The sequence below is a fragment of the Archocentrus centrarchus genome, chromosome 4 (genome assembly GCF_007364275.1).
Source record: "Archocentrus centrarchus isolate MPI-CPG fArcCen1 chromosome 4, fArcCen1, whole genome shotgun sequence".
Lineage (NCBI taxonomy): Eukaryota > Metazoa > Chordata > Actinopteri > Cichliformes > Cichlidae > Archocentrus > Archocentrus centrarchus.
The window spans coordinates 13556025-13613543 of record NC_044349.1 but is presented as its reverse complement, the minus strand read 5'-3'; the positions used below and the strand labels follow the sequence as shown (position 1 = coordinate 13613543).

The 57519-nt window shown below is 38.6% G+C and overlaps 3 protein-coding genes across 7 annotated transcripts in view; 2 read left to right on the top strand and 1 right to left on the bottom strand.

The window, feature by feature from the left end:
* Positions 1–5161: 5161 nt before the first annotated feature.
* On the top strand, positions 5162–23930 carry LOC115778786 (phosphatidylinositol 3-kinase regulatory subunit gamma-like). Its single transcript, XM_030727101.1, has 12 exons — positions 5162–5615; positions 11188–11929; positions 14376–14516; positions 14628–14733; positions 14940–15038; positions 15851–16031; positions 16303–16428; positions 16577–16719; positions 16839–17015; positions 18292–18363; positions 22696–22857; positions 22987–23930. Exons 2-12 carry the CDS (start codon positions 11677–11679, stop codon positions 23174–23176), a joined length of 1650 nt encoding a protein of 549 aa, XP_030582961.1. The 5' UTR covers positions 5162–5615; positions 11188–11676; the 3' UTR covers positions 23177–23930.
* A 10136-nt stretch (positions 23931–34066) lies between these two features.
* On the top strand, positions 34067–37045 carry LOC115779208 (gamma-interferon-inducible lysosomal thiol reductase). The gene is made up of 7 exons (XM_030727740.1): positions 34067–34207; positions 35120–35308; positions 35453–35524; positions 35623–35715; positions 36057–36209; positions 36615–36683; positions 36891–37045. Exons 1-7 carry the CDS (start codon positions 34067–34069, stop codon positions 36948–36950), a joined length of 777 nt encoding a protein of 258 aa, XP_030583600.1. The 3' UTR covers positions 36951–37045.
* Positions 37046–41593: 4548 nt separating this feature from the next.
* pde4cb (phosphodiesterase 4C, cAMP-specific b) overlaps positions 41594–57519 on the bottom strand; it is a 107035-nt gene continuing 91109 nt past the window's right edge. For 3 of the 5 annotated variants that reach the window (XM_030726982.1, XM_030726984.1, XM_030726985.1), the window contains 11 exons: positions 56347–56420; positions 56215–56264; positions 55695–55807; positions 52048–52141; positions 47737–48098; positions 47218–47382; positions 46952–47051; positions 46117–46271; positions 45445–45567; positions 44404–44586; positions 41594–42441 (listed from right to left, as the gene is read on the bottom strand). In XM_030726982.1, the coding sequence (XP_030582842.1) occupies positions 41899–42441; positions 44404–44586; positions 45445–45567; positions 46117–46271; positions 46952–47051; positions 47218–47382; positions 47737–48098; positions 52048–52141; positions 55695–55807; positions 56215–56264; positions 56347–56420 (1962 nt within the window). In that variant the 3' untranslated portion in view covers positions 41594–41898. The remainder of the gene's footprint in view (positions 42442–44403; positions 44587–45444; positions 45568–46116; positions 46272–46951; positions 47052–47217; positions 47383–47736; positions 48099–52047; positions 52142–55694; positions 55808–56214; positions 56265–56346; positions 56421–57519) is intronic. The other 2 variants (XM_030726987.1, XM_030726986.1) reach the window with 1 other exon arrangement.

Below are 57519 nucleotides of genomic sequence, written 5' to 3'. Positions count from 1 at the left end.
CCTCTGGCAGAATCAGAGAGGGATAGCCATCTACTGAGCAAACAGAGAGCACAGGGAGACAGGACAAAACGCATACCATGGGGGAGAAAGAAGACAATAACATGCAGTGCTGGTATAAATGATGGGGAGTTCCCCCAAGTCTGAGCCTGTTGCAGCATAACTAAAGGATGGTTCAGGGTCACCTGATCCAGGCCTAACTATATCAAAAGCAAAGTTTTGAGTCTAATGTAGAGGGGGTGTCTGTCTCCTGAATCCAAACTGGAAAGGGGCTTGATACACTATATTACCAAAAGTATTAGAGCTTCATGGAATGGGGTTCTATGGCCAAGAAAATGCAGCCAATCCTTACATCACCAAGCGCAATGCAAAGCAGTGGATGCAGTGGTGTAAAGCACAACGCCAATGGAGTCTAGAGCAGTGGAGATGTGTTCTTTGGAGTGATGAATCACACTTCTCCATCTGGCAAAACGATTGATGAGTCTGGGTTGGCAGTTGCCAGGAGAACGGTACTTGTCTGACTGCATTGTGTCAAGTTTGGTGGGGTGGGGGGGTTCTGGTGTGTGGTTGTTTTTCAGGAATTGGGCTTGGCCCCTTAGTTCCAGTGAAAAGAACTCTTAATGCTTTAGCATACCAAGACATTTTGGACAATTTACTTCCTGGTCTCAACCCTGGATAGAGTTGCAGTCTTACACACTGCTCGCAGCTTCTCTCCTCCTGTCAACCCCCTAAAAACCCCATGCCCATAGAGACTGTGTCTGCTCCCAGACCACTGGAAGAAAAAAAAAAAAGCCAGCAAAAACTGAAGTCATCATAAAAGAACCTACACATTATTAAACGTTAGGTTTCTCTCTCCTAAGTCCCTGTTAGTAAATGATTTAATAACTGATCAACATATTGATTTATTCTGCCTTTATTCATCCCTGCATTGTCTTGGAGACCTTAATAAATGCTCAAATGAAAGAGCATCTGGAATCAAATAACATTTTACAGTCAGAGCAGTCAGGTTTCAGATCTTGTCACAGAATAACAACAGCTGCAGTTTTTTGCACTTAATATGTCACTGAAGCCCTTGATAATCTTCAATGTTGTTCTGCACTTTTCATAGATCTATCAAAAGCATTTGACTCAGTAGATCATGGCCATGCTAGCCATGTGGAACACCTTTCAAGAAAATGAAACATAAAGATTGGATTTTTATATAGAAACAAATCTTGTTTCTCATTCACAAGTCACAAGTCAAGCACTGCAATTTATCACAGGTGATTCTTTTCATACTCACCATTGTAGCTTATAGTGCTCTACATTTAATAATGGGGCTATATTAATTTCTGGCTCTCCTCCACAGCCATGCCTTTTGTCCTATCTACCTCCCCTTGCCCCCAACTGGTCACAGCAGATGACTGCCCTCCCCGAGCATGGTTCTGCCAGAGGTTTCTTCCTGTTAAAAGGGAGTTTGTTTTTCTTTCCCACTGTCGCCAAGTGCTTGCTCATAGGGGGTCATTTTAATTGTTGGGGTTTTTTCTGTTTTATAGTAGGGTCTTTACCTTACAATATAAAGGGTCTTGAGGTAACTGTTGTGATTTGGTGCTATATAAATACAACTGAATTGAATTTCATGCTCCCAACTTTGTGGCAACAGTTTGGGGATGGTCCCTTCCTGCAGCAACATTACTGAGCAGAGCAAGGTGCATAAAGACATGGATGAGCAAGTCTGATGTGGAAGAACTTGATTGGCCTGCACAGAACCCTGACCTCAACCTGATAGAACACCTTTGGGATGAATTAAATTGGAGACTGCGAGCCAGGCCTTCTCGTCCAACATCAGTGTCTGACCTCACAAATGCGCTTCTGGAAGAATGGTCAAAGATTCCCATAAACACACTCTTAAATCTTGTGGAAAGCCTTCCCAGAAGAGTTGAAGCTGTTATAGCTGCAAAGGGTGGGCTGATATCATATTAAACGCTATGAATTAAGAATGGGATGTCACTCAAGTTCATATGTGTGTGAAGGCAGATGAGCAAATGCTTTTGGCAATATAGTGTCGCTGAAGGCAGTACCTCCCATTCTACTTTTAGAAACTCTAGAAACCACAAGCAAGCCAGCAGTCTGAGAGCAAAGTATTCCATTGGGATAATATGGTAATTTGAGGTTTTTAAGATATGACAGAACATGATCATTCCCCATTGTGGTGACTAATAAAGGTATTTATTCAATCATTAATTCATTCATTCTGTATGTGACAAGAAGGATTTTAAATTCAATCCTGGATCTAATATAGAGCCAATTACAGAAGTCAGTATGGGAGAAATAGGGTCTGTCTTTGTAGTACTTGTTAGTGCTCTCGGTACAGTGTTTTGGATTAACTGAAGGCTTTTCAGGGAGCTTGTCGAACAGCCTGATAATAAAGAATTACCACAGTCCAGCCTAGAAGTAACAAATGCATGGACTGGCTGTTCAGTATCACTCTTAGACAGGATGCATTTCATTTTAGTGATACTGTGCAGATGAAAGACAGCAGTCCTATATATTTGTTTAATGTGTGCCTTGAAGGACATATCCTGGTCAAAATCTATCAAATAAATAAGAATCAAATCCATGCATCACATTTCTTTAATACCAAATGTTTAATCCAGAATAGAAGCACTTTAGAATTGAAAGAAGTTGCACTTTTTTTTTTTTTACGTACACAGCTGTATATTTGACTGATTTGTAACTAGCACAAGGCAGTCAGCTGAGTGAGGTTTAATCTTGTGTTTAATAGTCACTCATTTCAGACCACTCTCTTTCTTGCCATCTGAGTGCTATGAGGGCTGTGGCCAGACGATGAGCCTAACCAGGTCACTGGAGCTGCCAGAGGGTGCAGATAAATATTCATGATTACCTGTTAACTTCTTCCATCTGAACACGGGGTTATTTCACTGCTCATTTTCCAGTTTATGCCTTTTCTTTTTAAATGTTCAAATAAACACTGACACATTGCTCATTCCCCCTCTCAGCTACCATGACCATGCTTTTAGGCTGCCTATCTGACCCATCCCCCGTAATCACAGTAACAGTTACCATTTTAAATCATACATGGCCCTTGATTATGTGCATTTAATCTGACATTACATAACCATGTTGGAAATTGTTATGTTTCAGCTAAATGGCATAACAACCACCACTAGCAAATCACAAGGACTTAATAATCTTATCTATCTTCTTTCCCTTCACCCTTCCAATACAATGCCACTCATCTCCCATCTCTCGCCTTACCCTACTCTATTACCTCTCCACCTTTCTTTTACCTCAGATTAAATAAATGCAAGCAGACAATCTTTAAAAAATGGTTAACTGAGATTATTAAGGAAAGAATTTCTTAGTAAAAGGAAAGAGAAAAAAATAAGTAAATTGGAGGAAAGTCTCTAAAAGAATTGTGAGTTTAAAATTAAATTTTTTAACCCAATCATTTATGGTTAATTTTGTTTAAATAATCTTAAGATTTTTAGATAAAAAAATTTCTCCAGGTACTCTGGTGTCCTCCAGAGTCCAAAGGCATGCAATTAGTGAGGTTAGGTCAACTGGTGTTTCAGGTAGTCCCAGTGTTGAGAAGCAGATGGGAGTACTGGCACAGAAGGCAAAACTGCCACCACACTGGAGGCGGTTTGCTTATCGCACATCGGTTTGAAGCTGAATGCTGGTCTTTTACAACATTCCAGGCTTCCAGTTGCACAGGTAAGTCTCTAATGTATTTACTACCAGGTCATATGTCATGGTATGGTTTCCTGCATTCTCATTGGTTGTCACTTCAATCCCTCACGTTTATTTTGGGTCCCGGATATTTCACCCATACTGTAGTTGCTTGACGTTGTCAATCACTTTCTATGGTCTCTGGTCACCACTGCAAATCACTATCAGTGTGGATGTGGCTTTAGACATCTCATGCTTTTAGCCAGTTATATCAGCAAAACATAGATCAGTCACCTAAACAGGCCTACCTAAGTCTACGCTAGAATAGACTTAGGTAGGCCTGTTTAGTCCGGTTTTGTCAATGAGCCCTTTCCTGAAGCGGTTAGCTTTTGATGAAATCATTTTATCATGCAGAACACAGGAATCTTAGTTTGCTGGAGTTATAATGTGTCCACAAATTATTATAGAATTGAGAAATTATAGTAAGAGTAAGTAAAATCAAACCCCTATCTGACTACCAAACAAGTTTAAAGTATAAGAATGATTAAAATTCAATAATGAGCAGGAACAAATTAATTAAGAACTGGTTCTGTCATCACTCTGGTGGCACTAATGGTATGTTATAAGACATATTAGAGATGAGAGAGAGGCCTGATCATTCATACCACAAATGCAAAACAGGATAAAATAGCATGCATTACCAGATGATTAACCTTCATTCTTTAAATTTTCTTTTTCTTTTTTTTGGGCTCAGCACTCAGTTTGTTTAATTTTTAATGCATGGACCTAATTTGCTGCAGCAGGGTCTACATAGAAGTTTTCTGTTTTCCACAGAAATTTCATCAACATCATACACAAACTGCAGGGAGAACCAAAATATTTTCAAATGCAAACATGTTTGTCATAAATGTAAAAAATCTAGAGAGATTATCAATCTGTCTTCTCCTACTCTCTCCATTACTGTAACTGTACTGGCTGGGATATCATGGAGGGAGCTTGTGGGGGGGTTGGGTCTGCTGTTTTGTCTACAGTGCCGTAACAGTTTTTTTTTTAACCAGTTACTTCCACACCACTTCTTTCATTATGCTGATCTGTGAAGTGGAAAGTAACGCTGGCGGAGTTGAGAGGTCAGGGACTCCTGCTGCCTAGATACATACAGTCTAATATTAGAACATTTCCTTGATTTGTTAGCAGCATCTCTGTTGTCTGCTGAGCACATGGCAACAAGCCGACCAATTGGATTTCAGGAGACTACTAAGCCCTTCGCTCTGTATAGCAACAGTGGCATCCTTCCCTTATTTATTTATATATGAGTTTTTCTCCCACCGACTCATTCTCATGCTTCTGTCCCCCCAGTGTGCAGCCACACTGTGCTGTCAAACTGTGCAAAAGAGTTACAGTGCTGCTCTTTTAGTTTAGCTTTTCCTTTGCCTGCATAAGCTCTGAAATGTACATAGTGCATTTAGCTTTTTAAAATTTATATATATTTTTATAGACTGTTTTTTTTTCTTCTACACTGCACCCCACAGATCAGTGGAGTTTTTCATGCGCACTGCATGTGAAAGTAAAATCACATGCGAGTAAAAAGACTGGAGAATGTCTTGAGAAGGCTTGATTTTTAAGAGGACATGAGATGTTTTAGTGAAGAGGAGAGGAAAAACCCAGAGGAATGACAGCGTGGGAAAAAGATGGCATTCAGAGGGGACACTGAACAACCAAGTGGAGAGGATCTTTAAAAGATGGAGGACATAGGAGGAGAAGCTGTACGGGATAGGATGAGTTTGGGTTGGAGGGGGATGGAGGGACAGAGAATGGCGTGAGGACCAAGGACAGTGGTTGGTTTGATCTGAGCCACGTGTGCGTCCAGCCACGTCTCTTTGCTGCTTCATGGATGCCGATGAAACGCTAGTTTCCCATGCCGCCCGGTCCCTTCCGTCTAAGCCCAGGTAGGTGCACACTGTCCTGTACAGCCAAGTTTGCTGATGATCTTTTATTTTTTCAGGTTCTCTGGATGTTAGCTATACCAGAAGTTGCCATTTTGAAAGTTCTGTTAACATTCAGCCTTCATATATCTTTGTCGTCGAAGCTTTGGTATAGGATGATGGGAAGCTTGAAGGCGTTGGGAAAAATATGGCGTATATCAGCTGTCCCGTTTTTTTGGTGTGGGATTGAACATTGACTGATAAAAGACTAAAAACCCAAGGCAATCCTAAGAAACAAACAAAACCTAAACAAAACAAAACAAAAACAGCTGGTATATGATCAGTACCTCCAGTATTATCTGAGAGATGTCAGATTGATTACCAAGTGTCGCAGACTACATGAAAGTATGAGACATTTTCAGCAATGCGCTGCTGTGTAATGCAACATATGTATAAAGGTTTGCATGACCAAACTTGCCATTGTCGGTGGTGCTTTAAATGACATAAATGCCATTTACGCCATTTTGGTAAGGTCACAATTGAAAGATTGCTAGTTTTGGGACAGCACGTTTTTCTGACTTGCAGACAAACAGCATTGTTTACTAATACTTAAAAAAAAAAAGAAAAAAAAGGGGCTATTATTGACTTCTGCTGAAATAAAATCCGAGCTGTGGTGTCCCAGATGGATTGGTACTGGAATTTTTTTTAGAACACATGTATTAAAACATGACAAAACTGGCTTATCTGATAATAAGTCTTACGTAAGTTTTGGGAAAAATCATGTTTGGTATCCCGAATCATCTCAACTGGAACTCGACAAGATGTACGATGAACATCCATCCATGATGGCTGCGTACCACTGGAACTACTTCGATGCAACGCCATTTTCCATGGTTTGACTTTCAGTCTGTAATGTTGCATAACTTCATGAATTTAGAGAATATGCTTTCTTTTTTTGTGAAAACCTGTTCTAAGTAATCTCAAAAACTAAATGTGATATGGCGTAGACTGCTACAAGTCATGTTAGTATAGTTCAATGAGACTGTTTTTCGCAGTTGCAGTATACAGTAACAGCAACTGTGATCGCTCCATTTGTAAAGACCTTATTCATCACAGTGGGATCTGCCATATTTACAAATAAGTTAAATTATTTAATTAAAGTACATTTTGTAAAACACAAAGTTATGGCCGAGAGCAACTATGTGATATTCCCACCTCAGTTCCCTTCAATAAGTTATATTGTGAGAATAGTTGACTAACATATCACCGACTTGGAAAAGGAGGATTTAATTGAAACCTCTTTGGATTTTCAAGAGTGATACTGTTTGGGTTAATATATTATATACTTACTGCTCCAGATTCCTTTTAGAAATCCAGATCTGCATTTCATCATCCACAGAATCAAATGCTGTTATGAATTTTTACCGAGGGGACACAATTTTAGGCTGTTTTATCTGTGCTTTACCAAATTATTTACCTTTACATGTTACCGGTTAATCTGGTAGCGCAGGTCTCATCTGTTGTACAAACAGACATTTGATTTTTATATGTGATGCATTTTAAAATTTGATCATGTATCTCTTTCTGATACATGACTTCATGATGATATTATTTAGGGCTGGGGATTTCACACTAAATGTACACAAAACACACAAGAAATGCGCACACACACACACACACACACACACACACATTACTGCTACCTCAGTCAGTCTGGATTTTTCAGCTCACAGTTTGGTCTATATTTAACTTGCTCTGCCTGATCTAACTATCACAGTAAATGAGTGACACTGACAAGTCTTAATTCTTAGTATATTAAAAAAAAACACACAACTTTGATGATCAATATCTCTACCATTTTTTTTTTTTACAATAAAGTTGTTAGATATTTCACAATGTATGAAATATTATAAAATAACCATCAAAATTTTCCCAGGTGACGGCTTCAAATGTGTGAACAACATTTTCATACAGTAGGAACCAGACAGTTTATTGAAAACTAATTAAATGATGAACTACAAATCAAAACAGTTGCTAGTTTGTATTTTAGCAATTAAAAAAATATAGACTATTTCTTATAGTTTTTACACAATTTTATTCTATAAAAGATAAAGCGCCAGGAATTGTTGCCATTGTTGAACAAGCTTGTCAAATCAAAATATGTCATTGCAATAAAAAAAAAAAAAAAACTATGCAAAATATACTTTATATTTCCACCCTCAATAACCCAAGGAGACCCCTGCCCCATAAGAAACAAAACGAGATGATGAATAAATAAATACATCTATGTTAGCTTACCTTGTGAGCACTCATTTCAGCTCAGTGCCAGAGTCTGCTGCATTTTATGGTTATTCATGATTTCACTTGCTTCTCTCTGTTCTTCTGGTCTGTTTCACTCTGTATGTGTGCGTGTGTGTGAGTGAAAGGGAGAGAGAAACACAGTGTTGACTGATATACTGTATTTTCATTCTGACAGTGATTAAACGTGCAATGAACAAATTACAAAAAGCTGCTTGAAAGATGATGAGAAAGAAAAGTTTTTTTTTGTTTTGTTTTTTAAATATATAAATGTGATGCAGCATGCAGCACAGGAAAAAGATGCAGGCCAAGAATCGTGAGTGCATACAAAAACAGCCAAGCAATGATGCAAACATTTGTCAAAACTATCTCCAAAAAAAAAAAAAAAAACAAGTAGTTTGTTGAACAGTTTCTGATGCATATATTACAAATAAACAACATGCTATTTTGCACTTGGCAGTGAAGGGAACACTCAAGCTTTGCACAAACTGCAGACTTGCACTGAGGGGTGCAACCTGGCCAGACTATCCCAGCTGACATAGGGTGAGAGGCAGGGTACACCCTGTACAGATTGCCAGCCTGTTAAAAAATAAATTTTATTTTTTCATATTAATTACACACAAAAGATTTTTGGACTTTAGCCTGGTTTAAGAAGCAGTTTTTTCGCTAACATTAAAAGAATTACCAGCAGCATTTTTATTTTTTTTAAACAGCAGTATTTTACAGTGTAATCATACAGCTCAGATTTTTCTGAGCTGTATGATTGCAGGCCTTGTGTACATTGGAGAGGTCTAGCAGTGACAAGAGACTACCAAATGTCATTTCATGTCAGTGAAATCCAGCCAATTATAGTGATGACAGGTCAAATAATCACTAGCATTGTGAATGTTCTTGCCAGGCCTCTTTTTTTTTTTAAATAAAACAAAACCAAACCAGCAACAACAACTACAAAAAAGATAGCAACGGTGAGTTACATTGAAGCATCATAGACAAATATATATACAGTGGGGAAAATAAGTATTTGAGTTTTCCCACCTACAAAGCATGGAGAGGTCTGTAATTTTTAATCGTAGGTACACTTCCATAAAAGATCCAGAAAAAACATACTGTATAATTTTTAAATAATTAATTTGCATTTTATTGCATGAAATAAGTATTTGAAACAATAGAAAAACAGAACCTAATATTTGGTGCAGAAACCTTTGCTTGCAATTATGGAGGTCAGACGACAGTGAAGTTTGCACACACTGCAGCGGGGATTCTGGCCCACTCCTCCATACAGATCTTATCCAGATCTCTCAGATTTCTGGGCTGTCACTGGGCAACATTGAGTTTCAGCTCCCTTCAAAGATTTTCTATTGGGTTCAGGTCTGGAGACTGGCTAGGCCACTCCAGGACCTTGAAACGCTTCTTATGGAGCCACTCCTTAGCAGTGTTAATTTTGAGAGCAAATTTTAATTTAGTTTTAGTCATAGTCTTGACGAAAATGTAATTTAGTTTGTCTAGTTTTAGTCGACGAATTATAGTAAGAATATAGTCGACTAAATCTACAGTCAGTTTAGTCTACTAAAATATAAAGGGTGTAAAATGCTTTTTCTTCAGTTCCCTTGAATTAGTCATTATACACACACAAAATTAAACAATGTGAAAGCATAAATGTGTCCATACATTGGCTCTTCTCTTTCTCCCTGCTGACATAGTTTACATAAATTAGTTCTATTGGAAGTAAAGACAAATCACAGGGTACTTTAGTCTTCCCGGGTTTAGAGCAAATTTGTGCAACTGTGCGTTTGATTGGATGTTTTCCTACCTTGTCCCGCCCTATCACAAAATTAAATACGTTCTGATTGGATGTCGTCCCCGCCAAGCATTTTCGTCTTGTTTTCATTAGTTGATGAAAGTGTCAATTTTGTCATCGTTTTTATCCTTTTAGATAGTATGATGTTTCCACCCCCATGCTTCACAGTGTGGATGGTGTTCTTGGGGTTGTACTCATCCTTCTTCCTCCAAACACGGCGAGTAGAATTGATACAAAAAGCTTGATTTTGGTCTCATCTGACAACACAACCTTATCCCATGCCTCCTCTGGATCATCCAGATGGTCATTGGCGAACTTGAAACGGGCCTGGACATTTGCTGGCACGCACAGGGGGAGCTTGGTGCCCTGCAGGATTTTAATCCATGATGGCATAGTGTGTTACTAACGGTCATCTTTGAGACTGTGGTCCCAGCTCTCTTCAGGTCATTGACCAGGTCCCTGCCTGGTGTAGTTCTGGGCTGATTCCTGACCTTTCTCAGAATCATCCTTACTCCACGAGGTGAGATCTTGCATGGAGCCCTAGACCGAGCAAGATTGACAGTCATCTTGTGTTTCTTCCATTTTCTAATAATTGCACCAACAGTTGTTGCCTTCCCAACAAGCTGCTTGCCTATTGTCCTGTAGCCTATCCCAGCCTTGTGCAGGTCTACAATTTTGTCCCTGGTGTACCTTAGACAGCTCTTTGGTCTTGGGCATGGTGGAGAGGTTGGGGTGTGATTGATTGAGTTTGTGGACAGGTGTGTTTTATACAGGTAACAAGTTCAAACAGCTGCAGGAAATTAGTGCAGAGTAGGAGGGCTTCTTAAAGAAAAACTAACAGGTCTGTGACAGCCAGAATTCTTGCTGGTTGGTAGGTGATCAAATACTTATTTCATGCAATAAAATGCAAATTGATTATTTAAAAATCATGCAATGTGATTTTTTTGGGATTCTGTCTCTCACAGTTGAAGTGCATCTATGATAAAAATTACAGACCTCTCCATTTTTTGTAGTTGGGAAAACTTGCAAAATTGGCATTGTATCAAATAAATCTCAAAATTCCACAAATGAAAACCAAAAAGCTTCTTATGAACATCTAAATAGTCAAATAGTCTCACTGTCTCACTGTATAAACAGCTATAGTGACCTCCCAAGAGGGGAGGTGATGGTTCACTCCCAGATCCAGATCCAGAGTTAATTTGGTGAATAAAGATGCAAAGTCTAAATTATTATCATTCACAAGACATCAGTTAAATATGTCTGCTTTTTCTTCCATGCACGGTACACCATTACTTATTGTTGCACTGCTACAATAAGTGCATTGTTGCACTAAGAACTTGTTTCTGCAATGTACATCATAGTGGGCATGAAGTCTGGAAAATCAATGAACATCTTCACTCACCCATAACTTAATATTTGGATATATGGGATAATTTGGAAAGCATGCATATTTGGGATTTTGGTCAGAATAACTGACGGTTTGTGACTTTTCTGACTTAGGTTTCCTGAGATGAGATGAGATGACGCACGGGTCCTCAAAGAAGAAATTCCTCAGCCTGTCATTCTCTAGTGGTTTACAGCTCAGCAACTAGTGTCACAGTGTATATGAACCTATGCACTCATATCCTCAGACTGTGATTATTCTGCATAGCTCCCAGATATCAGTCCCTTTAAGCAAACAGTGATGAAGCACAACAATACCTGAATAAGGGAAACTCCCCCGATTATAAGTGAAAACAGGCTCTATTGGCAATGCCATCATTTTGCTATATGATATGCTTAAAACAGAGATTCAAGCTGAGGAACATGCTCTACCTCCACAACACTGGGCAGCCATGAACTCTGCACTGCCATCCTCTCTCTCCTCAGCCATGAATATAACTGTAAGCTGATAGTATGTGATCAACCACACTGTGGGACCAACATCCTGCTGCTTCATCTTCTCAATAAATCCTAGCTGGACAACAGTATTCAGTCACTGCTTTTAAAATGGCAGCGGAGAGTTTCCAGCACAGGACAGAGGACAACAAGCTCCAGCCAGCTGATTACCTGACGTCATCATTATCATCGCTCCATCTCAGGGATGAGGCGGTCGTCACGAATGAGAACACCAACCATATTGAGGATAATCCTGAGACCCATTCAGCATTTCCTGTGATGATGTCATTAATGCTTAACCAATCGCTACAGCAGGGAGACATATCGATGGCTAGCAGGCCTGAGCCTCCACCAGCAGATCAAGGTAAGCTTAAAAGTCATATTTTAAGCCCTTTAAAACATCAAAATGTCAATTTGATAATCATTTAAATTGCAACCCATTTGGCAGTTATACAAATAAATAAATAAATAAAAGATGACAGAATGATGAAGAAACAATATCACAACAAACATGCTGGTTTCTCTTTTTTTGGGGGGGCAACAAACAAACCACTCCTGTGAGTGTTTAAAAAATGACCCTATTAGAAAAATATTTTGTCACAGAATCAATCAGGAGGCTTGCAGATGAGTCTGTTATCAAAATGTTGGTAAAACGGACACCTTTCATATCATTTCTTTTGACCAGCCACACTGTTATATGTGAATGTTGGTTTACTCAAAATGCCCTTTTTGAAGTTTCCTCCAGTGAATGATCAGAAAACAGATAAAAACAACTCCATGTGATTACACTGGTTTAGTTTTGCTTTTGAAACTATGACATGTGCCATGATATCAGTGCTTATAGTTGGTTATAGAAAAAATGTACTGAACAAATAAATGCAAAATTTTGGCTTTAGATTGTGACACAACTGATGTAAAGTTTGTTTGATTGTTAGTTTTTAAACTGTAAACAAAAAAGTTATAGATGTTTTTCAGTTCTGAATTTTTCATGTGACTAGCTAATATGGAAGTTATGAGGGCTCAAAAATGGTGAATAAAGTTAGGGGAATTAAAAAGAACTAGATTTTGACCCAACCCTATGTACTTTATTGGCTTGTAACTCAGAAACCTTCCATAATATGAAGTTAGAAATGGTCATGGCTGCATTACACATTAAAAATAGTTTTAAGAGAAAAGAAAAAAACATTAAAAAAAAAATAACATCATTTCAGCAAGGAACCAGCAGATGGCAGAATAAGTCCTGCGATGTGCTGGGACCCAGTGACAGGGATCTCTGTTTTGTTAGTGCTGAACTGAAGCAAATACTGACATCCAGCATTTGAAGCTCTACACGCAGGTGTTCAGGGAAGTTGGCATGCTTGGGTCAGTGGACCTACAAAGTGTAGAAATCCTGCAGTGCCTCAGTGTGTCTAACAGTGACGAAATTAACTGAGTCAGAAACTGAATGCTTTGGTCTATTAGAACGAGAACAGAGTGCATACCAGCATTAGCTGTCGTTAAAAGGAAAGAAAAAAAATCACTTTAAGTAGTGTAAAAAAGCCACCAGCACTTTAAGCCCAGGAGATCAGTTGACTTGTAACTGGAACCAGTTACACTCAGGTGGGCCCCACACAGACACCCTGCTCTAAAGCCATTGTGCATGCCTTTGCAATTCTTTTTAGAGAGAAGAGGGTTTCTTCCAGCGGCCCCTCCAAACAAACATACATTTCTGTTTTTATAGAAGTAGCCACATTTTCTGATGACCATTTAATCAACTGCATTTGATTAGCAGCACCTGGCTACTAATTACCCTCTAAATTCCTATGGAAGTACTTAGTTTTTCCACAGGACTGCTGTACCATAACCCCATTACTATATTTTTCTGAGACTTCAATGCTACTCCATATTGAGGAACAATATAATACAAAGAGGTGTTCTGGCCATCAATTAATCTAGCATCTACCATCTGGCTTAAAAAGTGGAGTCATTCAAATAGATTGTGCTTTTATTAGATGAAGAGTTCTCATTAGGTTTTTATAACAGGCAAGTTTTGACAGAGCTTCACTGTGTGCAGACCCTGGGTTAATGAGTGTACGCCCTTTCTAATTTTACAACAGCATAAGTACGATTCCCCCAACACACAGCTCTGTCTGCAGCAACGATTTCAAGCATCTCCAGGCATGCCTTCACAAGTGGTGAGGGGACAATTTATGTCAACTGCTTAGAGCACACCTCTCACTGCACTCAGTGCATGTGTGTGTGTGTGTGTGTGTGTGTGTGTGTGTGTGTGTGTGTGTGTGTGTGTGTGTGTGTGTGTGTGCGTTTACATGCTGGGGAAACACAAAGAATTCACATATAAATGTAATGATTTCGGAATATGCCTGACAGAGTCTCACGTTTCCCTGCTACCCTAATGTAACACTGACACGCACACACACGAACGGGTAATAATCACAAGCAGCCACAGTGGAGCATCAGCTCTGGTCCTTGAGGCCAACATTGCATCTCTCTGTAGACAGCTGTTGTTTGTTAGGCGAGGCAAGGCGAGGTCGGGCACTAAGCAGCAACAAGTCTAGCTGAGTGCGCCTGAGTGAGGAGTGCCAGTTCTGGTATTTTAGGCAGTCAGACAGTGTCACCTGTCAGCGGACGAGTCTAGACAGAGTCTCCCACGTAGTGCAAGAATAAGCAACACAACGATATCACCCTCTCAGTGTCTCATCAGGAGGACGGTAGTGTGTGCAGAAGGGCCACAAAGTGCAGATCGTCACACAGAGACTGATGTGAACTTGCAGGGAGGGTAACACTGGGTTGTTTTACGGTTGATGTTTCAGAGTTCCTGGAAAGTGAAATGGGCCAAAGTGAAAGTGAGGCGCAGTCCGACACCCTGACTGTGTTCTTGCAGGACCTTTCCTCTTATGATCAGAACGATGGTACATCTCCAGGAAAACCCAACTGCAACAAGGAGGAAGGAGGTACGCGCCAACATCTTTGCCCTCTTCGGTGCTTAGCAGTTTTGTTTCAAATTAAGGTAAGATAAGGTAAGGTATCTTACCTAAAAATCTAACTGCTTTTTTTTTTGTCAGAAATTCAACCAGAGAACAAAATAACCAAAGATATGGCAGCATGTGACTGCAGCGCTGATGACCACCAGCTGTTTGAAGCAGAGTGGTACTGGGGCAACATCTCAAGGTACTTAATATTAATATCACCTGCTAGAATCATTCAATGTTTTTTCATTCATGCAAAAATTGTCTAAGACGTTCCTTAGTGCACAACAGCCGACACCACCGTTACAATATATGCAACTTTCTTGGCTTTCGCACCTTATTTTGTTTATGAGTGGTCTTCCTCGGGTTATTGTGATTAATGGAAACCTTCATGTTTGTTTGGTTCAGAGAGGAAGTAAATGAGATGATGAGAAACACTCCTGATGGCACATTCCTGGTCCGAGATGCTTCCAGTAGAACTAAAGGAGAATACACTCTGACATTACGGTAACTACATGAAGATTAGTGAGAAGTGTGAATATGATTCAACTTTAATATCTAACCTTTTCATGTAAAATGTATCAAACACAACTGTTAAAGGCATCATAAAACTATGACTGTACCAATTTTTTGTCTTATTGCTGCATTACAATCACCAATAGTCTGCATCTCATGTGAATATGAGGTTAACCCCAAATCAAATATATATTGCAGTCAAATGTTAGTTATTATTTCCTGGTCTCAGAGTCTAAATTTAGTTTTACTGGTTTTAAAGTGTAACTTTATATGTTTTGTGGTTTCGGTCTAATTTTAGCGGAATCAGGACAGACCAGGTTTCAGATATAAAGCTTTGTTGATTAGAGTTTGGCGCAGACTCAAATGTTCAGGAACATAACACCCCGTCCACACAAGATGTGTTTCACGAGTGTTTTTCCAGTCATCCATCTTACATTTGCATGAAGGAACACACACACACACACACACACACACACACACACACACACACACACACACACACACACACACACACACACACACACACACACACACACACTAGTTTCAGTCGCACAGTCTCTTTCACACCTTACAGCTGGTTTTATACACAAAACTGTAACCCACAGCTCTTTTTAGCCTTCAACTTGATATTCCTCCAAAATGCATACACTGCATATTAGGCTGGGAGACTTGAAACTTCTCTTTCTGGAAAGTCACGAGTGGCTAAACAGCATAGGCTGTAATGGGGAACGAAGCTCCCGACTGCAATGTGTCTTGAATATTTTTGGCAGCTTTTTGAAACAACTATTCTTTAACTTTTGCAGAAAAGATGGTTCCAACAGACTAATAAAAATCTTCCATCATGGGGGGAAGTATGGCTTTTCTGAGCCACTGGCATTTTCATCTGTGGTGGATCTGATCCAGTATTACCAGAAGAAGTCACTGGCCCAATATAACTCTAAACTGGATACACGGTTACTATATCCAGTATCCAGAAACCAGCAGGTAGGCTTTTAAGGGCACGTAAGCTGTGAAATTTTGTTTTCATATATTACATTGTTTACCTGTAGATGCCATTTGTAAATGGTGCCATCTCCTTTGATTACATTGACCTGTTCTATCTATCTATCTATCTATCTATCTATCTATCTATCTATCTATCTATCTATCTATCTATCTATCTATCTATCTATCTATCTATCTATCTATCTATCTATCTATCTATCTATCTATCTATCTATCTATCTTTTTTTTTTTTTACCTTTTGTGGATATAGCAGCAGGTTGTGATGGAAGCTGACATTGATGCAGCTGGAGAACAGCTGAGGATATTTCAGGATCAATACAAAGAGAAGAGCAAAGAGTATGACCGCCTATTTGAAGAGCTGAATCTGACCTCCCAGGTACATCAGTATCCTTTTAACCATGTAAATTTGTGCTGTAATTTGGGTAAACAATACTGAAATTAAAGATTTCATTTCTGTTTTACCACAACAGAGCCCTTCCTGTAAAGACTTAAAAGATGAAAGGTTTGTTTTCTCTCCTTCCCAGGAACTGCAGAGCAAGCGGACTGCCATTGAGGCTTTCAGTGAAATCATTCGCATCTTTGAGGAGGAATGTGAAACTCAGGAGCGCTACAGCAAGGAATACATCGACATGTTTCTCACATTAGACAGCAGTACAGAGACTGACAAGTATGCTTACAAACCCCAACACCTTTTCTAGCCATTTTTGTATTTTTTTTCTATAAAAATATGTGGAATTAAAAATAGTCGCTAGTTTACTCAAGTAATTCATTAATCTTTACTCCCAGGATTCAAAGCAACTCAGAGGAACTGCAGTCAAGGGTTGAAGAGATCCACAACAGCAAGAAGAAGTTAGAGGATGAGCTGAGGAAGAAGGCACTAGTTCACATGGAGGTAGACAGGAAAATGAACAAACTGAAGCCTGACCTTGTGCAGCTCCGGAAGCTCAGAGATCAATACCTGGTGTAAGTTTAAGCCTTTATCACCCCGTGTTTAGTTAGTGTACTGAAACAAAAGGCTTCATGTACAGTGGTTCCAATTTGTGTCCCAAAATTAAAATCTTCTGCACCGATATGTAAATTATTAATTAATTTGACATTTAAGATGTAGATGTAATGACTAAAATAAACAAACAAACAAGTCACAGTTATCAACACTGACCAAACTATTATTTCAAACATTGTGAAATTCAGTGCCAATACCAATCAGTGCATCACTAAAGAAAAGGACTAAAAGACAAAACACATAGAAAGCTGCACAGTGTGGCAGCCACTGCAAGATGTTTGACTTCTTGATGTATTTAATCAGACAGGTATACGATTCTTAGAACTGTATCATAACTCTGTAAAACAGATGTATTAACATGACCCCATCAGATCCATCAGATGAAATCCATCTGACATGTGACTGATAAAATTTTGACTACCAAAACATTTCATCACATACCAACGACACAGCTGCATTATAAACATAGAAAATAAATCAGCTGTTCTCCATGTTGCCACAGCTGTGACACTCCCACTATGCTTGGTATGGAGCTTTATCGTAAGCCTGATTGGTAGAGTGTGTCTATCGAGCTGACTGCTGCCCTTTCAGATTTAGCAAATTTGAATAAGCATCAATATAGTTGGTCAAAAGTACAGTTAGTACATTTACTCAAGTCCTTCACTGGAAAAAAAACTTCATATTTACTTCTTTAAGTATTTCTACAATGTTACTTTCTACCTCTAGCCCACTATAGTGGGTTATTTTAAAGCTGTGGTTATTTATTATTTTGTATCTTTTAAACTATAAAGCTACCTAGTAGTATATAGGTGAAATAATCATCAATATTAATCAATAAACATTAGTGAATCAATAATCTACTAATATAATCAATGTGATTCTGCATAATAAGTGCTTTTACTTTAGGCACTTTAAGTGTATTTTGATGCTAAAACATTTGTAGTATTACTTTCAGCAGAATTATGACTTTTAATTAAGTAAAGAGAATGAATACTTAGAGGCTAAAGTAAATGGTGTGCAGCACCACCCTTCATCTGTAGTAGTGAAACAGGGCTGCACATGAGTCATAAAACCCTGGCCAGTGTTTTCTACACCAATTTTCGGCACTCTATTTATTTCTGATCAAACAGTCTGATTTCCATTTGGTCACCCAGTGCAACTCCATTTTAAAAAATCCTGGAAATGCCCCTGATATACACGTACCAGCATTCCCACTGCTTTTTGTCCATGTTTCAGCTGGCTAACTCAACAAGGCACCAGGCAGAACCAGATAAATGACTGGCTGGGAATCAGGAGTGACGAAGAAGAGTAAGTTTCCTTCTCTTGACCTAGTCAGCTAAATTGAAGACTCCTTTTTTTTGTTTTTTGTATTAATTATAACAGAAAATATACAGAAAATATATCCCTTATGTTGCTTGTACTCAAGCTTTATTTCATCTAAAACCAGAAACATGTTCATACTGCAGGTGTGCATCAGATGTGCAAACATGCAAATGTGTCTGATATGAACAGCAGAAAATGATGTAAGATACACATCAGTCAAATGTTCTATTATATCAAAGCAAAAGGTCACAAAGGTATTCAAACATAACATGTTCACTGTGACAACATGTGTACTGTATGTTTGGCCCATCGTGACACTTTTATTGCTATTATTTGCTCATATGATCAATCTTTTTTTTTTTTTTAACTTAATTTTTATTTATTTTTAGCCACAAATAATGACATTGTTCCATAGTTACATTCTTCTCTTGCAGTTGTAAACATTCCACATTAGAAACTGGCGAAGGAAGGCAAGATAACAATAGAGTCAAAAGTTATAGCAATGAATACAATACAATAATAAAGGTAAAGTGACGAGAAGTATAAAACAAAGCAGAGCAAAAAGAAACAAAACAACAATAAAAAAATAGATATTTTTTTGAATTCCTCTGAGGTAGGTTGGGTCACACATTCTTGTTCACAATAGTATTTTTTACCGATCCAAAAGTGCACAGTGCATGCAAAGGGGCAGGCCTCTGAGTATATTACTGTATTAATAAGGGCATGACAGGGATCCACCATGTATTAAAATTTGGTTTTTGAAGCCTTAGAGAGTATGTGATTTCCTCCATTAAATAAATATCCCAAACTTTTTGAATCCATATGTTATATGTGGGGGGCTCTGGTTTTAGCCATCTGATGGTTATGCATTTCAATGCTGCTGTGAGCAATATATTTAGAAGATATCTGTCAGCCTTCCTACTCATTCCCTCAGGTATTTCTCCCAATTCTGCCACTAGGGGGGTTTTTGGAACATCTCTTCTGAAAATTGCTTTAAGAGCATCAAATATCTCCTCCCAGAATAGACTTAATTTAGGACAAAACCAAAAGATATGAGTATGGTTAGCACTCTGTGTCCCACAATTTCTCCAGCATGAGCTGGGTTGTGTTGGACCCATTTTACCAGTTATTGCTGGTGTTCTAAAGAATCTGATTATTACTTTCCATTTGAATTCTCTCCATGTATTAGAGTTTGTGGCCAAATGTGCTCCCGTACAGATTTCCTCCCATGTGTCCTCTGCTATTGTCTCCTTCATTTCAGTCTCCCATTTCTGCTTTATGTTTATGGAGTCATGCATGTTCATATACAGGAATACATCATAGAGTTTACTAATTACTTTATAGTTTCCCTTTCCCCTTTGTATGTCCATTAAATAACTTTCTATAGGTGCAGGCCCATGAAATTTAGTCCAATTTTTGTGTGTCGTCACAAAGGTTCTGAGTTGTAAATATCTATAAAAGTCTGTCTTAGGGAGGTCAAATTCACTCTTCACCTGCTCAAAGGTTTTAAAATTTCCCTCTTCAATTAATTGATGAATATGAGATAGTCCATAGTTGGACCAGTTTCTGAACCCAGTGTCTAATTTATTTGGTATAAAAGTCTTCATAAATCCTATATTTGTTAAAAGTGAAATCTGTTTTGATAACTTAAAAACCAATTGTATTTTGTTCCAAATTTTTATAGTGTTTTTTGTCCAGATTGACATTTTTTTTGCAGGGACATCTGAAAAGGGTAATATTTGCAGAGGCACTGAGCACATACTTTCCTGTATTTCAAGCCATCGCGTGTCTGTACTATTCTGTATCCATACTAATAGGGGTTTAAGTTGTGTGGCCCAGTAATAATATTTTAAATTTGGGAATTTAAGGCCCCCATTGGATTTAGATAACTGCAAGGTTTTTAGTCTAATTCTAGGGCGCTTTTTTTGCCAGATGAATCCAGACATCATTTTATCCAAGTTATCAAAGGTAGATTTGGGAATCTCCACTGGCAGCATCTGAAATAAATAAAGTAATCTTGGTAAGACATTCATATGGATGCTTTCAACATGGAGTAATTTGCCATAATTTGTCTCATAAAGGTCATATAAAGATGGAGGTATATGTATACCCAGATATCTGATACCATCCTTGGACCACTTAAATCCACTCTGTAATTTTGTGGTATCTGAAATTGTGCAGTTTACATCCATAGCTTCTGTTTTTCCTATATTTACCTTGTAGCCTGAGTAGAATCCATATTGTGAAATGAGTTCTTTTAAATGGGGAATTGTTGATGTAGGTTCTGTTAAATACAGTAGTACATCATCAGCATATAATGAAATTTTGTGTACTTCCTTATTTATTACTGTACCTTTAATAATAACATCGTCTCTAATGAGTTGGGCGAATGGTTCAATACTAATGGCAAACAGAAGGGGTGAGAGTGAGCACCCCTGTCTGCACCCCCGTTCTAATGGAAATCTATCAGACCTATAGCCGTTCACTTTGACCGCTGCCTGTGGAGAAGAGTAAAGTGTTTGTGCCCAGTCAACAAAGTGTGGGACAAATCCAAGGCGTTTCAGTGTATGAAATAGATATTTCCAGGACACTCTGTCAAACGCCTTTTGGGCATCTAAGGATATGATTACTGATTCAATTTTTCTTTCTTTTTGAACATTTATTATATTCAGTAAGCGTCTTAGGTTATCAGCATAATATCTCCCTATGATAAATCCCGTCTGATCAGGGTGTATGATTTGGGTGATAAATTTGTTAAGTCGTCTTGCTAGGATTGATGTAAGTATGCGTAGATCTGTATTCAGCAATGATATGGGTCTATAGGACTGGCAGTCAGTGGGGTCCTTACCCTCTTTATGAATTACTACTATGGTGGCTTCTGTCCAAGATGGTGCCATAGTTTTGGATTCTAGAGCGTGATGATATGCTTTTAATAGTAGGGGAGCTAAAATGTCCATAAAAGTTTTATAAAATTCGTTGACACAGCCATCTGGGCCTGGGCTTTTATTGTTCCTAAGCGATTTAATTACCTGCTTGACCTCCCACTCCTCAACCGGTTGGTCTAACTTTAAAGCTGCTGCTTCTGTCAATTGGCTCAGCTTTATATTGTTTAAAAATTCTGTAAGTTCTTGGTCGTCACTGCAAGTATCGGTGTTCTTATATAATAATTTGTAAAAATTTGCAAAGGATTCTGCTATTTTGTCAGGTTTTGTTGCAATAGTTTCTTGGAATCTTATTTTATGAATCATGTTGGAGGATTGTTGTTTTTTCAGTCTAAATGCTAGTAAACTGCTATCCTTCTGGCCATATTCATAATATTTTTGTTTAGTGAATCTCAGGTTGCCCTCCACTTTATCTGACAATAGGCTGTTTAATTGTCTGCAAGTAGCATTTAAGTCCTTCATGATGTTGGCTGAAGGGTGTTGTTTATATGTAAATTCTAATTCTTTAATTTTGTCCTTTAAGTCTCGTTGTTTAGCATTCCTCTGTTTTTTCCTCATCGACGTGAAAGAAATAATGCGTCCCTGAAGAAATGCTTTAGCACAATTCCATATTATCAACAGTGTTGTTTCTGCAGATATATTAGTTTCCAAGTATGTCTTTAACTCTTCTGTAACCATTGCAATGAATGCTTTGTCATTGAGCAGCGATGTATTGAGCCTCCATTGTTTAGTTGTTGGCCTATGTCCTATGTCCCATTTTAATAAAACAGGTGCATGGTCAGAAATAGTAATAGGTAATATCTCTATATCTATTATTCTATGTAACTCTGACTTTGGCGTAAAGAAATAGTCAATCCTGGAATTTGATACATGCCTGCTTGAGTAGAAAGTAAAGTCTTTTGTTCTGGGAAACTTACTTCTTCATATATCTACAAGTCCTGTCTCTACAGCTTGGCATTTGAGCATCTTACTCATTCTAGAAAGTGGAGTTTTTGGCGCAGGCAGTCGGTCCATCATCTGTGACAACACACAATTGAAATCCCCACCCAGCAGCAACAGTCCGGTGCTGTATTTTAATATTACATTAAACAGCGACTTAATGAATCCAGGAGCATCTATGTTGCGTACACATTAACAAATGACACTTCTATACCATCAGTTCTTCCATTAACTAATATGTATCTCCCCTCTGTATATATGATCAATCTTAACACAAATTTCCAACCAAACTGGGTACAACTGCGCCGATATTCAAAACTTCTTCAAGCAAGACATCGGATAAGGAGAGATTATGTATTGCTACAAAATGCCTGTTTACTTCAAATATTTTCCTGCAACTAAATTCACCCTAATGCTCTCCCCCTCCACCTGCTAGCCCATACACCCTAGCAGATGATACCCACCAGGAGGAGAGGAGCTGGTACGTTGGTGGTATGAGACGAAAAGAGGCAGAGGAGCTGCTCAGTGGGAAAAGGGATGGGACCTTCTTAATCAGAGACAGCCAGACTCAGAGAGGCTCCTTTGCCTGCTCTGTCGTGTGAGTGATTTCATATCGGCATATTTTAGGCACTTAATATTTTGATGTCTTGCACATAAATCCTGGCATTTGACATTATTATTTAATTTGGCTGTAGATATTAGTTAAGCTGTTTCCTCTCTCATGCAGTGTGGATGGGGAAGTCAAACACTGTGTGATCTACAGGACCTCCACAGGATACGGCTTCGCTGAGCCCTACAACCTCTACTCATCCCTGAGAGAGCTCGTCCTTCACTACCGACACACATCCCTGATCCAACACAACCAGCAGCTGAATGTAACCCTGGCCTGGCCTGCTCTCAGCCAGCAGCCCAGCTGAGACACACCAGCACACACTCTGATGGCACTTCACAGTACACATTACATCAACTGCGGACACACCCAAACGGACACTATTACCAAGCTCAAACAGCATACCGGTTAGTGTCCTCGCCGCACGATAATTTTCAGTGCTAAAATTGGATAAAGTAATAATCCAACATTGTTCTGATGCCAAACAACAATCATCAGTAAACTAGAGTCAAGGTGACTTAGCAGAATTCAAGCAGTTTAGCCACGTTATGCGGAATATTTGTTTTCTGTAGTTTAAACCTGTAAACCAGTTCAGGTGAGCAGGGATCCAGTTTGAGACAGAGAGCTACTTCCATGAGCCAGACTGGAGCCTTGTTTTAATCTCTTTTCTTCAAAAGTTATTTCTATTGTTTTAAAAAAATCCATTTTACTTCTCATCAGCACAAAAAGGTTGCTAGATTTAATTTGTACTTTGCTTTAGCAGAAGTCACCAGTAAATATTCAACTGAACTGAACTAGGACAGAAATCCTGCCTCACTAGTTTCCCCAAATGTGCTGCAAAAATCTGTGCAGTAAATTGGATTCAGAATACATGCCAAAGACATCCATATCATTTAAGGGAAAAAAAAAAAAGATACAAAAAGGCAGTATTTTTTCTTCTGGCACTGCAGCATTTATTTCAATTATTCACTAGTCCTGAAGCTCAATAATCCAGCACAAGTTTCTACTTTTTTTTTCCCGAAAGGCAAGCACAAGAAATTACCGTTACCAATGAGAAGCTAAATATTAAATGTCTTCAACAGTCAGAGGTTTTTGTATTTACATTTGGCCACTCCTGCACCTCCTTTTTAACTCTCTTTTTTTTTTTTTTTTTTTTTTAACAAAAATAGCATAAACCAGTGCATAGTCCTCAAATTTATTTCTTAAGCTTCTTAATCTTCTGGTAGATTCCTAGAAATGCCAGAGGTGCATCAACAATATTGATGGTACTTCTGGGAAAAACCGCTAAGTAGGGTACATCACCACCCTGCACATGTGCGTTATGGATTATGGATATTTTAAAGACAGAGGAACCACACAAACGCTTTGTCCAAAATAAGAATACACAGAGGGGACTGGGTTCCTATATTTGGTTTGATTTTTAAAATTTCTTCACTTCAAACGTCTTATTCAAATCAAATCAATATTATTAATATATTTTTGATGAGGACTGCCATATTTTGATCAAGTAGTTTGTAAAATATCAAGTGTAAGAGTCAGTATGTTACAGCTATTATTTTGGCATGTTAGAACAAACTTTAGAGTGACAGGTTGGAAATGTTAGGATAGTAATTGTTTTAATGTTGATTAATTTTGTCATATTTCAGGTTTCTTATGCAAAAACATGACTTTACTGGTCTAAACTAAATTTTTAGGTAATAGTTATGAAAGCTAAACTTTGTAAGGATTAGTAAGGAACTTGACAGGATTTGGACCTGAAAGGTGATAAATATAATAAATTTAATGACAAAATTTTATTTTATTTGTATTATTGGAGCTTTGTGAAGTGTAAGAAGCCTGAGGTGATGTGATCTTAAAAGGCTATAATGAAGGCTTCCAGGTTGGCAGAAAATGGCTGAATAGTGCCTTTAAGGACTTCTTTCCAGCCAGCATATTTCTCTTGCAGACAACAGTCTGATGAACCAACAGATCTCTATTAGAATACAAGGTTACAATAACATCAGCAACCAAATGGAGAGTATTATAGGTAGGAGTTATAACTGATTGTTTTTAGCAATTACATCAATTTTTTTTTCTTGACATATCAAATACAATTTAGTGCCCCTGAACACACAGCATTTTATGAGAAAATAATAACAAAAAACAAAGGATCCCGATTTTAATGCCATTAAACTTGCACAGCAGTTTGGTTTTAGCCATGACCCCTGGTGGCTACAAATTGTAAACAAAAGACAAAAATTTAGAAAAGAAAGCAGAAAGAAGCTGATATGATAGGTTTGTGAAAGCAGTGTGTGTGTGTGTAGTGGTTTTTTAAAGTGTTTATTCTAAACAAAAAACAAACTGTAAAGATTCATTTTTAATTGATTTTTTTCTACTTTTTTGGATCAAGAATGATCAAAAATTAAGTGATATTGTATGGACTACCAAGTCTCTGTTATAACAGCATCCCTACTGCAGAACATAAAGACTTATGTTTGACCAACAGCTGTAAAAATTATTATCACTACTGTTAGAATTATGCAGGCATATTAGCTGGTTAGGTACTAACTAATAATATAAGATTCCAACTATGGGGACCAAAACAGTATATTACCATAAAATTAGACTTTTTTTTTTGGCAACACACCAGCAGACCTGAGAGCTTTTCTTTCCTTAAGTGTGCAATATATACATAATAGAAAATTGTGTCTATATTGATAAAACATCATTTAAAATTAAAACTGTTTACATTTCAGACATATCCGGGTATGCCCAGCCCTGGATAAGTAGCAGGTTTGTAACCCAGGGACTTCTTTGATTGTGAAATTTTTGAGCTGAGAAGTGGTGCTTGTGGATTATTGTGAATCGATTAAACTATTTTTATAGAGGAGAACACGGTAGTGAACAAACATAGCATAGTCAGCTTGATCTGCCCATGAATCAATAAACAATTAAAGATATATAAGATATGAACAGTTAATTTTACGTTTTGTGACCTGCATGTATTTTTCTTGTGTTAACGGGTCACTTTAAAATGCACTTCTCTCTTAATGGTCATACACGTGCTTGATTGTCAAGTTATCTGTCGGACTGTTTATTGCCATGAAGGGAGGGACAAACTGTGTCAGGTTCGTGCTTTGTGGCAGTGAAAAGGTGTATGTGTTTGATTTTTGCATGCCATTATTGTGTAACAGATTTCCTAGGTATAATGCATATGACTAAATTAGAATATTATGGCTGGAAACTGTCTTGATACCAATTGTGGTATTAGAATTACACCACCAGCTATAAAATAGATTTTGTTTGTTTTTGTTGGGTCTTCATTAATGGTGCTAGGCACTTATTGCTGTAGTTTTCCTTTAATGCATTTCGTTTAATCACCTGTCAGTCATACAGTATGAGTCATACTGTGACATGTTCTTTATCAAAGCAAATGGAAACGTTTTCATGTCAGTTGTGGTCTGTCGTGCTCGTAACTGCATTAGTCTGTGAAATAGTGTTGCACAGTAGTAAACTGTCAATCGCTGCATTGCACAGGTTGTGGACAGAGTGCGCCACAACCATCACACGACAGTGCAAGGGGGACTTTGTTACCTGGGTGAAACCTAAATGTAGGCGTCCGCCCCTCCTCCGTGTTATCTGTCTCTTTTTTTTGTATTTTTTGCACACTGAATAGATTGAGTGCTAAAGTCTATAACTTGCAATATATATTTATTTAATATATATATATAACTTCTAAAAATGAAATGTAAGTTTTGTAGCAGGACTAAAAGAACAAATAAAAAAAAATCCACACAGGTTATATGTGCACAAAGACCACTGCTCTGTGGGGTTTAGATTTAAAGCATAGCATTTGCACACAAGTATCTCGTTTGAGGTGGGGATACTGTGACTGTCTTCACTCTGTTACTAAGACAGGTGGACATGAGGCAGTTGTAAATATGGTCAAGTTGCTCATGAGATTGATGCACAGTAGCACTGATTTAAAAAAAGAAAAAAAATATATATACACATATGTGTGTGTGTGTGTAAATATATATATATATATATATATATATATATATATATATATATATATACAGTGGTGTGAAAAAGTGTTTGCCCCCTGCCTCATTTCCTGTTTTTTTGCATGTTTGTCACACTTAAGTGTTTCGGAACATCAAACCAATTTAAACAATAGTCAAGGACAACACAAGTAAACACAAAATGCAAGTTGTAAATGAAGGTGTTTATTAGTAAAGGTGAAAAAAAATCCAAACCATCATGGCCCTGTGTGAAAAAGTGATTGCCCCCCTTGTTAAAACATACTATAACTGTGGTTTTTCACACCTGAGTTCAATTTCCCTAGCCACACCTAGGCCTGATTATTGCCACACCTGTTCCCAATCAAGACATCACTTAAATAGGAGCTGCCTGACACAGTAAGGTCCACCAGAAGATCCTTGAAAGCTACACATCATGCCGAGATCCAAAGAAATTCAGGAGCAATTGAGAAAGAAAGTAATTGAGATCTATCAGTCTGGAAAGGGTTATAAAGCCATTTCCAAAGCTTTGGGAATCCAGCAAACCACAGTGAGAGCCATTATCCACAAATGGCGAAGACATGGAACAGTGGTGAACCTTCCCAGGAGTGGCCGGCCGCCCAAAATTACCCCAAGGGCGCAGCGACGACTCATCCAAGAGGTCACAAAAGACCCCACAACAACGTCCAAAGAACTGCAGGCCTCACTTGCCTCAGTTAAGGTCAGCGTTCATGCCTCCACCATCAGAAAAAGACTGAGCAAAAATGGCCTGCATGGCAGAGTTCCAAGAAGAAAACCACTGCTGAGCAAAAAGAACATTAAAGCTCGTCTCAATTTTTCCAAAACGCATCTTGATGATCCCCAAGACTTTTGGGACAACATTCTGTGGACCGATGAGACAAAAGTGGAACTCTTTGGAAGGTGTGTGTCCCATTACATCTGGCGTAAAAGGAACACTGCATTTCAGAAAAAGAACATTATACCAACAGTAAAATACGGTGGTGGTAGTGTGATGGTCTGGGGCTGTTTTGCTGCGTCAGGACCTGGAAGACTTGCTGTGATAAATGGAACTATGAATTCTGCTGTCTACCAAGAGATCCTGAGGGAGAGTTTCAGACCATCTGTTCGTGTTCTCAAGCTTAAACGTACTTGGGTTCTGCAGCAGGACAATGATCCTAAACACACCAGCAAGTCCACCACTGAATGGCTGAAGAAAAACAAAATGAAGACTTTGGAGTGGCCTAGCCAAAGTCCTGACCTGAATCCTATTGAGATGTTGTGATATGACCTTAAAAAGGCCGTTCATGCTCGAAAACCCTCTAATGTAACTGAATTGGGACAATTCTGCAAAGATGAGTGGGCCAAAATTCCTCCAGAACGCTGTAAAAGCCTCATTGCAAGTTATCGCAGACGCTTGGTTGCAGTTGTTGCTGCTAAGGGTGGCCCAACCAGTTATTAGGTTTAGGGGGCAATCTCTTTTTCACACAGGGCCATGATGGTTTAGATTTTTTTTCACCTTTACTAATAAACACCTTCATTTACAACTTGCATTTTGTGTTTACTTGTGTTGTCCTTGACTATTGTTTAAATTGGTTTGATGTTCCGAAACACTTAAGTGTGACAAACATGCAAAAAAACAGGAAATGAGGCAGGGGGCAAACACTTTTTCACACCACTGTATATATATATATATATATATATATATATATATATATATATATATATTTACACACACACACACACACACACATAGTTTGTTACATTTTTAATGAGTTCATTTAAATGAGTAATGAGTTGACCACTTAATACAATTTTTACTTCAGCAAAGACATGCATATTTGTAATTAACATTTGCACAATTCGGTCTTTTTCTGTCATCATTGTCTCTTTTTTGTATTTTAATATTTTAATCACTGTGCAAACAAAAAAAAAAATAGAGATACTGAAATGATCACTGCTTTGCTGGGGTATAACATGAATATCATTAAATGCATCATGATCTGCTTTTGTCATGTTCTCAGTCCAACTAATTCTTCATGACCTGCTTGCGACCTAATGACATAACAACCATTATCATAATGTATTTTCTGCTGTATATGAATAGAAATATACACAGTTTACAGAAAGTACTCTTACAGAAGTTTTACAAATATTCAAAAGAGGTACTAAGGTATTAGTTATCTTAGGCAGGCCATTGAACTAGCCTGCTGACCTTTCAACATTACAAATGACATGTTTAAGTCTAATTGCCAGAACAACAAATAACTTGTCATTTAGAGTTTGACTTTTTGAACTACGTAGTCTTTATCTGAATTTGTATGTGTTCACCCAATAAGGAGGTTTAACAACAATAAGATTTGTTCTTTTTCCTCAACAACACCCAAAAGTGTGTTGACATTTATGCTAGATACCACAGATTTGTGGCATGGAAGATTAGGTCGACCTAACTTGTTTGTGAGATAGTAACAGCAGCAACAGTTATGTTGAGCTACAAGATTAAATACTGTTCAGTGAAGGTATTAGTTATGTAGAGCACAAGGTAAAGGAGGCTGTGTGGTACGTGTTCAGGTAATATAATGGAGGTTAGTAAGTACAAGAATGATGGTAACTGAAGGTGGTACAGTATGTGGTGATGGATTAGGTGGAAGGATTTTAGTCAGTAGATATTTGCATTTACCCAATGTCTTGAATATCGCCCTTTATTTCATGTTATAACCTGATGGGATCTAGCATCATCATATGTACTATTGGAGATATATCCATTTTCCTTCTAATTAGGAGTTTTTTTGTTTGTTTTGTTTTGTTGTTTTAAAAAAAAAAAAACCAAGTCCAGGGTCTTTGAACTGTGCATTTGATTCAATACCTCTGTCTCTGGCTCACATGCAATATAGTACTTGTTACAATGATGTTTCTGTATCTTCAATTTGAATCTTTTCCATTGTGGCTGTACACTTGTTCTTTTTATTTGATCTAAAGGATTTAGCTGCATTAGTTGTTAGACTATTGCTGTGAGAAAATACTGTTATTGTAACTGTTTATTTATTGTACTGATTATGCAATAACATTCAGCTTGTTCTCTTGAATCAGAATCAGCTCGTGCATCCTTTAAGGAGTCAGAAGAAAACCGCTATTAAACTTTTTCTTTTTAAATAATGTAAAACCCAACTTTACCAACTTCAGACTGTATTGTTCATGTATGCACTTTCAGATCCCAAATAAATTTGAGATTATAGCTTAATGGGTTGAGTATTATTTAATAACGTCATCATTTCAGCTCATTTTCAGTACTTATGAAGATACAGTTAGATCAAAACTATTGTGTAGGAGCTAAGATGCTGGACACTAAAAAAAATTAAAAGTACGATCTACAAAAGGGTACATTGACTTGATTCACAGCAATTACTGCACGCAGTTCTGCTGTATGAAGTTGTATTTTATATATTTGTTGCCATTTATTTCCCCTTTGCACTAAGGTTCCAAAGTTATTACTGTACATATAAATGAACTTTCTTTCAGCTCTTCATCACAGTACCTTTGAACATTTAGAAAACTCCAAATTGATATGATGTAACCATGGGCATAGGTTTCAGTACTGGGAGGGACGCATTAGGTGGGTGGTCTCTGGGTTCTTCTTTTCTTGGCACACTTTGGGTCCCTTAGCACAGCCTACTAGAGTATTGCTGCAGACCATGTCCATTCCTTTACGATCACAGTGTACCCATCTTCTGATGGCTGCTTCCAGCAGGATAATGCATCATGCCACAAAGCTCAAATCATCTCACTGTGCTCAGATGGCCTCCACAGTCACCAGATCTAAATCCAATAGAGCACCTTTGGGATGTGGTGGAAGATTCACATCATGGATGTGCAGCTGACAAATGTACAGCAACTGTGTGATGCTAACATGTAAATATGGACCAAAATGTCTGAGGAATTTTTCCAGGTCCTTTCTGAATTGATGCCATGAAGAATTAAGGCAGTTCTGGAGGCAAAAGGGGGCAGCAAAGTGTAGCTAACAGAGCATACATAATCATGTGTCAATGAGTCACACCATAAATGTCAAATTGCCAGAGACAACAGTGTGAGCAACCGTCTTACTTTCATCTATTTTGTAGAGTAGTGAGACTAAAACCTGACTGCAGCAGCACACAGTTTGCTCTGTAACTTTTATTCAGCTAATAAGTTCCAATGACTGCCAAACAGCAAGGAAACACCAGCAAGCAACAGGATACAAGAAATATAAAGACAGCATCACAACATGGAAATCTGTCACTGTTCTCAAATTTGAGCCACTATCAAAGAGTTTCCTGTCCTAAACCGAAGTCTTACAACATAAACACACACCCAGTCACCAAACAGTACACAGCACAGTGTCAGTGTTGAGTCTTACCTTTAGAAGCAAATGTTAGCTCCTGCTTGTGTAGCCGTCTTGGCTGCAGGATATCGGGCTTCAGAAACCACCGTTTAATCTGAGAATGAGCGAAAACAGCATTTACAGAACTTTCTGGTTTGTAGCCATAGAGATGCTGTTAGCTTTAAAGCTGTTTTAGTGTAAGGGGTCATTCACAATTACCAGCATTTTCCAAAGTGTACAAGGAGTACTCTTTTTTCAGACCCCCCTCCCCAAAAGCGTACAAAGAAAATGTTGATTTTTTTTTGCATGACATTTAATTTCACCTGGTTCTTTGGTATTTTAATGTAATAGGAAGTATTAAAAACACATCATGGTGTTGAAAAATTCTGGAAATCTTGTATCAAATACACTCTTTCATATCTATTAAATCATTGTATTGCTGCACTAATAAAAATCCATCCATCCATTTTCTTCTGCTTATCCTTTTCAGGGTCACGGGAGGGCTGGAGCCTATCCCAGCTGTCATAGGGTGAGAGGCAGGGAACACACTGTAATTAACAGATATACCTATATATTAGAATTTATAGGGTGCAATAAACTGATTTGAATTTGAATGTGTACTGCACTGCATGTACACAAAATGTACATGCCTCCACACTGTACACAGTGACAGTGGAGCAATTTGTCATCTGAATAGCCGGTCTTATGCCAAAAAGTGATTTCTGCTATTTGCCAAAAAAAATATTGCTGGTATTTATATTGTTGTAAATGACTCATTGAGCTATAATCTGTCAAGCATATCTCAAACATTATCTCTTATGAATGATATCAATTCATTTTGACTCATAAAGAACATTTCTGTAGAAGCTGCAATCAGTTTTTGGCAACACCGGCCGCCAGTGTTGCCAACTTAGTGACTTTGTCACAGATCCCCCTAGCGACTCTTTTTCCAAAAAGCGACTAACAACTAATTTAGTGACTCTTTCCAGTGACATCAGTGACTTTTGGAGAGTTTTGGAGATATGCCAGTGTTGTGCCAGAAAGTGATCATCTGCTAAAAGGTGATTTCTGGTATTTGAAAACAAATTATTTGTTGTATTTAAATTGCTGTAGATTAATTTTTGGCCTAAAATCTGTGAAACGTGTCAAGCATATCTCTCGTGAAAGATATTACATCATTTTGAGCAAGAAACAACATTCTTTATACATGAGGGTAAAAACAAACATTGACATTAAAAATGTCTTTTTTCCCAAGTGATCTGACCAAGAGGGCTGCAGAAATTGCAACAAATATAACATTACTGTTCTATAAAGAGTACGCAAAAAGGACTGTACTGATTATAATGTAGATACAATAATGCAGAGTTGTAAATATATTTGCAAAACAAGTAATTTCTTCATTTTATATATAAGCCCTTCATAAATCCTGTGCACCACAGTCTATTTACCGATTTAAGCAAAGATAATACACTAAAAAAAAAAAATTGGATATCACTTTTTGGCACAACACGGAAACCTGAAAACTCTGCTGTCACAGTGTTTTGTGTACAGCGCTCATACTGCGTCCCTTCTTACGCTCTGGCATCGCCTGGACCTTGATTTGGCACCGAGGGGGATACCCCCCACCTCAATTCATCATTTAGCAACTTTTGAGAGCCGACAGCATGTTTTCTCACACAAAAGTTGGCAACAGTGCCAGCTGCCAATCACCAGGTTACCCGCAAATATATGGGCCAGCATAGATGAAAAGCCAGGAATTCATGTACATACCTTCTGAATAAAATCCATCATTGTTTTCTGTGGTTTCCATTTTTGATTCGGCTTTTTGGAATAATACTTCCACTTCCTTGTTGAATTTATCTCCAGCGGTTTTGGCTGCTTTCCACACCTGCTGCACCGCACTTGCAGCTTGTTCCTGTCTAATATTGTCAGTAGAGTCTTTCCTGAATCGATGATGTCCAATTTTAGAGAATGACTTAAACCGCCAGACCGGAGGCCATATCGCTGCAGACCATGCAATAATGCAGTGGTGTACAAGTAAATGAGAGTGGATGTCTGGGCATTGGCAGTCAGGCAGCAGTGCTCAATTTACATAGTTCTGACCGACATTTTCTAACTATTTGAAAAGCCTATGTTGGGTGTTAACCCCCCCCTCCCTGGCTTACAGTTTGTACGCTTTGGAAAATGCTGATAATTGTGAATCATCCCTAAATGAACACAATTTACAAAGGCAAACAAGTGAACTAGCCAGAAAGATTTTAAGGAATAACACCTAAATATATGTCTGAAATTAACATGTCGATTTGCTGAACTGGGAAGTACATTACATCCATCACAGCCCAGGATCCAGAATGGAGCTCAAAGTAACGATGACTCCTTTCTATCTTTCATTTGTCTTTCTGAAACTAAACTTAAAAAAAAAAAAGTCCCTTTGTTAAACTATTTATTTCTTATTTTAACATTTTAAAATTTTGATAGCAGTACCTCCTGCAAGTCTGTGTTTCAACTTAAGAGTACCCCTACAGAAAGGTTCTAATAACTACGTTTAGTTAATTTTACTGGCTAATTAGGCATAACTAAAAGCTGTTAGCTCTTTTTTTTTCTTTTCAACATGAATATATTACGAATAAAAAACTTCATTCTCCCTGTTTTATAGCTATCAAACAAACAGTTTCATATCATTGTTTTGTTAGTCTGTTATACCCCCGGAGCCAGAAGCAGGGATGTCCGAGGATTATTGAAGGCAGCATTCACACCTGGCATTAATCAGCTGATTGGGCGGATCCGGGAGGAGAAGCTCCGTTCTTCTCAGCACTGTGCGGACCTTGTTGCTGATGCCAACATGAAGCTGTCGGGACTGCTGGCTGTGTTTTTCCTCCTCTGCATTGAGTGGAGCGGTTTCGGGATTTCGCACCCGAAACCGGCCTGTCGCTACCCCCCATCTCAGTGGTGCCGGTCCCTGGAAATTGCGATAGAATGTAGGGTAAGTCCGGCCACATCGGGGGTCGTCTATGCGCCTGTTACTCGATTCAATAGTAGTCGAACTGATTAGGTGTAAGCTGAGCACAATTAAGCACAGATTAAGACTTAAAAACATCGTTGTGACATAATAGCCATTTATTACTATTTGTGTGCTTTTATTCAGAATAGAATGTAAAATTGTGCCCTCAATGTAAAAGAGTTTCCATAATTCAAAATGTAAAGACTTAAAAGCCAAGTTCCAGCAGTTAATATTGATATTGTGCACCAAAATGTGATCATTCACTACTGTTGTGCCTGTATGGAGCTGTTTTCTGTGGAGTTGAAAGTTTCCCCGGTCTGGACTAAAATAAGAGTCATGCTTCAGAAATTGAACACCAAAGGTTCTTCATGTGACTGGCAGAGCAGCTCGGGGTCAAATCATGCAAACACCTAATCAGGTTAAAGAAAACCGAGTCTGGAGAAGGAGATGGATGTACAGTTGATCTTCCTTAGAGCATTTTGAGCTTTGTGCCTTTTAGTTATGTTAATAATTAGCTGTTGCAACATTGTATTTCCTTTCATATAATTTTCTAGTATCAGTATTGTATAAAAATGCGCATTGCAAGGCGCCAGAGGTCCCAGCTACATGGAAGAACTATTCTTTTCAAGTTTTCAGGGCTTTTGTTAGTGGGGATTGTGCTCCCTTCCTACTAGCATCTGGACAAGAAAAAATCAACATGATTGTACAAGTCAGGTTTGTTACTATTTAATCCTTGTACATGGTGCAAGTCATGGAAAAGCTGAAGAAATGAAAATTGTGGTGCAGTTTTGATACCTCTGAAACTGCCTGTATTCAAATATGAAAGTGCTGTTTTAGTGTTAACTCTTAAAGAAAGCTGATGACATCAACTTTTTTTTTTTTTTTTTCTTGTAGGTCCAGAAACAGTGTATGGAGGTTAATGCCACCAGGCCAAACCAGGCTGTTCCTCCGGTGTCTGTCACTCTGTACTATGAGAGTCTGTGTCCAGACTGCAGAGAATTTATCACCCAGCAGCTTTTCCCCACCTGGACAATGCTGCAGGACATCATGGCTGTCACGCTGGTGCCCTACGGGAATGCCAAGGTACATCGCCCCCCCCCCCCCCCCCCCCCCCCCCCCCCACCCCCCCTTCCCTTCCCCATTGATGCAGGGTGTATCAAAAAAGATGAGAGGACGTCTTGGTGAGATATTTCACCTGAATAAACCCGGACTCTATTTCTCTTCTAGGAGCTCCGCTCAGCAAATTCTCCCTTCACCTGTCAGCATGGAGAGCCTGAATGCAGAGGAAACATGATTGAGGTTTGGAAGTGAACAGCTTAAGCGTTATATGATTTATTTATTTATTTATTTTTTTTTCCTCCTGACAGATCTTCTAGATTAATTGATCTCTTCCTCAGGCCTGCATTCTCCATTTAACTGAACAGTCACTTGCATTTCACATCATCTACTGCATGGAGTCCTCTGCAGATGTTCTCAGTGCTGCACAGCCTGTAAGTATCCATAGAGAGAAAAAAAGGTTCTCTCATTTTTTTTATCTATCTGTCTAACATTTGGCTATGTGAAAAACTTGTTTCCAAAAACAAGCATTGCATTATGACTTTGATTTAAATTTAAAACATAAAAGAAAAAAAGGGGGGTATCTATTGCTGACCTTTAATTCAAAATGAGTATATTTATGCATATCAGTTAAACCTTTTATAGTTTATTGAAATTAATATGGATAGTTGCATTCTGCCTTTTAAAAAAAAAAAAAAAAAAAAAAAAAAAATTTTTAACCTTTTTTAAAAAGCATTTCAGAATTAAAGTAGCATTATTTCTGACTTTGTCTCAGTGTCTGCAGCTTTATGCTCCCTCTGTGCCCTGGTCCAGAGTTGACTCCTGTGTCAAAGGAGATCTTGGATACCAGCTGATGCATGCCAATGCTCTTATGACCAGAGCTCTGAATCCTGCCCACACACATGTTCCTTGGATCACCTTCAGTGGGGTAAAACATAAGCTGAAGTCTGCATAATTGGCAACATTTTTACAAAGAAGTCTGAGATCTGTTAAAAAATATCTGAGATGTTCTCTGCTTTTCATCAAAAAGCTAGAATTTTAAATGAAAACTTGAGTTGAATTTTAATTCTGAGGTCCAGAGAATATGAACTCTTTAAACTCTTAAAAAAAGATGCCTTTCTGACACAGGTTTGTGCATGCTTCTGCATATCTAATCTATCTATACAATTGTTCAAATTGCACCCAAAATATAAAGGAAGGACTCCAGTCAAAAGCTAACCCTAAATCATAATGTAAGCTGTCAAGAGAAATTCAATAGTTTCAGTAAGGTTTACAGAAGGAAATGTAATGGGTCTAAATGCTGTACTTAACTGAAGATGATCAATTATTACAGGAATACACAGAAGAGAATGAAGACAAGGCAATGTCATCCCTTTTCCAAATGGTTTGCCACCTCTACAAAGTGAGTTGCTGTATTAAACTTTTTTTTTTTTTCTTTTGTGCATGATTTCAGAACCTGATGACTTTGAGCACTAAGTGTATGTGCATCTTGTCTCAGTTGAGAAGCTATCATCTAAACCATTAAAATATTAAGTAGTTTCCAACACAACAATCTGTTGTTGGACTTTTTGTGCTGGAATGTGACTGATGCATATTTCTGCCTCCACAGGGGGTGAAACCTCCAGCTTGCACTGGCGCTTCGGTCCGCCTCGACAGAAGCTTCTGCTGAGCATAAGTCAGTGTCAGTCCTACAGGAAGGCAGCCATGTGTAACATATTAAATCATACTAATGTCAAGTGTTTTGTTCCATTAATAATTAATACTATGAAAATGTAAGCATATACAGTATTATAACTTTCTTGTTTAACAAAGCAGATAACTGAATTCATTTTGGATTAAATCTGAGTTGTGCCATCTTTTTTCCTCCATTTAAAAACAATCTTTTTCATAACTTCAGTCTAATGAACAAAGAAATGATAAATGCAGCCGAACACAAGATAAAAATTTCCATATAATTTATTGGCATTTTCCACTTAAAACACCCTGAACTCCCGAGACTCTTTTGGCTTAAAATGCAAAACAAAAATATATTTAATTTCTCTGACAAAAACATTGGAGTGGCAGGTGGATACATACTTGTAAAGTATACTTGATTTTTAGGCTCCAGAACATAAAATCAGACATCCTATGTTACAGTACTTTGTCTCAACAGACACGTTTGAAGAATAAATATATCTATAGAAGTTTGCACAACACAGAGACTGAGAGAACAAGACGGCATGGACGTGGGTGGCGGCAGTATCGGTGCAACACAGTATCGATGTCGAAGCAGGAACGGTCCTGCTCACCAACACATTTAACACTGTATGGCACTGATGTGTTTCTGCAGAGGGCCACAGTGCTGAGTTTAACATGCTGACATCACTCCTCAGACAGTTCATTGTTTACCAAAATATTCCAACTGTCAGAAAACAGTTGCTGTATGTACTTAATGGCATTTTTATCTTGTGATACTTTGAGTTCCTTCCTTCTTGTCAGCCCTGCGACAGATTAGCGACCTGTCCAGGGTGCACCCTGCCTCTCACCCCGTGACAGCTGGGAAAGGCCCCAGCCTCCTGCAACCATAAATTGGATAAATAGAAGAGAATGGATGGACTTTACTCAAGAAAAGGCATTTTGACACTTCTTCATAGAAGTATGCGCTCTACCAATGAATGCAGCTGGAGTCTGGAAATAAAGCAAAATGCAGAAGCAGCAGACATTTACATGGCATATTATGTGAAGGCATCTGTGGTTAGTTGGAAACTGAAACCTGAAACTGTTAAATGAGTTGAGAACTGAAAACTCAACAAGCTGACTATAGTCTGCGCTGATTACCATGTGAATGGTTTAATAGAAGACATTTACTCTGTAATATGACAGCATATCAACTCAATAAGTGTAATCAAACTCTAAAAGGTCTTTGACTCAAGTTCCAATGAGTGTTGTCAGATTTAAACCTATCTTACCTTTTGTTAAAGTTTGGATCCTCTTTTACTTGCTCCGGTTTATTGCATTGCTTTAGGATAAGCCAAAGTATTAAGTGAAAATTCTTACAAAATTAAAATGTACCTCTTTTAGTCAGTTGCCTTTCGATGATCAAAAGCACATTTGTGCCTGCTGAAGCTCCAAAGTTTGGTAAGCATTTTCTCACTTTTTCTTTCTCCAGGGAAAAATGAAACAGTCTGAGGGTCAGCAATTCAAAAGCAGCACAGTAGTCCTGTAACACTAAGCTCAAAACTTTCATATACCACGTAAGGCTGATCAATAAAGCTTACTAGCTGAAATAATGGAATACTGCGAGATTAGTGTTTTCTACTACTGCCTGATTGGGAAGCGCAACCTATGGTGTGTAGTGCTCCTCGCTTACTTCCTGTTCTTTCTACCTCAGTGACGGCGACAAACACTGTTCTAGGTTGAATGTATACTTGGTATAGAAAGACATGTACAAAGTCATGAAATGCCTGAAACTACACACATTCTCAAGTCTCAGCTATCTGATTAGGAAAGGGCTGAACAGACTGATCCTAAGCTGCACAAAATCTATAGAACTGTTTGCCTTAAATACTGTTAACATGTATCATTTGTAAAAACTAACACTATAAAGTTAATGACTTTGATACAATCATCAGGTTAAAATCTCTAGTGTAAAAATGTACAGCATTGTAGGCTGGCAGGTGTTTGTGTGTTCTCAACACTTGTGGCACACATTTATCCCAGTCGAGCACTATCTACCAATTAAGAGCTGATGGAGCACAGTCTATTTAGCATGAACTACAGGCGAATTGTTCTGCCACCAGCTTTTAAAGCTGAGCTCCTTCTGATCTCTACATCAGTATCTGTCGGCAGGGCAGGAAAACACACCACTGTGATTTTGGAATTCTAAGATCCTCTTTAAATTTTGGGGGAAAATCAAGCAGTATGAGGAGTTTCTTTTGTTCAGATGAGTAAACATCTTTTACCTTTGGCTGAGGTTTGAAGGTTTACTTATGAAACAAAATTTTAACTTTAGAGGATAAGGCTGGCATTATTTTTTTTTTACATTTTCTATATACCCCCCCCCCCCCCCCCCCCCCCCCCCCCCCCCCCCCCCCCCCCCCCCCCCCCCCCCCCCCCCCCCCCCCCCCCCCCCCCCCCCCCCCCCCCCCCCCCCCCCCCCCCCCCCCCCCCCCCCCCCCCCCCCCCCCCAAAAAAAAAATAAAAAAATCAGCAGCAGGGATGACTTAATAAGAAACCCCTGCAAATTATACACTTGGCACACAATGTGTCAAAACCTGTGAACCTCACTGTTGAGTCTTTCTGCGCCACCTTGTTCACTGCAGCAGCAACGCGCTGCATTTGGCTTTGTCTGTCAATGCACTACTTCATCCAAAGAATAATAATCATAAGGGGAATCTGCACGTCAATTCAAGACGATCTGAGACTGAACCCAACCGATACTGATACAGATGTTTGGTGATTTCAAAATGTGATATTCTGATATAGTTCCCAATATTTATTTGCTTTCAGAAACAAACAGGTTTCCCAAACATTTGTTACGGGCACTTATTCATGCTCTTCGCCGCTCTGCTCAGATCACGTGGTTGTGTTTGTGGCATTCCAAACACGTGTTGCTAACACGTTACAGAGCGCCTTTGAGTGGACAAACAACATCTACACTCATAACATGGTTGAAGGGTGTTTCTCCTGTTGCCTATTTACTTTTTAAATTTCCATTTATCGCCATTATAAATGCAAATACTGAAAAATTGTCAAATAGCTTGTTAGCTGATAACACTGGCCTGCTCATGAATCGGTCAGATTCTAATCTGAGATTTAAAGTTCACAGGTCTTTCCCAGAACCTGCTTAAGAAAGTTTTCTTATGCTCACAGTCTTTAATGAATCAAAAGTAAGCACACTTTTGGGAATTATATTACCTGAAGGACGTGATGAGCACAAGTGTTGGGGTCACAATTTAAAAAACAAGCACATATTACTAAATTCCTTTTGGAAGTAATTTGTTAGACTACTTGTTACTATTACAGTACTTTTAAGCATAAATCTCCTTAATCATCTGTTTAATCTCCAATAAGTTTGCTAATAAAATATTACCACAAAAAACCAACAGCAAAGTTGGTTTAAAGAAAAACTCATTTGAACGAGCACTTCACAGAAGTTCCTCATGCTGAGTATTAGGCTCAATGCAGCCTCAGAATAATAGTAGCAGTTACTAATTAACAACTATGTTGTTACAGATTTTAGCAGGATAGACAGATGTAATGTGACTACAGTAATAACCCCCTCAAAAAACAAACACAAAACTGATGGAATCCTAGTATTCCAATATTTTCTGATCAGTATACGGACAGGAACTTTATTGTTGTCCAAGTCCATCAAATCCAATGTTGAGAAATTATTTTGTGATCTGGACCGCTGGTTAGTTTCCTGCCCCGCCTTCTGGTACCTTTAGTCAAATGCCTTGTACTGTGTTTTTGTGATCAGTAGGCCTACAGTGGGTGAAGCCCTTTTTATTTTTTTGTGACTGAATAGAAGAGCTGAACGGCAGAGACAGTAAAGTGCTACTGCGGACTGGAGGCACCCTGATTTAAAAAAAAAAAAAAAAAATGCTTTTTAAGCACTTAAACACAGACAAGATCAGCTAATGTACAACAAGGAACAGGTTGAAAATCAAAACAGAACAATGACATCATTAAAATTCATTACAGGTAAAAAATAAAATAAAATAAAGCTTAAACTAATTTTACAGGTGGTGTCTTATAGTTTCAACTGGTGAGACTGGGGTAAGGTCTTCTTCAGTGTACAATTTCTGTGGTGCTACAAGCTGTTTTAAGTATGTAATATCTGACTGCATGAGTTGCCAAATTTTATATTAAAGGGTTTTGATTAAATGTAGAGACACACAGGTTAAAGTTTCATTCGTCTGGCTTGGAGGTAAATCAAACAGGAAAGACTGTTTGGGGTCTGTGGTCAGGTTAGGGGGTACCCAGTACATCTGTGCTACATTAGATTTATGTTTCTCTTCATACCCTGAGGTTAAGGTCCATCGATTTTTCTCATTTACATCCTGTATTTGGTAAAACGATTCATCTCTCACATCATTCTTAAAGAAATCATACTCACTTACTCCAACGAGGACTCAATAATTTTATATCTTAAACTAAAACTATGGTGCAAAATAAATTCCAAGACCCTGTCACACCACTGAGATCCTCATTCGCTGCTCACGTCCAAATGTCACAGTTATTGTGAAGGAAGACATTTCCTTTACCTTGTTACCTCTTGTTAGAATACAGGCCTCAGCTTCATTCTTCTTCCCAGTTTAAATGCAGCAGTTTTTTTTTTTTTTTTTTTTTTTTTTGTCTGGGACTCTCCAAACTGAAGCTACAACAAAGAAGGACAGGCCTATCAGGCACCCAAAGATAGGCAAAAAACTATTCTCCTTATGAAACATGAAACAGAGGGGGAACATTCCTCTGTTCTCCAGAGAGGGTGTCTCCAGTGTAAAGGGACTGTGGTGATTTTACAGACATTATTGGTAAAGGCTTGCCCTGCCTCCAACTACATACATCCAGCACTCGTGTCTTTTAGGCAGGGCAGGTTGTGCTGGTTGTTATGTGCCCAAACGGAGGCAGGCCACTCAGTCGCCCTCCTGGCTCAGTTCTCTGTCCCTGTCGGTATCTTCCCGCCCTGGGGAGGCCAGCGCCCTGTGAGGGTTGGGGCTCCGCACCGACATGGAAGCCAGACTCAAGGTCCGAGAGGGGTGAGGCGAAGGGGGACGGTACCTGCCGCTACTGCGGGGGTCTGGAGACAGAGACGGGGAGGAGGAATCCCGATGCCTCTCTCCAGCAGACTGGGACTCATCCTCTATGGGACTCTCCAGGTCAGAATCCACCTCCTCCTCTTCTTCCTCCTCTTCCTCCAGAGTGAGTTCAAACTGGAACTTGTCCCCTCCACCTCCTCCTGAAGGGATGGGTGCTCCTGCTCCCACAGCTGCTCCTCCTCCTGGTCCCACCTCTGCATGGTGCTCCTCAGGGCTGGAGGGTGAGGGGCTGCGGGGGATCATGCTCTGGTACCACTCCCTGTTATCCTCCAGTGTGTCCAGGATGTCCTGAGCATCAGGGTGCACTAAGTCGGCCCATGTCTCCCAGAGGGGGTGCACAATGTAGTCAATGAACCCCACCTGGTTATGATAATAATGTTAAAACAATAACAAACATGAAACAAGTACAACATATACAAGTAAATAGTAAAAGACAAATTGGATGAAGTCTATATGGTAAATATTGAAGAGGTGGTTTTAGGGGACATGGGAAGAAAAATTATATTTTTTATACACTACTGTGCAAAAGTATCGAGCCACCCTTCATTTCTTTATATTTTCCTAGGGAAATGGGAAATAGGTGCAGTGATTTATTGAAATGTGAAAATATACATGGAAATACATTATATGAGGTGTGTGTATGCTTTTACTGCATTGCTGAAAACAGTGTTAATTTCGCTGAAGAACAATTTTCGTCATAGTTTTCGTTTTCATGACGAAAACGAGACGATAACTAAATCAAAACTACCTAAAAGGATAAAAATGATGACGAAATCAAACGACACTTTTGTCAACGAATGAAAATGAGACGAAAATGCTTGGCGGGGACGACATCCAAGCAGAAATTATTTAATTTTGTGACAGGGCGGGACAAGTTAGGAAAACATCCAATCAAACGCACAGTTGAACAAATTTGCTCTAAACCCGGGAAGGCCACACTCGCCTCTGAATTTTTCAGGCAGAGCTGGCCTAGTCATCAATATTTTACCGTTATGCTAAATAAACAAGGTCAGGTAAATAAAGATGTTGTTTGTTCAGTATGTTTGTGTGTGTATTGGTCTTTCAAGCATTAATAATATTCCATAACTTTTAATTAATGTTTAATTTTGTGTAATTGTTTATTATGACTAATTCAAGAGAACTGAAGAAAAAGCATTTACATTTTACACCCTTTATATTTTAGTCGACTGAATCGACTGTAGATTTAGTCGACTATATTCTTACGATAATTAGTTGACTAAAACTAGACTAAAACTATTCAGATGACTAAATTATGACTAAAACTAAATTACATGTTTGTCAAAAGACTATGACTAAAACTAAATCAGTATTTGCTGTCAAAATTAACACTGGCTGAAAAATGAAGCCATTTTGACAAGATTTCCAACACCACCATGTTTTACAGATGGCTGTAGACACTCGTTGTTGTACCTCTTTCCTGATGTACATATTGATGATCAGAACTAGAAATTTCAGATTTGGATCCATCACTCCTTAAGACCTGATGCCACTGATTTTCAGTCCAGTTCTTGTGTAATCTGGGATACCTCAGCCTTTTCCCCCTGTTGCCCTTCCTTAAGAATAGCACCCTTCCACTGAGGCTTTAGTGAACAGTGGATGGATCAACTGAAGGGCCAGATGCATCTCTCAGATCCTGTCAGGTCTTTGCTGGAGTTCTTACTATTTCTTAAGGACATTTCAGATACTGTTCATCTGCTGTAGGTAGTTTTTTCTAAGCCTGAAACTTCTTTTGTCCTCCAATTGTCAAGTTTCCTCACATTTTTAATGAGGCTGAGATATGTTTCTGGCTTATAGCTCTTTGGGAATCATTGTGTTGGTACAGTTTTATTCCTATCCAACTGTTATCTTTGACACTTGTAGATTTAACTAAAGAAATGCTGTGTTTTGCGACAGGCTGCTAATAATAAAGCAATTAAAAATACAATTTAAAATTGGTTCTTTGCTCTGTGTAGACACAGAACTGGTTCATCCCTTGAGTTAAGTGCCTTTTTTTTATACTTGAATGATTCATTGGTCAGTATTAAGTAACTTAAAAAAGCAGCCAATGTTTAAAGGAAATCTTTGAAAGACCTTCAGGAAGTCTGGCTACTTGGAAGCAAAATATAAAGACTGCTCAAGACTTTTGCATGGTACTGTACCTTTTAGATTTCATACTGCCTGTGAAGGTGTTCATATTACTTCATTGCCAACTCTTTTATTTTACTATTACAGCACATAAAGTTGTTTTGCTATTGTGCAAGGAAATAACTTACAGGTTACTATTAAACTAAAACATATCTTTCTTTTGCCATTCGTTAGTACCTGAGTCTTCTCTATGGAGGCATTGTGTTTGTCACACATGGGGCTGATCTCCATGCCTCTGTCGCGCTCTCTGTCTCCCTGGGTGAAATTCTCCTTCATGATGCGGTCCGTCCACTGGCGGTAAAGCTCCAACGGTTTGGTTGGATTACTCAAATCTGCACAATGGACCATGTTCTGTAAAACCTGGAGGAGAAACACGCAGTCAGACCTGTCATTTCATATTGGAGAATGTTAGAGATATAATGCAGAAGCAACTTGTGTTTGGATACACGTCGATTTATAAAGAATAACACAGAAAAATACTGTTTTAAAAATCATTTGGAGCATCGGCCACGGTCACTCATGAAGCTGTCATGTATTTTCTATTTTCAGCAGTTTGATCTGTCTGTTCATGGCAGCGATCGCTGCTGACACTGAAAACCCATCTACTGTTTATTCTAACAAAACCAAAAATTTAAAAAAAAAAAAAAAAATAAAAAAAAAAAAAAAAAAAAAAATGTAAAATGGAATATTTTGTGTGTACTATCAAGAAAGCATGGTATTTTTATCGTTTATTTAGAACTTATTCACGTCATTATGTAGTAACAAAACAAACACAGAATATAGATTTTCACATATTGGACCAAGAGGATAAATACCACACTGATGTTATTATTTTGACAGAAACAATTCACTTACGCAAGACAGAGTTTGAAAAACCCTCTCACATTCTTCCATCAGAACCTCAATACTCAGCAAGACCACACAGATGTAATGACTTTATCTGTCCTGTAGGTGGCACCACCCTCACACAGAATCCCCAGTTTAACATGCAAGCAGTACAGCTGTGCAAGTTAAAATGGAAAGGCAGTGGCTGACATTTACTTCTTACTTTGAGAATTTTGAGTATCAAAATAATTTTTATTAAAGACTTAATTGTGAAATATATCACACTATTAATATGATGTTTAAATACTATGTACGTATATATGAGTGTGATGTCATGAGCACTACACAGTATTTAGTGTGCATATTGTACATGCAAGCAGAAGTTACTCTAACCTGGATGCGGTCAGAGTAGTTGTCCAGTAGAAGGACTCCCAAACTTGTCACTTTCTTGGTCTCCACCATTGTCTTCATATCTGCCAAAAAGTTCATGTGTTTGGACATATCCGTGGCCAGCACCTACAGAGGACAACAACCACACAAACACACACCATGCGTTACAATTGTAAGGGTCTCATGCTCCACCTAAACACGACTTCCTTGTGATCACAAGGAAATATAGGTGCAGGAAGTGAAGTGACAGTATGTCTTTCAGTGTTTGCTGACAAAGCAAACACACACTGCTGTATCATCTATCAGATTCACTGCAGCAGTCCTGAGCAACACCTGATCTGTGTGTGGATGTGGTTTGACACTGTACGGCTCAGGACCACAGTCCTTAAGTTTTCCGTTTTCAATCTGAAGTCTTTTCAATTACAAATTTAAAACAAACAACAAACAAAGTGCAACAGCAAAAATTAAGGTTGCGAGTTCAGCTCACAGCTTTCTGCTTTTCTTTGTTCTGTCCAGCTGAAGATCAAAAAAAAGGAAGCTGCAGCATTACCGACAGAAGGAACAGTGTATCAGGAAACATTCACAGCACTAATAAAGAACTGAAAAGACCATATTTTAAAGAGACAATATAACTAAATATATAAATACATCATATAAAAAGTGCAGCACTCTCACCATGTCGATCACCATCTTGCGGAGGGAATCTCTCTGTTTCTTGCTGAGGTTCTGGAAGATGTCACAGTTTTCCTCTTGAAGCAGTTTAAAGCCCACAGCGAGGTGGTGGTTCTCCAAAACTGATGCATCGTTGTACATCAGCGCCAGCTCCGAACCTGAAGAAATGGAGGTTAAAATCAGTAAAAACAAACAGTGCACGTTGAACATTTCTGAGCTGCATCTACAGTATTTGTAGTTTGATCATTAAAACTATTAAAAACTATTTATAGTGATAATGACTTAACAAAACTGCTAAAGTAAATGTGCATATTAGGGAGATCAATACAGAATTAAACAGACAAATTAAATTTACAGAAATAATTATATTAGAAAAATAACTGCAAGCAAACAAATAAAGAAGAAAGAGAGAGAAGATAAAACCCCACTGTGGTGTGATTTGAGAAAAGTATAACAATGATCAATTCATCGAGTCAGGATCACCACAGCCGGCCTAAACCATTTGATAGGCCCGCTGTGGTATCTTTTTGAATGTTGTTCTGATATATCTACTGTATCTTCTCTACCCAGCTGTTATACACTTGTTAGCAGCATTCCCTGAAGATACTGTTTAGCTCCTCCATCACTGCTCTCTGGTATTTAATGCAAAAGTGCCACTTTTTGATCCTTAATGAAATTTTGATGGGCTGCCTCTTTGATTACCTTTAGTATTTCTCAAAGCTGGTTTTAATCTCAAACTTATAGTTCCAGTTTCTTAGTAATCTTTATCAGCTTTTAAACTGTGCTTCTTAATTTTCACCAAGCTGTGCAGCATTTAAGTAGAGAGACGGAAGCCTACTGGTGTTTATGAGGAATTGGTTGGTGACTCCTGGGTGGTCGACGTCATGGATAGCACTGGCAAACAGAGCGGCCATGATCTCCAGGTCTGTGAAAACCGCCTGAGATGAACAAGGAAGAGAAAATACATTCATTCAGAACAAAAACTAGAAGTGACTCTGCTCAGTCCAGGGAAAGGTTCAGAGCCCTGGAGCTGGGAGGGTTAAATACACGCACAACAAAAATCCCTCCTTTATTTACAAAGAAACAAGAGCTCCCCCAGCCCACCTCTAAAGCAGGGGTGGAGAGGAGGACGTGGGTGGACTGCACCACATCAGCTGCATGGATGTTGTTGTGATAAGCTACGTCTGCATGGTAGTGGTCCTCTAAAGTCATCATGAAGGTGATGAAGGTGTCCATTGGGATCTCGAAGGTCTTCAGAAGGTCTCGCTCCTGTCACATTGATGAGGACAATAAAAACAAACATCAATCACAAATCAGTTGTTTCTGATGAGTAAGGTGAGTTTGCCTGAGGATGTTTGGTACACAGAGTATTTTTATTTTTTGTCACGTCAAAACTGATCGGTCATATAGCAAAAAGCAAAGCAGAAGCGATACTTTACAGTAACTTATTTATTATATATTTTACATTTTACAGAACTGCTTGGGTTAAATTCAGTGTGGCCCCATTAGAATTAAATATATATTCCTTCATGTGAAAAATAAATACCTAGCAATTAGATTTATGTAATACATCACACATTTTCACTGTTATTCTGCTCTTTTGTGGAGTGAACAGATTTCTACCTGGAAAATGGTGTACATGATCACTGTCAGCGGGCGGTTTCCAGAATATTCTGCTACTTTGAATACATCCATACCCCAGCGATCGATGTCCTCAAATTGCTGCAGAAACAAAACACAGCATGTAAATGACACAGTGTTTTTGTAGGGGTGTGTGTGTCTCTTTCTGTCTTTGTCAGTGTGCGAACCCACCTTGGCTAGCTGGTTCTCGTGTGGCGTGTTGACTCCAAAGCGAGGGATGGAGGCAGGTGCTAAGCCTGGGCTTTGTGTGGCCTTTTTCACACCACTGATCTGTGACATCGGCCTTTTTTTCTTCTCCTTCTCCTTAGAAGGTGGAGAAAGGATCTCCACATCATGTTGTTTCTCTGCAACATGAATAGACACATAATGTTATGGCCATATGTGATTCATTAGTTCTGTAGGTGTTAGAAAATCCATAGAGTGACAGAGTGCTTACTGCACCCAATTCTGTCTTCAAGCAATTTAAAATACACAGATTTTGATTGTCACTTGATTGTTCAATTCTACAATACATGCCTTACAATGAGAGGGAGATAGTCAAGCTGGTATTCTTATCTTTGCAAAGCTTTTTACTCCAACAAATGCAAGAAAATCCCAAGTTCTCTCAGATCTGTTAAACTGACTTACTACACTGACCACAACACAGCTTTTTTCAGGAAGCAACCACGTTTCCACTCAATGTGGATCTGACTGTCATTTAGACAGAATGCTGTTAGCAGCTGTTGATTAGCATGAACTAGTTCTCCAAAAACAGGATGACAACCTCCTTGCAACTAAAATCAGTGACTGTCTGGTGGGTGCATTGTTTTTTTGTTGTTGTCGGAGACCATCTGCAAGCAGTTGTGGCGACCGACTGGTTGCGATTGCCTGGTGTGAGGCAACCCGTGTCCAAATCACAGTCCAAATTGAGCTCGGATTGCGGTAACTGTAGAGAGACTGGCAAAGTTCTGCAAGTAACTGCAGTCTAATTAAGCAATGCAGACAGACTGCCAACATGTTGCAATCAATCTGATTGAGTCTGCACTGATGAGCATAACTTGTCTGTGACATGCTTCTTTGCAATAGGGGACTCACAAATGGCTGCCAGCTAGTTAGCAACCAGTTGGTTATATTCTTATATAAAAGCAAGGCTGCAGAGTACTTAAGTTATTTTGCAGCAACTACGTCACTATTTGTGAGGGAATTTCTGAATTTCTGTTTCAAATGAGGTTCTAGCTGGACTCTGAACAAAGTAGTTTAATGTGCATTTCTGTGTATATAAACAACAAATGATTTACAATTTTTCCCAATTTATCACAGTTAATCACCATATTATCGCAAACAGATTGCATGTAATTGCCAATTTGACTCCATTCAATTGCAAACTCATAGCAGGCTGGCTCTGTCTTACTGCCATTTGATCGCAATGCTCTGCCTTAATGCCCCAAAGTTGCTTTATAGACGGCAACTGACTGCGAGTGGTCGCAGACAGTTTCCCAAGTTCACTGCATAAGGCCACAATAATTTTGATTGGGTCTCCAACCACCGTCTACCCAAATGTGACTGTAGCATTAGTGTAACTCTGCCCCCGCTAACAGAAAGTGTATGATGTGACAATGACTAAAAGTTTAAAACTGAGCAAATTTCTTTGAAATGAACTAGAATTACTACTATAATACTGTCGACAGTTTGCTAATCACTGTAGTACCAGTGAGATTTAACACTGTGAATATTAGATAGTAGTGTGACTGCACCAGCTAGCACAGATTCTGCTACTTAATACTGCAGCTGCAACTTCTTACACCTCACTGTTGCTTACACTACATCAGCCTGAACTACAACTTTAAAAACTTACTATGGCTTTATCTGACACATTGTGGACAGTAGCAGTTTCTACAATTTCTACTAACACACATAATATGAATAAAATTAAGTCAGAAACCAACAGTTTATGGGACATCCTGAGAAATCCATGAAATACTAAGGTGGAGGATTTTCACACGATCCTTTCCCTTCACAATATACACCAGAGTGAAAAACACTCTAAAGGTCACATTTCAATGCACGGTCATGCATTGCTTCCAATGGCATTTATTAACTGACAGATAACAGAAGCAGCTGGACAATTTCTGAAATGACTAGGGGTTCACTTTCTTTTCATATTCACCAAATGCATAACACTTCACAGTACAGATGGGCAATGACCCAGAGGAAGAAGAAGCAGCACAGAAGTTTTTGAAGGTAAGGAAGTGGAATATTTTGCAAAGGTCAAGTAGGTAACCCGATCACCATGTGTTTCACTTACTGAAGATGAAGCGAAACTAAGCAAGGCCACTGAACAAACAAAAGAAGTAAAACATCACAAAGAAATCCATTCTTTGTGTGATATCCAAGGCTTTAAACTTTTACTTATATTTGCGCTTTATTTTTTAAATTCCAAAGACTTTATATAAGTAGTGGCAAATCCTAAACCATTAATGCAATATTTCTGTCCAACCTTTTAAATTAAAGCTTAATTAAATTAAGTCTGCACTTGAAGTTGCTTCATTTCAAATCTATTGTAGTGGTTTACAGAGCCACCTTTCCACAGCTGGAGTAATAAAACAAGGCTGACAGGAGTCTGCATTGTAAGAGTATGACAATCTTGCTGGTCTTGCAGTACTTGCTTAGAGATCTTACCAACTAAACACAATTAATGCAACAATCACATACAAAAAACATGAAAACAGATTATATGGCAGTAGGTGCAGAACACTAACAGCAAAAAGCTAATGATGATGGGTAAAAACCATCCATCTCCCAGCAGTTTGATGACAAAGCTCTATTGTTTTTTTTATTCAAAACACTTCATCATGATTAGAGGTAGGAGATTTCTTCAACCCAAATCAGAGAGTCTAATCCTTGAGGCAAAAACACCAAAAGGTTTCCTTTGATGGTATCAGAATCATCTCAACATGATTTGTTGATTCAGTGGTACTGTCCCAGCAGACACGGTTGTGTTGGAAACGACTCATCCATTTTTGCACAAACTGAGGAAATGATGATACCACTGTGACATCACGGACAGCCGGCTTTACCTCACATCCACACATCATCTTCAGTATTTTCCATCCACTGTGTTTCATTAGCACAGAGGCACAAAATCCAGATATGAGCCCAGATACAAGCACACAGCAGCCGTAAGGATGCACAACGATCTGAGTGGCAGCGTCACACAAGGCGCTGTCTGGCCTTTCTCACCTCTCTCACAGTGCCTTCTCTTCCTCACACCCAAAACCATGGTGCTCATTTCCAAATGCAGCCAGGCTTGATGAAGAGGCACTCATATCAAAACGGCGCCTGACTGACAGCTCCATCCTCCTTCAGCTGGACCATCCTGCCGGAAGGGCTGTTGAACACTGAGCCTCCTATTCATACAACACGCCGTCGAATAATATGCACCCTGTTGCCATGGCAACGCCACACAATGTGTCCGGGAATGCTGTCTGCAGCCCCGCCTCCTTCTTTTTTAGAAAAAGGAAAAATCCTCACCTTCTCCATCTGTCCTGTTAACACAGTTCTCACCTTCTTTCAGAAACACGGTCTTTTCATTTTCATTTACAAGAAAAAAAAAAACCTACATCATTTCACCCCTACAATTTCTCTCTTTTTCTCTCTTTCCGCTTATCATTGCCAACATAGTAAAATTCCCCTCTCCCTGTTCCTTTGGAAAGACACCCTCTCCTTCCTTTAATTCCTTAAAATGCTCTCACTTTCTTTTTCTGCCTTCTTCTTTTTTTTTTTTTTGCCTTTTCTAAATATTCTTTTCCAAACAAAAGGCTCCTTGGCTCTAATAAAATACAAGATGACATATTAACATTCAGATATGTTGACAGCACTCTGGTCCAATATTCTTAGAATACAACTGACAGCGCAGTCCAAAAAGCCCCCAAACAAATAGGTGATGCAAAGATGCAAATTAGTTTTTTCAAAAGCTGAGCTGCACTAATGACACAGCACACTGACATGTTGGCATGAGACAAAATGTAATTTACAAAAAAGTAACTTTTTTGTGCTAGAGTGGGCTAAATATTAGAAGCTTGCACAGTGCAACACACTCCAACAGCACAATAAACTACAGAGTCCCAAACTGCTTAATATCTACACTAAAAACATGCTCGATAAAGCTAAATATTGTTATTACACTTCATTAGGCTGTTTCAGATGTACCTACAGCAATAAACTGGTAACACAGTTTATGTTTCGTTTAACACACAATATTGGCCTTCACAAAGCCTTTCAGTCACTGTTTACAAGAAAAAAGTTTAAACTTACCTAGGAAGGTGTTGGCAATGAACTCTGACACTTGATTCCCTGAGCGGCTGGTTTCCGATAGCTGTGTCAGCTCGCGGTTCAGCATCCTCTTAAACTGTGTCGAGATGACAAAACCATAAACAAAAGTGTGGTTAGACTGTGCGCACACACACACACACACACAGACACAGACACACACACACACACACACGTGTGTACAGTTAATTTCTAATCCTTCATGGAACTGTAAACACCAAAATTTTAATGTGCCTCCTGCCCTCCATTTGACTCTTACAACAATAAAATAAACACATAGTTGCCAAAACCTTTTTACCAAAATATGGGTCCAAACTGACAGAAGGGGAAAATAACTGACTGCAACACTTTCCAGTGCATGAATGACATTTGTTTTACAACTCAGACAAAACAGAAGCAGGTAAGCAGAAAACCCACAGTGCCCAAAAGATCAAAAGAAAGAAAATGAGTAATATGGAAAAAACAACAACAACCCCCCACCCACCCCCAACAGATGCAAGTTACATTTTATGATTTTAGTTTTGTCTTTAAGTCGCATATTCCCAATTCTTTTATTTATTTATTTTTTGTAACTGTAAAAATGTGGAAGAAATGTGAAGATGCAGCATAACTAAAAAAAAATCTTGTCGTTTGTGCAATAAAATGGACTGAAGTAGAGGTGCTGTGACGGCCGTACGCACAACCACACAACTATGTAGGTGGTAATGCCATGCACCCACACTTACACAATGTATTAAAGTTATCTTAAGTTTCTGATACACATTGCTCATACTCATTTGTCCTAAATGAGGAAACGCAGTCTTTGATATCATATGTCATGCTCATTTATTTAGCATTTGCTGAAATAGTTTTATTTGTAGTGTGCACATATTGTTAATTTTTATAGGTTTGATCTCTATTAAAAACAATGCTGGTGGGTCTGTTTGGCTGCTGAGGCCTGCTGGCCTCAAATGAGCAAAAGATGCACCTCCAGAATGCAGTGCTATTAAATACAGCAGGTGCTGATTGGGACATACCAAGTGTTGTGACATTACAGGGCAGATAACTGGAGCCATTTAGCTTAATACATTGTTTATCCTCTTTGTTTCCTGAGTTAGACACTGAGTTGTTTTGGATTTGATTACTGTTAAATTAAAATAACTACGAAACAAATTGTAGATTTTGTTTCCTTGTTAGTAGATAGTTTGGTAGTGTCTATTTCCCCTGTGTGTTACACTGAGTTTGGTTCTGTTTGTAAGTTAATTTGTTATCATGTGTTGGCATTTCAACTTCAGTGTACTTCTGTTTATTTGACCTCTTTGGCTGAGAGCTATAATTTGGCTTTTAAAATAGTTTTCTTCATATTTTTGGATAAAATAGAGTCCACTTTTTTTTTCTTTTTTTTTTTTAAACTACTCTAGGTGTTTACACACCTAGCCAGCTTGGTCACTCATATGAACCATGGTTAAATGTGTTTTTCTTTACAATGTAAATTAAAAGCTTTGCATGAAAATGTTGTATCTAATTTAGATTAGTGAATAATGTGTTTACTTGTTTACTGTCACATTGTTTGGCTGGTTGATACATTTTCACAGTTAAACAACATGATAGCCAAACCAAATGTTCCACTGTTTTTGCCTTGATTCAAAGTGAAACAACATGTAGGAGAGCCCCAGTACTGCAACACACAGGATTATGCTGCCATATGGGGTCTAATTTTCACATTTAACTCTGTCTAAATAGCTTACAGTCTATGAATATCCTTTGAAATACCTGCATATATATATATATATATATATATATATATATATATATATATATATATATATATATATATATATATATATATATATATATATATATATGTTTTTTTTTTTACAAGAAGACAAGCTGTCAGCAGACACCAAGGACAAATCTGCACTGTCTGTAGGCAAAAGGCACAAGTGACATTTTCATGCTGTAAAGTTTTTTCCAAAACAAAGGAGTTCAGTGTTTCCCCGTTGAATTTTATCGCAGCAGTAGTTTCCACACTGATTATGTAACAGCCTCGGCAGGTGGTGGCTGAGGGAGGAAGAAGGGGATCTGGGTGAGAGTGTGATGCTGCAGTAGCTGCACAGCTACTATGTGGCACACATATGGGCCAACACAAATACATACATCATCCTGTAGTTACAACCAAAGCATAACCGTTTATTATTTGTTTAATTTCTCCTGTAGCTTCTCAACACAACTTCCCCCTCTGTGCTGCAGTACTTTCTCTCTCACACACACACGAACACACTTGTCTACATGTGAGCCATTCCTACGCCTATGAATCACTCCTCTTAAGAATTCTTTCTTTCTTTCTTTTTTTTTTTTACAATCATGACAACTGCCCTCTCTAACATGCATGGCTTTTCTGGCCCTTTTTGTTTTCATTCCTGTCAGTCACACACACATTCTCAATGTTCAGCCTGTTTCTGGATCTTGTCCTGAGTCAGATATGACAGGCAGACTCACTCAGCATTCAGCCCACTGCAAACCCTGCACTGCTGATCAATAGATCCCATTGTAAACAAGGAAAGCCAGCAGCGCTCCCCGTCGCTCACCTGTCTGAGTCTCCAGTACAGACAAACCCAGAGTGCCGACGCAGGCATGGCAGCCCATGCATGTTGATGTTAGTGGTGGCTAAAATCCAAGTTTGCTTGCTTAGTAATATGCTGTAATTTGCCCACTCAGTTATGCTCCATGCTCAGCAAAGATAGTCTGGACATGAAATTTTGTCCATTTTAAAAATTAAAGTGCCCACGGTTCCCAGTCCTGAAGATGAAGGGGGGTTGAAGGGGTAGGGTGTGGTTGGGTTGAGGTAGAAGTAGAGGAGGCAGGATTTGAGCGCTCCCATCAGGGTGTGACTGCAGTCTCTCATCCAACTACTGTCACACGCTGTCAATGATAAACATAAAGAGGAAGAGCAGGAGGTAGAGAGATGGAGAGTCTGTGAGGATCCCCTGTCCCCCTCCCTGCATGCTGTTCCCCTTTCTTTGACCAATCACGCTTGTCTAGCTTGAGGGGCTGGGTGGAGGAAAGGGATATGATTGGCTAAGTGAGGGAAAGAGGAGGTTTGAGTGTAGCAGCTAGACAGCAAGGAGAGCCAGCCAGGACAGGCGTTCAGTGGAGAGAGGTGCCATTCATGAACACTTGTGTTATTTATGCACTCCTGATTTGCCTAGTGTTTAAACAGTGAAAACAATGTTGTGATACATAGAAAGAGCTGGAAATGTAGTTTCCACAAAGAAAGAAAGAAAAAAAGAACAGCAGATGGTGCAGCAGCAAAATATAGCACATTTTAAACAGGGTGTATTTAATACACGAGTTTAGAGTATAAACCTTTTTGTACACACTGATTTTTTTCCTCTGTCTATCTTACTACAAAACAACCCAGTCCCAGGTATCTCATGACTTAGTTGATGCCTGATGTTTGAAATCATTCCATTCATACTCAATAGGAGCAGAGCATCTACTAGGGACAACAGATGCAAAGCAGCATCTAACTATGAAAATGTAAAAAATGAATAAATGGGCATAGATCTGAGGCTTCTGTTTTCCACATGCACCTCTTCAGAGCACTGATAATACATATGGACACAGCTAAGTTGAGTCGGGCATCACCTCACCTTGTTGGATGCCATCTCGCTGACTGAGTGTCTTGTCTGCAGCGTCTCCAGTTGGTCCAAACACCAGTCCAGCTCCTCCAGGGTCTCCATTGCCAGCTTCTGATAAGGTTCCTCTGAAAGGCCAGCGGCCATACAAACACATGTTGCAGTTTACGAGTGAGACTGCTATGAAAACATCCAGATCTTTAACATGTTGCATGCTTGAGATGGCTGGTATTGATCTTAGGAGGAGAAAACGCTTCTTGCCATGCTGCACCTGTCCTGACTGTTAATGTGTTCAGATCCGAGCTATTTAAAGCAATGCATTTATCACCATGTTTCTATTTTTATGGGTTTAAATCTATGAAGCACATCTTTCAGATTTACCTGAATCTAGTATCACTTTATTCTTTTCTGTACTATTAAAAAGACAATAACATGAAAACATTTTAAGTTGATATGAGAAAGGCACCATTAGTGATGGAGAAAGAGCTTCAATCCTAACATGAGTGTGCCATCACATGGGGATATTAATACTGACCTGTAAGACATGGATTACACATGGACGGCTGGTTGCTGCTTGACGGCCGCCTGGAACACAAAACAGATGAGGTGTTGATCAAATAACAAGAGCAAATTAGTCATCCATTCCATGCTTTTGTCTTGTTCTTACTTATTTCCCACACGATCTTGCAGATGTGTCAGAACAGCAAAGTTACTTCTCACCGTTCGTAGACTGGCAAGAACCTAGAAAAGGGTAAAAAAAATAAAATAAAAAAATAAAGAGAGGTATATGAATAGGCCTGGATTGAGACATGCAGCCTCTATTACCACGAGAAAGAATTTAATTATTTCTGCTGCAGCTTGTCCCCACTTTTGGAGGCCTAGCTGGAGCATAGAACCAATTTCCTTTTAAAGTAAAGAACCATTCTCCTAGCTGCTTGAACTTTTTTTTTTTAACCTTTTACCATATAGTAAAGTTAAGAATATAGTAACTTTGATATTTGAGTGTAAATAGTGGCCTTTGGAAGATAAAACTTCATTATAACACATCTGTTTGTTAGTATGTGTATAGAATATAATGATGCTTATTTATGGTTGCTTTAAATGTTTAAATTTCCCCAGACAGGTCCTTTTTGCTGCCCCGAAACAATCAGATAATACAGAAGAGGATCAGGGTTACGAGAAAAATAAAATAAAATGAGTTAATCTGAGTATTATTATATCCCAAGAATTTTTTTTTTCCAGTGGCCCCAATCCTCTTCCATAAGATACATACTGTAGCTCTATAACATCAAAAATTCCAAGACTATGAAAATTTGATTTTCTTCTTGATCGTGCAAATTATTATTTGTAAATACAAATAATTAACAAACCTTTAACAGTTTTTAAAGACCTTACCAGGATGCTCTGACATTTAAATAACAAATGCAAAATGGACTTGGACTAAAAATAGAAAAGCTAAGGGGTTTAAAAACTTCACACTTTACAGGCACAGCATGTTGGTGCCAAAGTGGCATGAAGGGTTTCATTTCACTGATAGCACTATCTATACTAACTAACTTCCAAATGCCTGATGCAAGAGATCAGATATGTTGAAGCTCTAGTTTAAAAAGCTGCTCTGTCTGTTATGGGACATTTACTAATGATATTAGATAAAAGTTTAGAAATATCACATGTACACAGATTATGTCAGTAGGCCACTGCTGATGATCACATACACACACACAGATAAGAACAAGCTATTCAGTACAAAGAGAATGTGTGTGGGTGTTGTCTGTGAAAAATGAACCATGTCATATTTGTTGAACTGATGAGTAAGGACCATCAAGGAGCCGTGTGGAGC

Excerpts from the sequence above, each read along its gene's own strand:
- LOC115778786 (XM_030727101.1), top strand. The coding sequence starts at position 11,677 with ATGGCAGCGGAGAGTTTCCAGCACAGGACAGAGGACAACAAGCTCCAG. Across the intron at positions 11,930-14,375 it reads GCCTCCACCAGCAGATCAAG|AGTTCCTGGAAAGTGAAATG; the intron begins GTAAGCTTAAAA and ends TTGATGTTTCAG. Across the intron at positions 15,039-15,850 it reads GAATACACTCTGACATTACG|AAAAGATGGTTCCAACAGAC; the intron begins GTAACTACATGA and ends TAACTTTTGCAG.
- LOC115779208 (XM_030727740.1), top strand. The coding sequence starts at position 34,067 with ATGAAGCTGTCGGGACTGCTGGCTGTGTTTTTCCTCCTCTGCATTGAG. Across the intron at positions 35,309-35,452 it reads TGCCCTACGGGAATGCCAAG|GAGCTCCGCTCAGCAAATTC; the intron begins GTACATCGCCCC and ends TTTCTCTTCTAG. Across the intron at positions 36,210-36,614 it reads CTTGGATCACCTTCAGTGGG|GAATACACAGAAGAGAATGA; the intron begins GTAAAACATAAG and ends CAATTATTACAG.